This window comes from Nelumbo lutea, chromosome 2, assembly GCF_056320005.1.
Source record: "Nelumbo lutea isolate HS-2025 chromosome 2, American lotus-T2T, whole genome shotgun sequence".
Taxonomy (NCBI): Eukaryota; Viridiplantae; Streptophyta; class Magnoliopsida; order Proteales; family Nelumbonaceae; genus Nelumbo; species Nelumbo lutea.
In genome coordinates, this window is record NC_142685.1 from 66,814,892 (window position 1) to 66,886,980 (window position 72,089).

The window sequence follows — 72,089 nt, forward strand, 5'->3', positions numbered from 1 at the left end:
TAATTTTACAAGCTAAGATCATCTAGTGGATGATGACCACGATCTGTGTAGCCCTTCCACTAATTTTTCTCTCTTTCCCTCTCTCTCTTCACATTATGTCTTTGATTTATTGGAAGACCTGAAAATCATAACGGTTGTGATTTTAGGCTTCTGCATCTCAACTTTTGTGATTTGAGGGCCCTATTAGGTCCGTCTAAACCCATCATGAACTTAATGAACCGAATATAGAAACCCATGAGTGATATGAAGTTGACACATAATATATCTCAATCTACTTGCGCCTTTTGAAAACATAAAAGGGTCTCTAGCTGATAAAGAGCAACCTTTGAGTTTTAATATTTTTTAATGTATTTTGTAGAATAAGTTAATTTTCTTTAAAAAGAAATCAAATAAGGGTAAAAATACTGTTTACCTCCTTCCTCCTCCTAAACCGTCAAACAAATCTCCCTCACCTTCTTCTCTGCATCTGAATTGTTCTAAAGCAGTGAAAGGTGATTTTCCACCGTTTACAACAGAGCAAAATGGAGAGGGAGAGCCGATTTCTCACAATGATTTCTCGGTTTGCTATTGTGACCCTGTGTTTCTCATGTTTAATGTTTTTTAATTTAAATGTTTCCTGTTTTTGTTGTTTGGTTGAATTTTAATTTAAACGTTTTTTATTCTCCACCTCAAATTAATACCCATCAAAGTGTGTCACATCAACATTTAGTGTTTCAGGAAATACTAGGGCATTGGGAGAAATAAGAATTTGACGTTTCCCCAAATGCCTCATATACAAAAATCAAAACATTTCAGTTTTCTACCATTTATTTGATAAATGGTGAAACCAAACAACTGTTTTATTTTACTTCATATGCAATAAACACCAACACTTCAATAAACACCAACAAAATCAAACATTCTCATTATAATGACCCCATGCTTTGATGTATATGTAGGTTTTAACCATGGTTCATTTGCATATGTGAGCCTATCTTAGTATGGATAAAGTTAGAATTGTAGGACTGATTTTTAAAAACTAAATAGATGTGTTATAAGTGGAGCCATATATAAAATGTATTAATGGCTATACATTTTGATGCCTATTTTGGTCTTACATGTGGTACATATGCATATCTCAACCTATATCTTGACAAAGCCAAAAAAACGCACTTGTTTTTTACAACTCAAACAAACAAGTGCAAAATTGTTTTATTAATTGCACCACCTTCAACCAAATAAGACAAGTGCAGATGTCAATGCAAACTAAATCAGATTTGCACTCCCATGCATTTGTGTTAGTGCAAGTATGATTTGCACTACAACCAAGCGCTGCTTTAGGGTTTTCAAATTTCAACGATATATCTGGCTTAAAAACTACAACTCCTATGGGATGAACAATATCAAAAGGGTTGTCAATAGGTCGGATTGGACCTGATGGACCGGAACTGGTTGGGTCAATTCTGGTTCCAGAAACTAGAACTGATGGGTTGGTTCCAATTCCTGGTATATTGTCTCGGGATTAATTAGATGTTGGGGCCCAACAGCATAGTCTGTTGAGACAGTTTTTGGGCTGGGCACGTTCTGGGCAATTCACCTATTCACGCCCATGCTCTGGTTTTTAGTAAAAAAAAAATTAATATGTAATTACTAATTTATTCATTCTCATGGTAATGTGGCATTCCCAGAAATTCTCTCAACAGCATAGGTTGTTGGCCCCCAACAACTAAAGTTTTTCCATTGTCTTGATTCTTATCGATTCGGAACCGGTTCCACCCAGTCTCGAATCAATTCAAACCCGATCCAACTTTTACACACACACACACACACACACATATATATATATAATCGGGTTCATCACATCAGACCCGATTGTTCTGAGAATCAATTAGTTCGATTTTGGGTCTAAACTTAGCATTCTTGTCGAGTCGGGTCTGGTTCCACTAGAAACCAACCCAGACCCAACCCGTTGACAGCCCTAGATATCAATACATTAATAATAATGTCCATCCTTATCTTCTTTCATTTCATCACTTGCAGAAGTGGGGCTGTCAATGGAGTAGGTCTACTGGTGAATCTAAACCAACTGAACTGATTATAACGGTTCTGGTTTCATGATTTTGTCCCAATTATTAAATAATTGGATCAATTTCAACTTTTATCCGTTCCAAATGGATTTAGACCCAGAACCAATTATCTTATTAAATATATACAATATCTTTTTTAATTTTTTATAATTTTTAACATATTTTCCATTTGAAATGGTAAATTTGATAGATATATTAGTTAAAAATGTTTAATTTATTAACATATAGATAATTTAGTATTTTTTATCATTTTTATTATATTTGTATTATCAAAATTTAAATTTTAAGTTATCTATACTATATTATATAGCATATGGTCCACGTTAGCAACCTTCTCCTTCTCCCATTCCCCCTTCTCTCATTTTTCCTTAACTATTTTTCTTTCTCCCTTACCCCTTCCCAAGGCAGCCCTCTCCTCTTCATTAGAGTCCCATTCCAACTCCCTCTATCTCATGTTCCCAATCACTTAGCCAACACCCACCTAAAATTTCTCTTAGACTATTTCTCCTACCTAAAATTCCTCCTAAAACACCTCTTAATCTAACTTACATGCCTAATAAACCATGTCAAAACCAAGAACATGGTTAAATTAATTTGGGTAGTTAAATTAATTTGTGAAATATTTTTTATAATTACCGATATTATTGAATATTACTCAATAAATATCAACACCTAAACTATAATTTTCCATAATTTTGGTAAATTGGAAAAATTAATTACTATAAATTATTTCCTGAAAATTACTAATTTGGTAACTTCATTTCAAATATTTTTGAAAATTAATTATTGAAATGAATATTTACATAAATTACTAATAATTACAAATTGAATATTTAAAAAATATCATTAATTTTCTAGCAACAATTAGTTGTTGATATTTTTAGTAATTTTAGTCAATTTATTAATATTTAATGATATTATCAAATAATAGTTAAAAAATTTCAATATTTTTTTAGTGGGAAATTAATTTCAATAAGTATAAATTTATTATTTATAGTTTTAATTTTGATATTTACTATAATTTTTAGCATTAATTATTGATTTTGTTAATTTAATTACTAAAAATTATTGATTTTGATAATTTAATTTAGTGAAAGTTAAATTATAAAACCTCCAGTTATTTAAATAAATAATTGGAAAATTTTAATAATTTTTTTCAATTATTATAGCCATAATGATTGGAAATATATTTATGGGTTTGGGGGATGACCCCCTGCATAGGAATGGCAATGGGTGGGTTCAAGGTAGGGATCATACTCCCTCTCCCTAACCCCAAGTCTTAAATTAAATCCCCATCAGGAAAAAATTTAGTTTGCATCCTTGGTCCCCGATGAAGACAGGTTCTCCATTAGGGACCTAAATCCTTGAATTTTTTAATTAAAAGTTTATTTTTAGAAAAAAAAAATATTTATTTAAAGTAAAGGAAATTTTAAAATGAAAATAATATTTTAAAATATTTTGATATATATAATATAAATTATATTATAAATAGCATAAATAATTTTTGTATTTAACATAATATATACACATATATTTTTAATAAATATAATTGGAGTCAAGGCGGGGTAGGGACTTCACTCCCCATCTTTGTCCCGTTCCAAGATCGGATATTCCTATTAATCCCATCCCCTCCCTATCCCCGCTAAGACAGTTTGTGTCCCCATCCCTGCCTGGTTAGGGCAGCTAGGTATTTGGTGGGGATGGGGAAAATTGTATCTCTACCCCCCGGTTGTGTAGCCCCATAGAGCAATAACTTTTAAGCCATATAAGCCCTAACATATTTTCTCATGCATCGCATGAGGCCTGCTAGTTATTTAAATAAGCAAATATAATTTTCAGTACAATCGAGCCTATCGTGTTTGGACCTGATAAACCCCTATTAACTATGGTTTTTGAATTGCCATTGACTCGAAAGGTTGGACTGTTTAGTCTGAGAATCATCCAAGCAACCGGTTCCATTTTACCTTAAACTCAGTCCATGGCCAAAAACTGTTGAATCGGTCAATGACTCATTGCCCGAGCAATCAAACCATCAACCCATTCAATGGTTTTTTGCCATTTTTTAATTTAAATTATTTTTTTATTTTTTATCAAAATATACTATCCATTCAAACTGGATGGTCAAACCGTCAACCCAAAAACTGGTGAACACATCAGTTCCGCTCGGAGTCGTTTTTTTAAACATTGCTAACGGTTTTAGTTATGTGATTTTGTCTTAGATTAATAATAGGTTCGATACTTATTCTACCTAGACTCGAGCCGTTTAGTCCTACCAAGACCAAGAAGAGCCAGTCCCTGTCCCTGTTTTCCTAACGAGCTGTGTGGCGGAAGTCTACTGGGTTCTTTCTTTCTTTATATTTCTATTCTCTCTCTCTTTTCTGTAAGGGTAATCCTGTCCACAAAAAAATATTTGTTTCCCGCTCACGTCTTTTCACATTATCTTATTAACATCGCTGAATTTGTCAATTTGATAAATTCCATTAATATTTTTGCAAAAAGGCAAAAGCCCTATATTGCCCATGCTTGTTCTTGAGATTGTAGTGTGTGGCATCAACCTTGCTACTTGTACATTCTCCTCGCCTTAGGTTCAAACATTGGAGGGGAAGCTGCAATTATCAAAATGACCCTCTACACAAAGTATTTCCACACGTAGCTGTTGGGCCTTCTATTATGCCACAATGGGCCAACATTTGTTGGACCACAAAGACCAATCTTATTTCATTATGAATCCCTGATGTCCTGTAACTGTAAGCCCAATTAAATGAAATAATCTTTTATACTAAATTAAAATTATTAATCATTTTTAAACGATGGTTATACTTTCATACTCCACTAAATATGCATCATAGAGGAATTAGAATTTGGTAAAGAATAGAGCCCAACCAAATCTCTCTACCATCATCATATTGGGTTGCTAAAGAAAAGCCCATCATCTCCAGCCCAATAACGAGGAATTAAGGAGCTTTCGTTTGCATAGATCCCAGGGGTAAAAGGGACATTTGGCGTTTCCCTCTTTACTTGATTTTATCATCTCTCTCTGTGTTGGTGGGGACTGGGGATAGCCCGATAGATATCTCTCTCTGGCAGCAATGGCGGCATCTCTGCTCTTCCCTCCCGTCTATTCTGGTACGGTTTTCTGCTCTTCTTCCACTTGCTTCTCCAAGAGCGAGAAGTTCTCGCTTTCTAGTCTTTCTGCTTCACAACTGCTCTGCAAATCCCATGAGCGGCACCAATTAAAGGTCAAAGCTCTCAAAGAAACAACCAAAGAACCCAATACAAGCCCTCCACCTTCTGCTGAGGAAATTACGGAGAAATTTGGCCTTGAAGCCGGTCTCTGGAAGGTATTAATTCAGGGTTGCGTTTAAATTAAAATTTCTAGTTTCTTTTCCAAGAATTCAGTTGATCCGTAGGAGAGGCCTGTAACTTTACCCCCGAACCCCCCGGGGGGTTTCTTTCAGACATATTCTAAAATAGAATAGAAAGAGAGGGTTTTGAGTTTGATAATGGTGATGATGATGAAAAGCCTCAATAACCCATCTTTTGTTATGTTCTGAAATTAATTATTAATTAACCCAGTGAGAGAGATTGATGAGTTACATTTTACTTCTCAACATTAAGATTTAAAATTAATTTGTTGGGTTTTGTTTATTAGATACCCTGTTAATAATTGAATGGATACATGCAGATATTCAGCTCAAAAGAGGGAGGAAAGGAAGGGAAGGGAGAGAAGTCCAAGGGAGATCAAGCCAAGCAACTGTTGGCTAAATATGGAGGAGCTTACCTTGCCACCTCCATTACTCTCTCTTTGATCTCCTTCTCACTCTGTTACGTCCTGATTAGCGCAGGCATTGACGTCCAGGCGTTGCTGCAGAAGGTAAGCCATCTGGAGACCTTGATCTTGCTTCTATCCACTACACACTTATTGGGTGTATACAATTCAATCTCCCAGGGGTCAGAGGCCATGGCGTTGTGTTTTCTTCTTTGTAATGCAGTTCCATTTGCACTGGTTTGCAAAAAACATGGGAGTACAAAATACAAATGACTTCAATGCAAATTATCATTATTTCTTTTTCTTGTTGCAATTTTTACTTTGTTTTGTTTTGTTTGTTTACCGTGTCAGCGAAGTGAAATAAAACTTAAAACAAAGTAAAACCTGAAGCAAAAGTGAATCAGAATTTACACTCTTCTGATTCATACATATTGCCATGCATTTGTACTTATGCAAATAAAACTGCATTACAAACAGAGAGAGCCCAAATTCTAACTCATGCTTCACCAAACTGAATTTTTTTTTTTTTTTTTCAGGTGGGAATCACAGCCAATGAGACGGGTGAAAAAGTAGGGACTTTTGCATTGGCATATGCTGCACATAAAGCTGCATCTCCAATCAGGTTTCCTCCGACGGTAGCTCTCACTCCCATTGTAGCCGGTTGGATAGGAAAGAAAACCAAAAAGGAAGAGTAATTTGTAGTGTACGATTCTAATTTCCTTCTATTTGTAATGTGATTAGAGTGTTTGTTTAGTGCAAATAATGGTTCACATCCTAAGTCGTTTCTTTCTGCAGTGTTGTGTTGTCAAGGAGAATGGTTGATACGTATACCTTCGGCGCTGAAGGGCACATAATACACCCACTGACCCGTATGAACTGATACGTTTCTAAATATATTTTTATATTAAATTTATGTTTTTAAATTATAAACTAAAATACAATCCAAAATTTTGTGTCTGTACTTCTAAAAACATGTAAGAAATAAATTATAAATTTATAATGCATTATTTTGCAATAGGTCGAACATTCACATGAATAATCAGTTCCTTAATTTTGCATTTTGCATCTTAATTTATATTAATGGGTTTGTGTTTATAAGAAGTATGTTGAGTTTAGATTTATGTAAGTTAAGACAGCTCATCTGTATTTTACATACAAAATGTAAATAACAATTCGTTCACATCTAGTATGTTGTTTTGATAAAATGGTTTGGCAAAATGGAGGGATGCATGATTTAAAAATGCCACTTAGAAGGAAAATCTTAAAACATTTTTTAAGTTAATAATATTGTATACAGCTGACAGTTGACCTTTTTGCGTCTAAAAATTAAGGGTAGTGAAATATGAATATTAAGATGGATGAGTGGGAAAGTAGAAGGTCAAAGATGAGTTTATTCATTAAACCTAGAGCAATTCCAATAAGTGATAAAATGAGAAAAAGTAAATCAATATGGTTTGATTACATTCACAGAAAACCATCTACTGCACCAATAAAAACAAGTGCTCTAGTATAGTTAAAGGGGCTTTTTGATAGTAAATAAAGGTGACGAGAAATCAGCCACCATTAGAAAAAAACCCCACCAGAAGAGATATAGGTTGAAGGGGAAAAATGACACTATGGAATGGTGGAACAAGATTGTTGTAAAAAATGATAAAGAAAGTAGAATGAAATTTATCGTTATTCGCTATTCAAACTGTAACTTGCAAGAGTTTGATATTGCAGAATCTTGAAATTGAGAATTGCAAGGGAAAATGAGGGTTGAGTCGTGCCACTTAGTCACTCTCCTTAAAATCGCATTTGCCATCTATGGTATAGCCGGGTGATCGCAAATCGATTGCCAAGATAAAACAACCCACAGGTTATTGGTAGGCGTGCACTCGCTTACTAGACCTCCGCGAACCACAAAATGATGATGATCAGATTTTACAAAGAAGACAGAAAAGAAGACTATCGAAAATTGATGTGTATCAACTGGGTCGACTAGCATACTTTTTATAGATTGGTCTCAGACCCAAATGGACACAACGGTGTCCTTTCAAATAGTAGCCTCTTCAGAACAGTGCACATGTTCGAAGAAGCATAGGGAGGAAGAAAACGTTTTAATTTAAAAAAGAAATTCGAATTCGAATACGACGCATCGCGTGTGTGTACACGTAGACGTACACAAACACGCACCTGGCCCGACTCGGCGCGTGCGTGTGAAAAGAACCCCCAACCCCCTCATATGTATGGAATATCTATAGTGCTCTCCTGTGAGTCCCCTACCCATAGAGAGAGAAAAACTATAAATATACTCTATTTCCACTCCTTTCCCAAGCATTGTAGGACAATGAGTCTTCCCATGCACTCAGGAGTGGGAAGAGGAAAAAACAAAAACAAGAGAGGGAGGAGAGAGATTCTTGAAATTTTGAATCTCCCTTCAACAATCCCCCATAAGATTCAAAATAACAAGAAAATCGAACAATCTGAGTATCACAGTGAGAAAATTATTCATGGTGATGTCTTTTGGACTCCAATCAACACTTAGGTATGACAGACTATGTTATAGAGTACGGGTGGAGTCAGACTCTTTCAACATTTCCTCGTTGTCATAACTAGCTAACCAACCAACTCAACTCACCAGTTCTTTAATGGTTCTTTGATTTTGGAACATTTCGGCCTTATTCCACTCTTCGAATCATAAGTGTTTTAGAGAGTCGGCCCTAGATCTCTCTTAGAAGCGGCAACACTTCACACTCATTTAGGTCAGTTATTAATATGCACTGCACACATCATTCTTAATTGATTAAGAGCCTTATGCTCAACCTCATCAAACTACAGTGAGCACTAACTTACCTCAATATCTGAAATGGGACACAAATTGATATTGCTTTCCCAATTCATCTAGCAACTCGTTTTTACCCATTGAACCTAATTCCAATGATCTCCTTTCACATAGGTTGGGTGTCCATCACTAATGACTTTGTAACAAACTTCAGCCCCATTCCTACCAATGCCTCATAAACTACCTTAGAAGTTTGTGGTTTGGTTAACAAATCTGCAATGTTCTTTTTAGACCTTACAAAATCTAGAGCAATTGTACATTCACTGAGGTATTGTCTTACCAGGTTATGCCTTAAGTGGATGTGCCTTCTTTTACCGGCATACATCTGGTTCTTGGCTCTAGCTATTACTGCTTGGCTATCACAATGGAGAGATATGGATGGAACCAACCATGACCAAAGTGGTATATCTGCTAGTAAGTTCCTTGGACACTTTGCCCCGGACTTCGCCAATTCTAGTGCAATAAACTCAACATTCATTGTTGAACTTGTGTTACATGACTACTTTACCGATTTCCACCTAGAATAAACACATATCCACTGGTGGAAGTACTGTCCTTTGAATCTAAAATTCAATTCGCATCAGTAAAGCCTTCTAAAACAGAAGGAAAACCTAAATAGTATAAACCAAAATTTATGATTCCTTTTAAATATTTTAATAATCTTACTAGAGCTTCCCAATGTTCATTTTTGGGATTATGAGTATGTTGACTTAATTTTCCCAAGCTATAGCTATGACTGGTCTTGTACAATTCATTAAATAAGACACAAATCCAATTATACTTGCATACTCCTTTCGTGACACAGGTTCTTCCACATGTTTCCTTAAGGCTATGTTTGGTTTGAAGGAGAATGTAGGGAAAGGAAGAGAAACATAGGAAAACTAATACAAGATTTGTAAAGGTTTCCCTACATTTTCCTTCAAACCAAACACAGCCTAAGTGAATACTATAGTTAAGAGGTGTTTTAATCGGTTTGTAGTTAGTGTCCAAATTTTCTAAGAATACTTTCTACATAGTGTGATTGGGAAAAATATAGTTTTTTTGTTGTTTATAGATTTTAATCCCTAAGATTACATCAACCTCACCCCAATCCTTAGTATCAAATTTGGACATTAGAAATTGTTTTATTTCTTTTATCACCTCTAGACTTGTTCCCATTATTAGCATATCATCAACATATAAACAGATCATGACTCTTTTATCATTTTCAAATTTTCTATACACATCTATCAAAATCATTTCTATTATATCTATTAATTACTAATACATTATTAAATTTTTCATGTCATTGTTTAGGAGCTTGTTTTAAGCCATATAAAGACTTAATTAATTTACATACTTTATTTCTTGTCCTACCATTATGAAACCTTCAGGTTGCTTAATTTATATTTCTTCCTCTAATTCTTCATTTAAGAAAATTATTTCTACATCCATTTGATGAATTACTAGTTTGTAGATAGATGCTATAGCAAACAAAGCTCTAATGTTGTTAACCTTACAACCGGGAAGTAGGTGTAAAAAAGTCTACATCTTTCTTTTGTCTGAACCCTTTAGCCATTAACCTGGCCTTGAATTTATCTATTGTACCATTTAATTTTATTTTTTTCTTAAAAATCCACTTGCAATCCAGTGCCTTAGTTCCATGTGGAAGATCTACAAGTTCAAAGTGTGATTAGTGACTAAAGAGTCAATTTCACTTTTTATGGCTTATTTCCAAGATACTGCATCAGGTGAAGTTACGGCTTCCTGATAAGTTATTGGGTCATTGTCCACCAAAAATGTGAACATTCCATCACCCAAGTTTGTTTCTCTTCTTTTTCTTTTCTTACTTCTCCATAACTCTGGTTCTTGCCTAAGTGAGGTACTGACTCCTTGAACACTCAATCGTTCTAAGTTTCTGGTTTGGTTTTGGGAAGGTTCTCCAATTAATATGGCGCCATTTGGTGCATCTTTTTGCACGATCTTTCGGTTATTTACAAGTCAGGAAGACTGAAAATCAATTCATTCCCATTTGGCACATGGAATATCTAGCCGCCAAAAGACGCAGCGCCGAAAAGACGTGTGAAGCCCATTTTGGGCTGATTTCGGGAAGTTCCGAATGAAACTTCTCACGTCTTTCACGTTTTAATCTTGTGCGGAAAGAACCAAAACGTCTTTCATGTTTTAATCTTGTGCGAAAAGAACCAAAACGATGCACGGAAAAACACACGTGCCAAACAGTCTTTGGGCTGCCCAGATCTTTTGTCAAAAGCCCAATACATCTATTGACTGTCAGAGCTACGAGAATATCTTCTCAAAAAAGACTTGCCAAACGAGTCATTTTTCTTTTAGGTTCAAATATTCCAACATTTGCTAGGTAGCCCCAAACTTTTAAGTAGATCAAACTATGTTTTTTGTTATGTCAAAGTTCAAAGGGTATTTGTCCTTTTATCTTGGGTGGTATTCTATTATATAGGTGACAAGCCGTTAGGATTGCTTTCCCCCACAAATTTAGAGGTGCACCTAAACTAATATGCATTGCATTCATCATTTATTTTAGTTTTCTATTAAATCTTTCTGCAACTCCATCATATTCATGTTGATAGGGAGTTGTGGTTTCATATATGATTCCACTTTCTTCAAAGAAATTTCTAATGGTTTGTCCATCATATTCATTCCCTTTGTCTGTTTTAAGTCTTTATTTTCTTTCCTAACTGATTTTCTACTTTAATTTTGTAGTTTATAATATGTAGAATTACTTTTGCATATCTAGACAAGTCATCTATAAATGTTATGTAATATCTTTTTTCCTTTCTAACTTCATTGCATTTAAGGTCTCCTAGATCAATGTGTATAATTTGTAATAATTCAGTTTCTCTATATACACTTTTATGAGGTTTCTTAGTGAATTTTGCTTCTACACATACTTGGCATTTTTCATTTGTAAAAGTAATAGAAACATTCAAAATTCTTAACTTACATAATCATTTTAAATAAGGAGCACTATGATGTCCTAGTCTAGCATGCCAAATATCAAAAGATTCAACAATATAAGAAGAAGAAGAAGAAGTAGTTTTATTCATAACAATATCAGAAATATTCAGTACAAACAATCCTCCAGCATTGTATCATTTTCCAATAAAAACATTATTTTTAGCTAACACGACCTCATTTGCTTCAAATGTGAGATTCAGTCCTACTTTGTTGATGAGTGCTCTCAATACCAAGTTTCGTCAAATTTTTGGCACATGCAACACATCATTCAATATTAGAATTTTTCCTGAAGTCAATTTTAAGAGCACCTTTCCTTTGCCAATGACCTTTGAAGTTTGTGAGTTTCCCATGAAGACTTTCTCTCCTTCAAATTGAATTGCATACTCATAGAATGAACTGCAGTCTCTACATATGTGCTTGATAACACTAGTGTTTAGTACCCACTCCTTCGGCTTATCAACTAAGTTTACCTCAATTACCATGGCTACGATAATACCCTTAGTCAAATTGACTTGCAGTTTCCTAGAGTCCTTTTGGTATCAGTAGTCCTTGTAATGTTTGAGTTTACCACATACATAACAATTTCTTTTCTTTTGTTGCTTCTTGAATTTCTAATCATTTTTTGTATTCAAATTCTTTTTGAATTTTGTAGTATTTTCCTCAACTATATTGGTTTTGGAAAACTAGTCATCATCTTTATTTTTGTTATTTTCTTCTATCTTAATCCGGACCACTACTTGGTCCAAAGAAGTTTCTTCCTCTTATGCTTCATACTAGTCTTGAAATCATTCCATGTATGTAGTAGTTTCTCTATGAGAGAACCAACAATGAATTCATCTGACAATATCATGCCTCCTTTTGCTAGTTCCCCCACAAGAACTTAAAACTCATCTATTTGGACAAACACGTCCATGTCTTCTTTCATGATAAAATGCAAGAAGTTGGCAATTACATATTTCTTTTTTCCAACATTTTCTAAAGCATAATTATTGTCTAATGCATTCTAGATTTCATAGGCATAATTGTAAGAAGAATAAGCATTATACAACTCATTAGACAAGCAATTGAATATATGATTAGTGCAGAGGTTGTCGATTCTAGTCCAATGTTCTAAAACAACAGAACGGATTGGTTCCCCCATGTTTGATGAGTTCAATTTAGTTAAGGCAAAGGCTACCCCTAACTATTCTAAGGCAAATAACAAACGTTCTCTCCAATGCTTGTAGTTGGTTCCATTAAAATGTTCAATTTTAGAGAAGTCGAGAACTGTTGACAATATCCGATTCCTCATGAAGGGGTTAGCACTGATAGGTTCCATAAATGTGGTTTTAAGATTGTTGTAAAAAATGATAAAGAAAGTAGAATGAAACTTATCGGTAATCGCTATCCAAACCGTAACTTGTAGGGGTTTGATGTTGCAGAATCTCGAAATTGAGAATTACATTGAGGGTTGAGTTGTGCCACTTGGTCACTTTCCTTAAACCGCATTTGCCCCTACGATGCAGGCAGGTAATCGCAAATCAATCGCTAAGATAAAACAACCCACAAGCTACTGATAAGCATGCACTCGCTTACCAGACCTCCATGAACCACAAAAGGATTATGCTCAGACTTTACAAAGAAGAAGACTACCGAAAATTGATGTGTATCAACTAGGTCGACCAACATTCTTTTTATAGATTGGTCTCATACCCGAATGGACACAAAGGTGTCCTTTCAAACAGGAGCCTGTTCAAAGAGGCATAGGGAGGAAGAAAACGTTTTAATTTAAAAAAAAAAATTGAATTTAAATAGACACGTTTTAAATTGAAAAGATTTAATTCGATCAAAACAAAACACTGATTTGACGCACACGCACATGCACCCCAACCCGACCCGTCCCAATGCGCATGTGAAAAGAACCCCCAACCCCCCCCCCCCTCATATGCATGGAATATCTATAGTTCTCTCCTCTTATGGGCCCCTACCCATAGAGAGAACAAAATTATAAATATACTATACTTCCACTCATTTCCCAAACAATGTAAGACAAAAAATCTTCCCATATACTCAATAGTAGGAAGAGGAAAAAACAAAAACAAAAGAAGGAGAAGAGAGATTCTTAAAATTTTGAAGCTCCCTCCAACAATTCATGTAACCAACCCCACAATTGAGATAAAGGCTTAGATGATAATGATAATAATTATCTGTTTGAATTGCTAGGTTATATGTTTATACCGTATTTAATTTTGTATAACTAACGTGAATTTCACAACCATGTCATATCTTAACCATTCCACTATATTCTAACCACTATACATTTCTTAAAATTGCTCTTCCAAAATTTCTTGCGGTTCCAATAGCTTGACATTTCTGACATGTTCAATAAGAGTACGTTTGTTATGTGTTTATACCAATAAGTAATTAATTAAGAATAATATTAGGTGATTATATCTTATTTATCAGTAATTGAGGTCTGATATTTTGGAACCCAATAAGGGGAGAGATCAAATGCTGACCTTCGAAACAAATATGAATGAGCATTGGACTTGGATCAGAAAGTCGAGACTTTGTACAACATTACAAATGTATCATGCATGAGTTGACAGCATTTAGATTTAAGAATTCCCTGGCCAAGCAATTCAAGAATAGAATAGCAAACTGTAAACTAATAAAGAAAGAATAGAATAGTCTCGTGTTCAAGAACCAAATAAGCATGAATCTTTTAATAGACTGATGGTAGATTAGGAGGCTGATCCGCTGCTCGTACATATACAGAATAATGGCATATTCATTCAGAGATGGGCTTCAGTGCTCACAAGGATGCTTACACAGTTTGTACAGTCTTTTACACGTGCATTTAGAATATCTCCATATTTCTATTTCTATGTTTTTATCAAAACACTCCATATAGTTTCATGCATTTATTAAGACCTACCTTACATTTTGTGTTTTACTAAAACACCCCCTAAAATTTACAATCAATTTACTTAATCAAGTTTCCATTAGATAAGAATGAAAATTGACAATTTTGACCCTAACATACATTTAAATAAATTTATTACAAATAAAATAAAAATGAAAATGACATTTACTCCTCTCATAAGACATGAGAAACCACTTTATTTGGCTTTATTTGTTCAATTTTATTCTGTATAAAGAAATATAAAGGGCAATTTTGGAGATAATAATGGGCCCATGCCCTCTAGAATTTTTCATACAGTTTGGGCAATCATGTCACCATTTTCGGATGGTAAAACAAACAATTTTTAGTAAAAGATTGATGAAGTAAATGAGTTACAAATTACAAAAATGTTTTATTGAATGAAAAGTATAGGATAGGTTTGAGTAAATCCATGAAACTGTAAGGTATTCTAATAAATGACCCTATAATTTATAATATACCATATGGTTACGATAATCTTAAGCTTTTGGCCCATAAACTGTAGGGGGTGTCCTAATAACTGACCCTATAGTTTATAGTATACCATATGGTTACGATAATCTCATCTGGCAACCTTTTTGTCCATAAATCGTCTACTCTGGCGAGCTTTTAGCCTAGAAAATTTCCTCTACGCTGTCTAATCTCATATCTCAACTAGGAACGCTACATCTGCGGTAATGATACTTGGAGCCCAGTAAAGTCCAATCATACAACTCTTGTTCTTTACCAATTACCATTAGCAGCAAATGCATCATACAAGCGCTCCACACCAGCAGGATGAATTCGTGATTGAAACATCTGGATGATTGCCACTGGTCATTTCCTCTTACCAGCATCAACAGAAACGAAATCATCAAAACAATGAAATTATGCAAGAGAGATGACCGTGAACGTCTAGAGAGGAGTTTGGAACAACAAATATTTCAACTTTATTCCTTACCGAATCACATGATCAAATATACTGTACATTGGACCAGCTATTTTCCATCTTACTACCCCCAAAGCTTCTTATATTGGGAAACATATAGTAGACAAGGATAAAGCTTTGACAATCAGTATATCCCAAACTGCTGGGCTCACCATCATCAACTAAGCCTTATCCCAACTATATGGATTCAGCTACACGAATCCTGTTTCGCCATTCCCAAAACTGCAGGATTGAATTGGTAAAAGATGAGGAAAATGGGCAGGCATGAGAGATTCTGATAAAGTACAGACCTTGGTTTCTTGATTTTATCCACCATTCACCTTCTGATAGAGTTAGAAGATGGTGGCACTTCTATAACATCAGATGGTGGAGTTTGTGGCCGTGGTGTGCCAATATCGGTCATCACAAACTCGTCAGTATGAAGTGCATCCATCCCATCCCATTCCACTCCAGCTTGTCCGAGTCAGGGAATTCAGTAATAGCCCCACATTATGGGATAAAGAGAAGTGGATGAAATAATTAGTAGCAGTGATTATCAAGGGAAAAAAATACAAAAAGAACCAAGATTCCTAAGAAAAGGATACGTTCTGTCTTCCACATATCTGTGATGCTAACCCCAGCATCCGAAAGAAGCCAATAATCTGCATCACTCTGCATAATAAAACAAGAACCATCTAATATTAATCGAATATTACCATTCATCAAAAAAAAATATTAATCAAATATTACTTGATAATTCCACTCCATCCCTTGAGATGAGTTATCAGCAAAATAATAAGACTAAAAGAAGACAGCAGATATTTACCAATATGACCATTATTAGCAAACACCTTATGAATAACCCCCAACTTTTAGTTCTTAGTAAGAAATATTAACATAATATAGGTGTTCTAAGACATAATAAGCTTCTGCAAATCATATAAATGACAATCTTATGCCAGTGCCTTTTTTTTTCTTTTCTGATGAATCTTTTGCCAGTTTCTATCGTATCATGAAAGGAATGCCAAGTTTCTCATGCAAAATTACTGTAAAATAACATTAACTTGCTAAAAAAGGAAATTGTTACTTCTGTTTGCAATAAAACACAATTTTCATAGAAAAGAAGATAGCAGCCACATCTTGGATGGACTTACATCAACGTCTGAAGGAACAATCTTCATTATCCCACCCACAAAGTCCTGTGAGGCATTTGGATCTGAATACATTCTATGATCGTCATGTCCTTGCAATTCCATCTCCTTCCCCTGGCAATCTTCAGTGACCATCGCCACTGCTGGATTCTCAGAAGATCCTGAACTTGATGCAAGTGGGAGGCTTGGAGGTGCTTCAATACTATTCATCTCCTCAAACTTCTCAAATTGACTAGAAGTAAAAACAAGAAAACATTCAGGAAACAATATTACACATGAATCTTCCACTATATCTAATTCCCTTTTGTTTTTTTTGCCAAGTCTTTTTTGTAGATACAAGACATTCCAAAATGTACAAATACAGCAAAACAATAACCAGCATAGACTAGTCTTTAAAAAAATTGAAGAAAGAAAGTAGCAGTACCTGACAAGGTAAACATCAATGGGACCCATGGTGCTTCTGAGGACAATTCTGTATCTTCTTTGTGGATAGTCAACAGCCTATGAGAATGTGAATTGTGCATCAGAAACAGGAAATGCAAAATATAAAATCAACTTTTTTTCTCTGTATTTTCAGCACTCTCAACCAACCTCATCAGGATCTGGGACTTCTAAAGTGGTGCCATGTGGAGCTTTAATTGCTATCAGAGTCTCATTCTGCCATAAAATAAGAATAAATAAATAAAAAGGTTAAAATACTGTCTAACCAAGCACATCAAAGGATTTATATGACTACATTTCCACCAGCCAATATCAATGCAACAGAAAAGAAACCAACCTGGAAACAGGGTAGACCCTTGATATCTTCTTCTGTCACAAACAACCACCTAGCCATTTTGAAGATATATGTCAATGAGTACAATGATTTACTCCCATCAATAATAAATCTTGCTGAGGTAAGAGGTAAAGATTTTCTACTTTTGATTGTTCTCATCCTCACTTAGGTCCCTCAGCCTTTCCTGCATTTCTCTGCAACAAATTGAAGTATCAGCACAACCCAATGGCTGGAAGGGAGACATCGATCTATCATAACAACTGACTAAAAATACAACCTTATGCGATCATCTAGTCTCTGCTCCTCCATGGAAAGGTTTTCAACTTCTGCCTGCAGAAGAAAATCAGAACATAAAGTCTCTTTCTTCTTGGAGAAAACAGAAACTTCTTTTAGAATCAAATCATGGTTACTGTAGCATTTGTGGAGGATTCAGTATTTCTTGAATCCAATGCAAACTGATATATCCAACAAACAGAAAAATATGAAGGCATGGTAGCGCAAGCCATCCAAGTGTGCATGTCTATAGAACAATATCAGCTTATGTGCATACCTGTAACATTGTGGCATCATCATCTTCTTCTCCTGGCCTTGAGACATCAAGTCCCCTAATCAACCAATCAATCCTCAAATGAATTCCCCATGGCTCGTGTACAGAAATAGAAGAATATATGTAAAGCAAAGAAAAAGACATCCAAGTCCTAATGAATGTAAAATAGCAAGCTCCATACTTCCAACGTATTCTGTTCTTAAGCTTCTTCTCTATGAGTCCAATTCCTTCCAGGACATTTGTTATGTCATATATTCGCCTTTTCTGTACCTATAACAACAGGAAACCTTCAACTGTCAGCATTATGGCATATATGACAAATTGATTAAGAGGTGAAATGCAAACCTCCAAAGTGTCAGCAGCTTTGTTCAAGTCAAGGATACCATCTTCTGCATGCTTGATCAAATTGATGAACTTTTTTGTTAAGAGACCTAAAAGAGAGTTGAAGTACATTATTAGCATGTATTCCTTGCTTTCAAGTATGAAGCCTATATAAGCCACTTAATGATGCAAAAAGCAAGCAACTGATTGTAAATAAACTTATTATTGATCAAAAGAAAAGGAGAGAAAAAACAAGTAAAAAAGATAAAAATGAAAAGAAATAGTAGAGCAGGGACAAAACGTCCAAAAGGCAACCACTAATTAACTTACCTAGAGAGCTGTCATAACGACAAGTACCAACTGGAGTAAGAGTATTTCCAGTTGGTGAACCTGCAAATTAAACATCACAAATATGTATTAAAAATACCAATTTTGCTAAATTTTTTATTGATCTTTGCTAAACTTTTTGCCTTTGGGTGTCAGTGGTGGAGGAGATGGAAGCAAGGGCTGAAGAGAAAAACCACAGTGAAAATTAATGCCAAAACAAACCATTGTGGAGACACTTCTCACCTGCATTTGGCACAGGGGTTTGAGGCCCTGATTTGCTATGCTTTGGAACCTTTGACTTGCTGTATACCCTGCCCCCTTTTCCTGATACTGGTGTACGAAGGGGGCTGTTAACCACTTCAGTGTATCCAGGACTGGTAGTCCACTCATTGAAGCCTTCACAATCTTCTGTTTCACTCTTCCGCTTCAGAGGCTGAGAATCAACAATTATGTTTGCAGAATTTTAATAAACAATTTGAGGAAACAGATTATCTGCATCACTAAATTGCAATATGTTCATAGGCATACCATTTTATGATGAAATAACTGAAATGAAGCACAATTGTAAAATGTGCACTCAAGTTTTGATTATTATTTCTTGTTCCATTAGAGGGGAATATTAAAACATGACTATTCAACTAAAAGGAATAATCGAAGGTATCCTATCCACGCTTCAAATGACGGATTCACAATATTTAGTAAGGACACATATGCTAGCTTGACATACTAGTGTCCATTATAAAAATAATGAGCTACAGTAGTACACCTCCAAAGAAATATCTAAACTCCAAAGCAAACTTATCAATGTGTTGTGTTTAAGTCAGCTTTTCAAAAAAAAAAAAGTTAATTTGAATGTAACAGCATATTATGAGCAATAGTGAGACCATTGAGATAGTTTCTGCCAAATATAGATGTAAATACAATGGGCCTAGTCTTGCAATATAAATACAAGAATGCCTAATGAAGAAGATCGTTGCCCCAACTATCATTCTGGCCATAATAAACCAGAAATTTACATAGCAAGACTTTTAGATAGGAAGTGTCTTTGCCAACTTTTAAAGAATTGGTACAGAGGGCTCCAAAAATAGTGGAGGCAAAGGTTTATCAATCATGGAGAGTGCCCATGACGGTGGGGATTTTGGAAAATGAAGGCTTGGAGATAATTTGGATATAACTAAAATAACAAGAGAGATAATCATGGAAGGGCCAACTAAAATACAAATGCGTACCAAGATTCATTTAGGCAATACTTCTACACTGAAGAACCTTTCAGCTTCCCATCTGTTAGTGATTGAGACTTGAGAATCACCTGAACCAAAACATGCAAATCCATGCAATATGTACAGCACACTATCATCTTGTGCACCCAGATGCCACAAGCAAATCCAGACACAAGTATGCATAAACATACTCCATAGCATGATGCATATCAAATATATGAATGGGAGTTCATCTCTGCTGATTGATCTAAAGGTATGCTTTCTTATATACAACTATACTGTTTGCTCATAGATCTCAAGGTTTACTTTGCCACAATACAACTAAATTGTTGTATTCAGAACCAGTGATTCACTTCAGCACATAGAGAAGACCAACACTCCATAATAAAGCAATCTGTCAAGTTCCTAGAAAGCTATACTAGAGGAACCAATTACGATCAACACACTTTTAAACACATTAGAGGACCACATCAGCATATGAAGCCTAGCTAGAAAAACATGTAACATGTGATGATCTCTGACACACCAAAACACTGCTAGTTACTGCTGCTCCATTAGTTATTGGCACCATTCATCTAGCTATAATTCCTTTGCATCAAAATGTTTGACTGATCAGAGAGGAATATTAACATTATGACAACCACAAGAACAACAGGGGAATCATTCCACATAATCAACAACAACAATCACATGGCATGTCAAACATGATTTACAACATAGAGGATCTCATTCTTCAAAATTGCAGAAGATAATAATAGAAAACTATAGGAGTAAGGAGGAGGTCCAAGTTGTACTTAAAAAGGGGTTTCACACAATCCCCAAGTTATTGACACCATTTTCAATAGCATCTAAATGTTCAACCAATTACATAGGAACATGGACATGGCATAACCTCAAGAACAATATAGGAATCATTCCACATGATCAATAACAAGTAATTGTCATCTCAAACATGAGTTGCAACATAAGTTTTAATAATAATTAACCAAATCAAACCAACAACCTCGATACCAATAAGGGTACTAGAAGTTCAGAAATGATGAAGCCTTGTTGCAAACTAAATTCAGGAATGGACCTCAAAGGCATAGAAGTCCATGTCAAAGGAAATTAGGGTCTTGCAAGAATACATAGGGTGTAATTCTCAAAGCTTTCACAAGTTTTTTGGAGTACATATTTCAGTGAATGCTAAACTTCAATGATACCAACACTCTAAATCTCAGAATGCAACTTCCAATTGCCTTTAGAGATCATTATTTGAATGTAATTAGGTCAGTAAAGGGAAGTGACCAAATTCCATAGACACTAACCAGTGTCATTGCTAATTTATATGATTTATCTCTACTACGACATACTATCAGCCAAATCCATATTAAGGGATAGGAGTATGCTAGTTTGAAACCCTTATTACTAAAAGTGCAAATGAAGACCACTTGAATATTTGGTAATTATGTCCCCAAATTTGTGTATTATATTCTTCTTTTTCAATACGATTCATACTCATTACTTGCCGTATCACAATTATGTGAAGAGTAAGAGTTTAAAAGTACTTGTCACCAAGACCTCCAAGAAAGGTCTGGCACGAATATCTTCCCAAATCCTAGGAGTCTACATGGTGCACTGCCAAATATATCCGCACAGAAGCCCATTTCTCCAGGGCTTTTATCTCAAAATAGAAGGACAAGAAGCATTAATGAACAAAACATTGCGATCAGGTAGAAGTAGATAACTATTGACTGAAAAGAAAAAACATGCATAAATAAATAAACTTGCACTCCAAATAAACTACTATAAACTTAATCCAAACTCCAGAACAATAAATCGAGTAGCATAAACAGCTAAAAGCACTGAAACATAATTCTTCTCCTCCCTCATTCCACATCTCAAACCAACATGTTCAATCAAGAAAAGTGGAAACTCGCCAGAGTGCATGCTAATAAAAACCTTAACGCCCAAGTTTTCCCGCAGTACAAACATCAATTGCTGTTCCTTAGATCCCAATCACCATCATAGCCTTACGATAAAAAATTAAAAAGAAAAAAAAAAAAGCATAGCTCGAGTGTAGAGAAGCAAAACTAAAACCAATCAAACTATCAAAGCAAAGCCGCTGTGAACAAGACAACAAACATTCGGGGATAGATGAAGAGTACACAAATAACAAATTGCGCCAGGAATAAGCTCAACAGCAAAGGATTCAATAAAACCCAACTACCTAACTTCCCTCTAAGTGTGTTATACAGAAGAAATGTGACACAGAAACTCCCAATAAAGAAAAAAACATAAGCTTAAACCTCGTGAAATAAAACCAGGAAGAAACAATAATAGTTTGCAATATCAAAGAATATGAAAAATACGAACTAACTACAAGCATTGACAGAAGCCGATCTCAGTAGAATTCTCTTCAAACAGAAATTTAGAACATAGGTGGAAGCCAAGAAGAAAAACCGCAACCACAAACTATGCAAGCCAACTCACCGGAGATTTAACAACAATAGCATCGGCCTCTTCATCAACAACTTTACGACTCTCACGGGAGAACCGATGATAATCATCTGGAGGAACGAACGGCGGCTTCGTCGACGAGAACGGAAGGTGTCGCTTCAGAGGTTGCAGGATCTGCCCCGACGGCTGCGCCGAGCGATTTGAAGCTCGGGCGCCAGACATGAAATACCACTAACGAAGTCCCGAAAAATGAAATCTTACCGATTGCTTGAAGAAGGAATCGATCAAACCCTCTCTGGACTTCGTTATTCAACGCCGATCTCGAGAGGCTTGATCAAGAGGTCTCCTCGAGTCTTAGATGATCGAAAGAAGAGGAATGATGGAAATTGGGGTGGAAATTGGAGGCCTTAGAGAGGAAAAGAGGGGGGAGAATGGGATCTGAGATTTTGGGGGGAAGAGAGAAGAAGAGCGGAGAGACTAGAGAGGGAGAGGGAGAGAGAGAAAGAGAGAGAAGGTTAAAAAAGCGGGGAGAGAAGAAAACGAGGGAAGGAGGGAATTTAGTTCGGATAGATATGGAGGGAAGCACATAGAAAAATATACATATAAATAATAAAATAAAATAACAAAAAAGAAAGATTCGGAATATGATACGCACGTACGATTGGGATAATCTGACGGTCTGATCGTGTTATTTTTTCTTTTTTTCTGTTTTTTGCATATTATTTTTAATTATTAATAAAAAATAAAATGGTTCGAAGCGGCGAAGCGCGCCTTTTGTTCGTACACACAACTCGCGATCTTTTGGCGCGCATTTTGTTATGTTACTCTTACTCCCACAGACAGTCCTACAGTCTACTCGCTGAACACAACTGACAGCACAACCGAAGCCCACTTATGAGAAATCTGCTTGGGCCATGCCGCCTTGGTGGGTTTTTTGTTTGCTTTCTTTGTTGGTGACGTGGCATGCTACGGTACGACGGATCAACGACAAAGTTGGGTGCATTTTGGTGTTTATGTAGGGCCCACGTAGGGGGACATGAATGAAGAAGATGGGCCTTGTTTGGAGTAGAATCCAAGTGGGCCCTACCTTTTAGGGTATTAGTGACCTTCAGCCCATTTGATTTTCTACATGGTGCATGATTGAGAGCATGTGGGGAATTTTGGTACAATAGATCTTTGTTGGTGACCCATAGGTAGAGGTGGACCGTGGAAGGAAGTTTGTTAGTAGAAAATTATTGTAAATGGGCCTCCATATTATATAATCATTTTGGCAAATCTAAATGGAAAAGTGATTGTGATGAAGTGCAACTAAAATAAACATCCAATATCCAACCATAGGTGTGGATTAAGTGGGTTGTTAATTTTAATCACAATAATTAAATCCCTGAATTCTGAGTTATCCTCTTCTTTGCGTAAATCTCGATCTTGTAATAGATTGGCCCACGGACTAGTTTAATATATCATTTGGCATAATCACTCTATTAGTGGGGGCAGGGGCAATGCTAACCTCAACTAAAGACCATTAAAAAGAGCAAAATGGGTTTATAATTATATTCAAATTGTAATACAAGAAAAAAAAGAAACATTAAAAACAAAGAGTATAATGTACCTAAGCCCCAAATCTCTTCAAGCCCAAATCTTATGGTTGGGCTTCGATGGACCATAAACCCAGCTCAATCTGCCCGATTTACATCCCTAATATCAACACACACATATTTGCTCTTTCAAAGAATCCATGCGCATCAAGACTTCTAGGTTGTGGTCCTTTTGAATGTTTATAGCTTTATAGCTTAAATCAAAAATCTGCTTTGGACAAATCCGTATTTCTCCTTAAAAAAAATATCAGAAGTACAATAATCACTTTAAATCGTTAAGGTCACTTTTGCTCTATAAAGCCCATTGTGTTTGTTCACCGCCCATATGACTTGACTAGCTAGGTTCAAATAGTTTGCTGGTTTGTCAAGGGTATTGGATTGAAGGAAAGCTTAGGCTGTGTTTGGTTGTAGTGCAATAAATGCATGAGAGTGCAAATGAAAAAAAATGTAAATTTTATTTTGTATTTTATTTTATTCTACTTTATGTCTTAATTTATTTCATTTACATTGTAATCAAACAAAATAAGCTAAAATTTAAAATAAAAATAAGATAGAATTTACACTTGAATCATTTGCACCGTCATAGTTTTGCATCAATACAAATTTATTTGTATTGCAACCAAATACAACCTTAGGAAAATGTATGAAAACCTATCTTTTCCTTTTTTTCCCCTATTTTTTATCTTTCAAATCAAACATAACTCAAGAGAAGACAAGAGAGACATTTTCAAAAGCCATCTGTCTACGATGAATAAAGAAAAAAAAAAACAAGAGAGAGAGTGAGAACAAAGTGCAGAAAGTTGTCGAAGGGCACATACTAGTTCATCAAGACTAAGCCTGGCCAATACATATCGATTTACAGATGGAGTAGACTGATTTTGACACCCGAGTAAAAATTGAAATAACACCAATAAAATTACAAAATTTTCAATGACAAAAAAAAAATAATAATAATAATAGTCAAAAAGAAATCCAACAAATTGTACTATTAATAAGAAAACATTAATGGGTAACAGTAAGAGTGGAATTATAATTTTGCACTCTCGATTTAATGAAATAAGGTGAATTAATACAAATTAAAACAAAAAATTGCAATGACATTAAGAATTTTAGAAAATTGCAATGAGAGACAAAATAACAATAATAATAACAAAAAAATCAAGAAAGTAAACTAATAACAACGAAACATTAATAGGGAAATCAACTCAAAAAGGAACAAAAAAATAAAAGCTATTTTATTCAAATAAAAAAAAATAAAAACTATTAAGAGTGAGATATGCTGAAAGTGATTATCTCGGCACCTCATGAGGAAAGTGAAGTCAAGGAAAACATTTAAAACCAATTTCTATGGCACTTGAGAAAGAAAGTGAAAATTTACAAGAAAAAAACAAAGAGGAACTGTGTTGCTGCAAAATATGGAGCTGAGGGCAATAACATAATTTTCCTAGTGTTTGAGGTCAATAGGTCCAATCTGTAAATAGAAGAAGAATACACATCAGAGGCCCCAAGTGTTATCCTAGGGGTGAAGACTCTAACGGTCAATTTAGTCGAGTGATTAAAAAGGGGTTGGACCAAACAAGAAACGAGAGCTCAAAGCTTAGTCTTTAATAGCCAAAAATAGTAATCTAAATCTTTACCTTGAAGTGGCCCTAGCAATTCTCCTTCCAACTTGGCTAGTAGTGGGAGTGACAGTAGTGACTCCAAGAGGGTGCGACACTAACGCATTACCCCCGCTCTGATTTTGATAGTGATCTCAACACAAAGAAAGTGAGGGCTCTATCCAAAATGTACCATATCCTGGGGGCTATAGGGTTAGAGTCCCTTATGTCAGTGACCGGCTGTGGTAGCCCCCCGAGGGGGAAGTGTCTGTCCACTTCGGCCTCTGTTTACCTTTGCCTCCCCTCATCCCATATTTCCTTAACTACTATAGGATTACCCTTAGCTAGGTTGCTTCGAACGCCATTAAGACCATAGTAGTCGTGTTGGTGATGGCCCGCCTCCAAAATGTGTCTGCAAACCTGAACGTCTTCTAGGGTTTGTTTACATTGAGGAAGCATCCTGACGAGAAAGGTTTGTAGTACTTCCAGAACTGACGGGATAGGGTAGGGGACAACCCGTCGTCCATCCATAACTGGAAGAAGTTCTTCTTCACTAGTTGCCACCAAGGTTGGCCCTTTTAGTCTGGCTAGAGAACACCAAACTCGCTGATCGAGAGGATCAAGCTGTACAGTAGCAAAGAGGAGTCGGCCATGATGAATCAGATTCGGCTGACTGGGATGATTCATGTTGGGCCCTTAGTGGAGGAGGACGCCTTGGTGTTGGTTGGCCTTAGTCCTGCCCCCCCCCCCCTTGGTATGGGCACTCTTGCTATCATCTAGTTGTGTCACTTATTCAACATTTATTATCGTTCTTCTAACATCAGTTGTTCTTCTTGCTTGCAGAGATGGACGGTGGCTTGAAGGAGAGGTTGCTGCAAGCAGTAGTGGCAAAGTCTAGGAAGGGTTCAGCCGAGCGGATATCGCAAAAGTCGAACGGGAGGGATCCACCTCGGCCAAAAGGGAATACCAAGGCCAAGAAGAGAAAGGCAGCCAAGCCAAAGCAGCTGGCCGAGGTCCCCCAAGATCTAAGGGAGAAAAAGGTCAATGTCAAGGAACATCAATCCGAAGGTGTTGTCGAGGGGTCTCAATAGTTGAGGCTTCACTCCTTGGACCCGCATGATAATATTCCATTGGCAGTGCGCTGTGTGTTCCGCCCAAACTGGAACATTAAAGAGGGGGACTCTTTGAGCAATGTCGGCACCGGTCACGCGTTGATCACTAGCATGCTTCCTACTGGAGACTGTCAGTCGCGGACCTAGGTCTCCCTCCAAGCCGTCCAAGAAACGATGCTCAAGAAGCTAGCCGAGGTAGGGTTGGACCTTCCTTCATGGCATGATTTTTGCCTTAGATTTTTCTAACTGATGTAGTTCTTTACACCTTCACAGACATCTTCTTGCATTGTCAGCCTCTGTGACAATATGGAAGTGGTGATACAACAGCTACAGAGGTCGCAAGAGGAGATCAAATAGCTGAATTGCCTACTGGTCGAGGAGCGGGCAGGCTGAGAGGCTGCTACTGAAATGGCTCATAGTGAACACGAGCACTGCAAGAAGATCAAATCCAACGTGGCAGCCAAGAGGGAGGAGCTGAGGGCTGCCAGGGCCTCACTAGACGAGGCGGAGTAGGAGCTTCAGGAGGCATCCACTCAGACTGTGGATGAGTACAAGGCCTCAGAGGCACACAAGGATGATTTGGCCATGTTCAACGCCACTTCCTATTTAGAGGGGATCGAGGATACTTGTGCTCAAGTGCTAGCATTCTTGATAGACTTCAACGTTAGCTAGCTAGGTCCTCGCATCCAGAACCAACGGGCGGTCGAGGGCTAGGACGACGCTCAACAACCCACACAGCAGGAGGTGATGACCAATGAGCATGTTGATATTGAGGCCAAATGAGGATGCTTGACAAGGGCCAAGGCTCCCTTCTTCATAGACTTGTGTGTGTGTGTGTGTGTGTGTGTTGTAATGGTCTCGACCTCCCAAATTAGAGGCCTCTTTTTGTAAAGGTAATTTGAATGAAAATACAATATATTTTTTTTAGCAAAAGTGTTGAGTTTCTTGCCAAAAACATTTTGCTTCTTTTTTCTTCCTATTTTTCTTTTCTCTCATGCAAGTGGACGATGCCTCCCCCGAAGTGGCAGATTTTGTAAGAAACTTGTAACTCCTAACTTAGCCACTCGCGAAGGCATTTCAACTTAAGGTTTTAAGTCAAGGCCAACTCTTGTTGCCAAGGTCTCGAGACCCTCTGCCTTAGTGAAAAGGGATGGGGATGATTGCCCTAGCTGACACGACGTGTTCTTTCTTAGGGACTTAGAGACTGAACTGACGTGTGGCCAAAGCCCAACAAATGGTACATGGCTGAGGTCACGGAATGCTTTTGCCTTGATGGAGTAGTATTATTTGCTTAGTGTGTTGTTATCGTATTTTGTGTTAAGTAAAGGGCTGATATCCGCTCTTTGGCCTTCACAAAGACTTACTTCTTTTGAGGGTCTTTGAGGTTGAGGAAGGTGTCGTAGACCACTCATTAACAATGGTCGAGATCCCAGGAATTCTTGCCTTGGTCAAAAAGGCAACTAGGCATATGACTTTCAAAGAATCATATGCCTTGGGCCGACGTCTAATCCGAGTGTATAACCTTAATGAAGGTTGTGTGCTATGGCCAGTCGTTTGGCCAAAGGGTCTTAGCAATTGGTTAAAACGAGAACATTGGCCAACCCTTTATAAATCCATGTGTGTTCTTAGTTTTTTTATAATTATTTTTTTACTTGTTCATTAATATTCATTCTATACATTGTAATATCATTGTCACACTGCACACACAATCATTGATGTTTTAAAGGGCTTTTGTTGGGGAGGAAAACCTTGTAGAACCCAATTCTCCCCCCTCTTGGGTTAGGTTACCTTGGCAACATATTTGCTTTGATAGAAAATGAGAGAAAAATATAGAGTTAAGGGAAATTCTTAAGGTTGTGCAAATTTCTAGATACAAATTTAGCATTTGGTTCAGTTTTGCATTCATTTATTCATTACTAGGATTTACACTACAAACTTACAAAATTTGTACCTTTTGTCTCATTTGCTTTACTGCAGTGCAAAATTTGCATCCCAACAACTCATGAAAAATTTACACTATCTTCCTCCTACATCATTTCTCTCGCACATAATTTTGCATTTTACCTCACTCCAAAACAAATACCCCTCTTTTTTATATAAGGTGGTGACCACATAATTTTATTCTCATTAAGCCACAAACAAATACATTAAGGTCAAATCTTCTTTTTTTTTTTTTTGGGATAAAGAGACAAGGTTATCAAATCATTTGCATCCCCATGTATTTACATTAATACAAATGAAATTCTCACTACAAACAAAATGAGTCTAAGGTTGTATTTGGTATGAATAGAGGATGAATGCAAAACCTATTCAGTTTGACATTAATAAATTCTAGTGGTGTGTTTGACTGTTTGGTTGTGATGTGTGCAAATGTGAATGCAAATTTGGTGTTGTTCGTTTGATGGAAGGGAACTAGATCATGCCATTGAAATTGAAGATGGGTAAGCTATGCATTAAGCAAGCCTTCATTGTAAGCTCCTTTAGTTGGCGATTGATTATCACTCACAAACACCTTATCTTTATACCAGAGAAGAAGAATTGCTTCACTGTCCTAAATAATTACTCATCGCTCTCCCTTCATCAATGCACCAGTGGAGTCTATTAGTTCTTTTCATTCCTACCACTATCTTTACCTAGAAGCTTTGTGACTCTTGGGCCACAAAAACATCAAAATTCGAGAAGAATTAGCTAGACAAGGGCTTGAGGTCAATTGCTAGTAGAGACTGGACAATGAAATTAAAGCACCCTTGGAGTAATATATCTTTGGTGTTGTAACTACAACAATTAACAACCCAATTATATATATTAGCGAGAATTAAATTAGAGGGGAAAATGGATGATTTTCCATGGCCATAAGATGTGGATAAAGAATAAAACAAGGTAGTGTCTCTCTGTTCAACAAGTGGAGATATTGACAAATTGGATCGATAGATCTTATAACCATCTCATGATGTTGAGGTCTTAACCTTAGAATTCCTAACAATCCAAATTAAAAGAAGTGAGTGAATGAGATGAAACTGAGAAGAATATGAAAAGAAAAAGCAATAATGAATGTCCCAATATGACAATATATGATCTAAACATGCAACAACCAGATTTCTGACATATTGACTAGAAAATATAAATCGGTCACAGATCAAAGTATATATATAAAACCACCTTTTTGATAGATCGATGTATGCAAATACTTGGTCTAATTTTTTGCCCAAAAAAATTCTATCCAAATGTTTAAAGATCTACGATGATGATTTGAACACCTCACTATATATATATATATTTATATATATATATATATATCCTGGATCCTTGGCCTCTAATGGTTTAAGGCTTTTCATAATTTCTCTATTTGCAAGAAGCATGAACATGATTCAACTTCAAATTTCAAACTGAAAATGGAAGCAACACCCTCAATTTGGAAAGAATATTGCAAATATGTATAATGAAAAACCTTGTATTTGTACCATACGTATTTGTTTTTGTAATCTTCCCAAACTAAACCTATTGTGCAAACAAATAAAGAAAAGCCAGACTAATTAAGGGGATGGATATTTACACCAGGTTGTTGTTGGAACTCTTACCAAACACAAACTAAGGAGCCTTGTGCAATTCAACTTCCCCTCAACTTTCTATTTCTTTCTTATTTCTATCAAAACAACAACAACCTTAAAGCATAAATTATCATGTGCCTAGCTCATATTAATGATTAGTAAGTTAGGATATTGTATTTGTCATGGCATCAAATGTCCAAGTTATCATTATAATAATTTAAATTTTAAGACAAAGAAAAAAAATCAAAGGCAAATTCATGCTTACTTAGGCCCGTTTGGCATGTCTTTTTGGGAAGATCTTTTTGTAGCTCTAATAGTCAAAAGACGCATTGAACTTTTGCATGAAGATCTGAGCAGCCCGAAGTTGGACATGTTTTTTGTGTTACACATTTATCAATACAACAAAAATGGCAAGAAATATAGAAAAAATAAAAAATTAGTGTCTAACCTTTGACCGACTGACCTGGTCAAATAGGTCAGTGGTTCAACTGGGTCCCCAAATCATTAACCAAGTCAATATTGTTTTATTAGCAAAGGTTCAGGGGTGAAACAGACCCATAAACATGACCGGATCTATGGTCAATTGGTTTGACCGTGGGTTGAAAACATTGACAATCTTAGGGTCTATTTGTTCACAATTGAAATTGGAATAAAAAACCAAATGATGTATTCACAAAACTTGTTTGGTTTAGACATGAATCAGAATTAGAATTGGAAACAGTTTGAAGGGGATTTCATTCTTCGCAAAGGGGGGAGGAAATGGCCATCCCTCAAATGGGGCAATGTCATTCCATCAATAATAGAATTCCAATTCTGCCCAACCAAACAATTGGAATCAGAATGAATTATCTTGATTCCGATTCCAAACCACTACTCCAACAAATCAATCAGACTCTTAAGTTTCTTCGACCTTTTATTTCCCTTCCATATCCTTTATATTTGCTTTATTACTAATTTCAACTAAGTTATCTTGATTTTGTTATTTTGATCAAGAAATGAAAATGAATAAGATATGCAGCTCGACAACGTTTATAGAATGTAAGTTGCATTGAGCAAAAAAGCCATTACAGAATAACCATCTGCTTTGGAGACTTAGTCAAACTGAACTCTAAGGGGAAGTTAAACCACTTTCAGCTTTAAGGATCCCTCGAGCGGACCTCGAGACGCATTAGCAATAGGTAGACCGATCTATGCAAGTTGGTCCCCATCTACCTAGCTCGGCAGCATTTCGACTTAGCTGATAAGATATGCAGCTCGAATGCGTATAGAGTCGAGAAAATGCCATGTGCACCTCAGCACTTCGGCTTGCATTTCTATACTTATCCTATTTTTTAAAACAAAAAAAATAAAAGGCACAAAGGGGACAATGAACATGGAAGAAACGAGAACTTCTCATCGACTAAACGAAAACAAACTACACCACTACTTGAAAAAAAAGGATGTGATAGATTCCAACTAAAACAAAAGCAGTAACTTGAAAAATGAGCGCGCAGGCTCAAAATACAAATTTCAAGGATAACAAAAACAAGAGACGCCCACCAATAGCTACTCTAACTCATTAGTGATCTCATTTGTCCCATCATCCTCCGCTTCATCACCATCCTCCTCTTCAAGAGTTATAGGCTCCTTGTCTACCTGAATGGCTATCTTGTCGGGTACTGACCTAATGGTGAGAGTGCCAAAATATACTCCAACGGCATGCGAAAGCATACGACTATAATGAGCTCAACATGACGAATATCATTGGTATGTTTAGTTTACCTATCTTCTAGTAGGTGCTCCCTAGACCAGACCTCATTGAAGAGATTGGCAATGGTCCCTTTGGCCACCTCCAATTGGCGCTACATGCCTATGCAACATCTACAGTCCTCTTCTGCACTATGACGAGCCTCTTCAGCACTCAGACAAGCCCCCTCTAACTAGGCATGTAGGGCCTCTATGTTAGCATGCATCTCGTGCCTTTCATGCTTGGACGCAGTGACCTGGTTCAGTAGGACTTGATCCATTGAATTCGCCTACACAATAAAAAAAGAAAAAGAAGAAGAAAAGAAGGATTAGTGGGCTTGACATGAAAAGGAAGCAAAATGCTAAAGCTAAGGATCATACCTGCAGGGTCAAGTCTATTGTAGTACTTGGAGTCTTTAGGAAGGAGGATTCCCTTCCCCATCCGCAAAGCTACCTGAGTGTTAGTTAGCCAATCGACGATTGAAACATCAATGTTGGGAATGAATCGTGGTGCCTCAGAGTGTGAAGAACCGATGTCATGTTGCTTGTCAGGGGTGACTTGGGATGTTGGTGTGGCTGGCTCTTAGAAGACTTGAGCATGCTCAACAAGCATAGGGTCGCCACCCCCTTCGAGGTTAGCGACCTCGGGTACACAGATAGTAGGATTTGCCTTGGCATTGTCCGGTGAGCCTTCCATTGATGAGCAAGCTGTAGACCCGACCCCCCTTCTCTTCTTCTTGCAATCCCACCTAGTTGCAGCTAGAAGGGATGTAGCACTCAACATCACTAAAGAAACAAATAAGAGGAAGAAAAGTTAAATGAGCTACAAAAAATAATATACATGTGTATCATCAATGGAAGAACTCTAAGCAACAAGGTGGACCTAACTACGGGACTGAAGCTGGCTTGGATAAGCATAGGCTCAGCCAAAAATTGATCTATCATCATCATCCACCATCGGACGAGGCGCTTGGCCATGAGGCTCAACTTGTCATCGAACTTGACTTTAGAAACCTTCCTCGCCCTACTTCATCAGGTAGTATCCATGGGCCAGTCGTTGTCCCAAGGCAAGAAGAAGTACATGCCCTTCTAGTCCCTCACCATCGAGGGAAAACCCTCCAGAAGCTTACACCCTTGGTAGTAGCTCAGATAAAAACAATAGGGCTCATTGGAAACCCTCTTGAAATGGCACAACCCCGTGAAGATGTCAATATTAAGAGGGAAGTCCATGTGGTAGTTGCTAGAGATTGTCCCCACAAGGGTTTGAATAGAGTTTGGATGAAACTGCCCCAAAGAAATGCCATAGTAGGACAACACCTCCATAATAAAGGGATGTAGAGGGAACCGGAGGCCAGTGATTAGCGCTTCCTCAAAAACGCAAACCTCACCTTGGTCATGACTCCATGGAAATTGGTCCTGATTGGGAAGGGTATAGTTGTAATCATGCGGCATTTGAAAGGTGGAAAACAAACCGATGACCTACTCCCCACATAGCTCGGTAGGACGGAATTGGGAGGTTGGCTCTGACTCTTGATGGGAAGTTGAGGCCCCTATGTGGAAACCTCGCCAATCTTGCATCGGAGACCCTACCTCGGCCTGAGCAGAAGGGGAGGACCCCTCTTCGGACTTGCTTGACAACATGATTAAAGAAAAGCAGGGAAAGGAACTCACTAGATCTTTGGGAAAGAAATCAACCTCACCTAAACCAGGACCTAACTCGCCAAGCAGACAACAACCTCACAACAGATTTCACCTCCAATCTCTCAACTCACTCTCCTGCAAGAAAATCTCATAAAAATATGGGACCCCATCCTGGGCCCCCTTATTTATAGCTGAGGATTTGGAAATCCAACGGCTGTGGGGTGTTGGCAAAAAATCGATAGTTGAGAAGGTTGCACCGATCCTAGGCAAATTTGAAATTTGAACGCCCAGTTTTAAATTCAAAATTTGCCGCACACCCTGACCCACCCTTGAGCCAAATTGGGCGAGCAGAATGAGCGAGGTGCAAACTTACCAGGCGAGCCATCACCGATCGGAGACAAATAAAGAATTACTCCCTTCGTCGAACCGACTTCAACTTGTGAATGGGGGGCAATTGATGATGGGTGATTTGGCCCCCTGGTGACATGTTAACACATGGCACTTCAAAACAACCAAGTGACACCTTAGCAATGCGAAAAGCAAACCTTGGGAGCACCTTGGACACTTCATGCCCACCTTAGCGCCACCTTGGAACCACCTCTGCAAGTCGATTGATAAGCAACTTGGCGAAATACCAAGTTGGCGTAGAGGGTTCAACTAGTGACCTGCTGGAAGACTGTAGAAGACTTATGGCCTAGTACCTTTGCTAATTATTTAAATTTGTGAATTTTTTGTTGTCTTGCATATGCATATGTTAATGATGGCAAGCTTGAACCTAGGGCCAAGAAATGCATCTTTCTTGGATATGTATTTGTAGGGCTGACAATGAGTTCATTTTACTTGATTACCGAACTGAACCAAACTGAATATGTCGGTTTTGATTCAATGATTTTGTATTGATTAATAATTGGGTAAGTTTTGATTCAATATATATGATTTTCTTAATTTTCATATAATTTTTATCATATTTTATGTTTGAAATGTTAATTTTGACGGATAATAAATAAAATAATATTAGTTAAAAGTATTTTATTTATTAACATATAAACAATATAGTATTTTGCTATCATTTTTATTTAAGGCTATAGTTTCAAATTTTAAAATTTAAGTTGTTATTTACATAAATGAATAAATATAATTTCTAGTATAATCAAACCTGTCGGGTTTGGGCTTGAAAAACCTAACTATTAACTGAGATAGTTTTGGGTTTGTGATTTAGTCCCGATTAATAATCAATTTGGGACTAGGATCATCATGTCCCAAAATAGACTTGACCTATTGACAGCCCTATGTACTTGGTGTGAAGGGATATAAGTTATGGTGTCCTAATCCCAACTCACCAAATTTTATAATTTATAGAGATATTGCTTTTGATGAGTTTGACATGCTTCATCTAAGTAAGGATTTGTTTCTTATGATGCAAATAAAGTACAAAGTTTAGTAATGAAGGTGGAATTGGAGTTTGGTAGTTCAACTCTCTTAGAGTGCAAGTTTTTTCCCTCTTCTTAGTCTTCATTAGTTTAGGTGCTTGTTTTTACTAAAGTAGAAGAAACACTACAGGAAGAATAATATATTGTTCCTAGAGGTAGACAAAGGAGAAAGTTATTTTTTCATTGATTTTGTTGAGTGATTGGCTGCCATGCACGAGGAAATTGGATCTTTATATAAGCATCAAGCTTGAGAGTTGGGTGCTATCTGGCAAGTCTTTTTTGAAATATCTTTTGGAAGCTCTAATAGCCAAAAGACATAGTGGGCTTTTACATAAAGATCTTGGCAGCCCATAGACCATTTGGTTTGAGGCACGTCTTTCTGTGCAAAGACGAGATGAAAAAAAGTCAGAAAGCTTAAATTGGAGCTTCCCAAATTTCACCCAAAATGGGTTTCTCGTGTTTATTTCGGCAGGTAGATCTTCTCCCAACCAAACGGGAAAAGACCAAAACACGGGTGTCGGGCTTCCAAACAGTTGACAACCTGCAAAGAAAGATGCGCCAAACAAGGCCTTAGTAAAGCCACCTAAGGAATAGAAGATTTGTGAGAATGAATGCTTTGGGTGTATTGGAATTTAGGGTTTTTTTGTGTGTGAGAGAAATCGCTCAACCTTTGTACCTTCCATTACAATTTTCTTTGGTAGATTTTTGCTCCTCCATCACTTGTGGACGTAGGGCCAAAGGCCAAATCATGTAAAACTATGTGCACTATGTTTTTCTTCTCTTCTCTTGCTTTGCTTTTGCTTTGTTTTCTTGTGCCATTTGAATTTTTTTTGCGCAACATGATGTTTGATACAAAAAATTTGATTCATCTTATAGCTTAGCTATTTGTTTATGTCAAATAAGCTAGGAGATAAAAAAAGGAAATGTTATGCAAAAGTGTCATAGTGGAAAATAATTTAGCAATAAATTTTATCCAATGTTTTAAAATGTGGAGGTGTGATGTGAGGTATCCACTACCCAGAGGTGTGAGCCATAGTTCAAAAGCACAAGGAGGCACTACAAATGTATAATATGCTTGCCCATTGGTTGCATTGCCCTGAACTAAAGGGTTTAGAGTGGAATTATTCCTACTGCTCCTCCGTTCATTTTTTTTTTAATTTTTTATTAGCAACACAGAATTGATTTCATTAATTAAAAACATGCATGAATACAAGATGTTGTGAAAAAAGAAAAAACATAGCTATAGAAAAGCTTACTCAACCCAGATGTTACCATTGATCTCTTTGCACCCCTTGCTTAGCTAGACCATCTGCCAAGCTGTTGGTAGTTCTTCTCACCCACTTAACTCTAATTGTCATGTCCTTTAATAACCATTTAAATTACCTGAAATCATTCCTTAGGTGCCATGTCACCCCTCCCATTTCTTTAGCCATTTTACAATAGTTCTCGAATCACCCTCTATGACTAGACTATCAATGCCCAACTCCGTTGCCTTCTTGACCCTATATACTATAGTTAACAATTCTACTATTGCCACATCACCCTATTCAGTATGCCCGAAGCATAATGCTATAATGTTTCTGTTTGGGTCATGGCTGAGTTGGTCTTGAGAGACACATGGCCGCCTAGTCATCACTTGGCCACGTCGGCATAGCTCGGCTGGGCTACTCTATTATTGTGGCCCCCCATCTTATTCTTTTAGCCACATCAGCTATACGTCGCACGGATGGGCACAACTATGGATAAAGAGGAAGTAAGGAAGACGACTCCTCTAGGGAATGGACTCTATCCCGAATACCTTGGCGACTAACCTCATCTTGATAATCCCGTAAGCCCAATCCGACCAGGACATGGATCTTTGGCTATAAAAAGGAACTCCATGCTTAAGGTAAGGGATGCCACTTCTGACACCCATACTGCTATTCTGCTCGGACCAGCATCCCTGTAGCTCGGCCTGACCAACCATCACCTCCTACTAACTTGAGCATCGAAGTATCTACCCGAGGATAACTCCTCGAGCCTCTGACTTCTCCTTTCTTGATCGCAGGTCTTGAAATGCATTCTCGTCCTTGTACCTCGGCCCCGCCCTGCCAACAATGACTATTTGGTTGCTTTCCTCAGTTCGTGCACCACCTCGGGCATCGGTTTCCTTCCTCACCCCTAATTACCCCCCCCACCTAAGGGGCCCAAGTTACCCAAACAACTCTCATCAAAATTAAGTTTCTTCCAACTACATAATTGGGGTGACCACATCTCAGTAGGTTTGTCTTCTAGAAGAGGAAGCAGCAATAACAACCCAGGCCCTAAAGAAGTCTTCAACCTTAATGTCTAAAAACAGCTACAAACTTTTTGCCCATTGTGCCACTCTTAAGGTTATGATTTCTACCAAGGCTTCTTTTCTCCATACTCTTTCTTCAAATATTCTTGAATTTCTTTCCTCCCAAACTGTCCTTATTACTGCTGCTTTCATACATCTCCGCAAGATCCTGCCCCTTGTTTTAGTACAGCTAAAAACAGAAAGGTTAAGACAATTCTTCCAACCTGTCAGGAGGAGACCAAATGTATCCAAAGAGGGAAGAAAACCAATTAACAACAGCACGAGAGATTAGGAGAATCATTCTTCTATTCTTTGTTGCAGAATTATTTATCAACCTTCTGCAATTTGATATCCCTATAACTATTCTGTTCATTATGATTTAGAACTATTTGACTTACATGTCCATTTTCTCTTCAAGGTCACCAAAAAGAGTGACATGACAGATTTCTACGTCAGCCTTTCAAAGAATGTTACTGTTGGTGCCAAAACTGATGATTCTAAAAATCCAAAAAAGCAAAAAACAAAAGGAGTGTTGAGGTCTCTAAAAAACTACTTCCAACTACCAATTTGTCAACAAACTTGGCAAGGCCAAGAGTTCTCGCTCTGAAAATAAACTGGAGTCTTTAATTTAGATAGGAGGTCTGAGGCTCACACTTCTCTTAAAGAAAATATTGCGGCCGAACAACCAAAGTGGAAGATTTATTTGCTATAGCCAAAGAGTGGTGTAGCATGCCAGAGAATAAAAGAACAACAAGATATTTTGTACTTGTTTTTTACGTCTTAGGCTGCATTTGGAAACAATGCAAATAAGTGTGAATGCAAATATGTAGAGTGTAAAACGGTTCATATAAATTGCAAAATTGGGTTAGTTTTGCACTGACAAATTTATCTTCTTACCAAACAGACTTTTAGCTGTAATGGGATGCAAACATGAATTCCAATAAAGAATATATATATATTATTTTATTTTATCAAAAGCCTACTTAAATGCAAATTTACTTCTTTTTAATTATGTACTTTATATCTTATTATCAATGTAAATATGCATTGATCTGCCATTTGTCAATGTATAAAATGTAATGTTGCCAAACACAGGCAAAAGTAAAGCAGAGTGCAAATTTACCCTGAAATGGAATTTACAACCCATTTGCATCTTTTCCAAACGCAGCCTTAGGCTCAGTTTGGAAGGAGTACAAATGCAAATTTGTAGTGTAAAAGCTTGTATTTTGTATGTATTTGCACTCTACAAATTTGCATTTGTACTCCTTCCAAACTGAGCCTTAGGGTCTTACCTTTTGCATCATGTCATCTACGTCATATTGAAAAGAAAAGTAGAAAAAGAAACACACATTTATATATGTTCTTTGTTTACTTCTTGCTTGCGCTTTATTAAATTTCGAGTCTAGATGATTTTCTTGAGGGATTGTTCTTTGTTTCTTCTTTTGTTTTCAAGTACATAATTGAGGGGAGTTTGAATGTAAATTTCCTTTGACAAATTTGCTTTATGTGTGAACATGTTTTGGATTTCTGCAAGAGGTAGGGGCCCTAACAACTGTTGTTTGTTAGAGTCAAATTTGGAGAAATATACTAGTCTAGGTGGAATCTCCTAATCTTCTGTTGGGTTTAAACTTTAAAGCAATGTGCAATAGTAGAATTTGGCCTAATGTGTTTTGTGAAGATTTCTGGGAGAACCGTTTTGGTTATCTTATCATTTGCTTGGGTGGTGAAACTTCAGATCCAGGCTGCAATTCCTTCCTTGACTTGAGATTTAATCATTCCTGAGATGCCCATGCAGGTTGAATAAGGTTGTGATTAGAAGTTTGGTTGTGAATTTTGATCAAACAAGGAAAGCCACCGAGTTATTGGAACGTTGAGATGATGGTTAGAGGTGGACCAAGCAAGTGGTTTGGTGGGCAGGTTTTGAAAACCATTAATTAGTTTATGTTAACAAGATTTTTGAGACTCTGGAGTGAGCTCTTTGGAGTAAGTCCCAACAACAAAGTGGCGTTTAAGAATTGTATGAACATTTGCAGTTTCCCTTTATTTTTGCTGTGTCAGGTTTAATTGTTGGGAAGGCTCATTATCATGTTCAAGAAAAAAGGGTGCCTGTTTGGGGAGATTGATAAAATAGGTGTCATAGAGAGAGATTTGGAAGAAAAGAACTAATGGAGTCAGGAGGGAGTCATAGGGTAGAGGAAGGTGGTGGGATGAATTGGAGGGGAGGTAAATGCGGGTTATTGAGGGGTTGAGAATAGAAGAAATGGAAAGATACATGTTGGTGTGGAAATTTTAAAAAGTTCTCATACAACATAATTCACTCAATTGAATTGATTATTAGTATTATTATTTTTGGTAAACTCCATTCAGGGAATCATATGGATGGTTTCCCTTAATTACATCTTGCAAGGGACCGAAGGGAGCAGGAATATCTTTCTGATTATGGCTTGGAGAAATCAACATACAGATCAAATAAAAAAAGAAAAATAAGAATTCTTGAAAAGAAATTTCCGTCTACATTTCTTTATATGTTCCAATCTTACAAGAATGAGAAATAAAAAAAAAATACAATTGAGAAATTTTACAATATCATATTTCTCTCTCATCCTTTGGTATAAAATTTTCTTTTTTTCACTCCTTTCTTCTTCACAATAAGTTATAATCAATTGAAACAAAACTTTAATTATAGAATGGTAGATGGCATCAATCTTCTGGACTTTGCATATGGGAAGGGAGCTGTAGTCAATCAGATTGAATATCTGACCTGTTGATGATTTTTATCCCTCCTTTCTTCATATGCATTTGAATGGAGCCATAATAAGCCTCTGTGAACAAGGCTGTAGATGACTTGATCCCTAACCTACTTTGGTAGAGGAACCATAATAAACCAAGTAGAAGCACCTCACCTTAGATGGTTTCTTTTCCTTTACTTCTTGTCTTACAAGTAAAATCTGCAAATTAAATGAAAAAGAGGAGAAGAATACACAATATGAAAATAGAAGGCATTTGCAGGAAATATTTGCAGAAAAGCCTTACCTTCACCTACTCGTGGGAGTGGGGTTTCCTTCTCTTTCTTCCTCTTTCTACATGAGAATTCTTCTTGTCTTCTCTCTTTGGACTTTCTTAGGACTCTCTAGGAGTGTGGTTGTCTAAGACATAATTTCTCATGAAAGGCTGAAGCCTCCCTCCAAGGAGTTTAAATACAACTATCTCCTCCCAATAGGTGAAAAGGCCCTGGCCCTCTCACTTAAAGAGAGGGAGCACCAATGGGACACCTAATTTAATCTAAATGAGCTTTAGCTAGCCCACTAGCCAATTCATTTAATAGGGTTGTAAGCAATTTTAAAATTTTCAGCTTTTGTGGGCTCACAATTAAGCCCATTGTCTCTTATTATAAATTTTGCTTTCTACAATACGTAATGGTGAAAATGGAGAGGAACAAAGGAACTGATATAGCTTGGACCAGCCACTTAATGGAGGTTAGGACTGTATGCAGTCACCCCTCCCAAGACTCTAAATAGCTGGGACCAATATTGGGTAATGGCCTTTTTTTTTATTATTATTGTTGAGGTAATGACGACTTTTTTTAGGGTGGAAGAAATTAATAATGGGAATTATATTTTTTGCTGATTAAAAATTGGAATTGTATTTTTCTGTATGATTGACAGTGCAATTTCCGGTGTTGGAATAGCTAGGGAAGAGAAACCAGAGTTTATAGCTGCAATGGGATTTCATCAAGGGTCAGCACTAGGATTAAATTCAAAGATAGATCAATAACAAGATTGAAATAGACTGGGACTGAATGTGAACTAGACTGGGAAAGATGCTCTAGAATTAAGAGGCTCTAACTTGTAAGATAAGTAGGACTGGAGAAGAAATGTAGAATATAGCAATGTAAATTTAATAATAGGATGGTATAAGTAGGATTAGAGAGCAAGAGATATTCCAATGTGACCGTTTCTACCTTGGTTTGGTAATCCTAATCCATAGTAAGGGAGAGATTGAAGTGATGCCTCACATAGAAATGATAATTTTATGGTTCAGTCCATGGTTTTGGGGTTTTATTTACCAACACCTCCACCTATGGATTTTGGGTATTGGGGTGAAATTAAGTGTTGCAGCCAAAGTGCTGTGATGGGAAAGTATTACATAGGTCAGAAGGAAAATTTTATAGAATGTGTATAGAGCAACATTGTTGTATTGTTGTATGAACAAGTATTGGGCAGTGTATCGATTATTATTATTATTATTATTATGATAAGGACTTTGGTGGGTAGCTTGCGCTCCTTTTTTTTTTCAATGAATATAATTAACTTCTACTCAAGCCATATTTTGATAGCATGAAACTTACAACTAACACGATTTGAACCCATGTCTATTATAAGTTGAAAGACAATAAGCTGAGACCACTTCACCGTGCTTTAGCTAGTTGTCATGATTGCATGACGTGGCCTTAAATTGTAGCTCTCTACACATTTTCTCTTCTAAAATGTCTATCAATTGTTAAAATTTATGTATCCATGAATATTAACAAGAATTATACTAGTATTATAACAATTTGAGATAAACAGATATTTTGAACTTATGTCGTTTTTCAACATTTCTCAAGTGTGTTTCGGACCAGGGGTGTAACTCGGGTTGACCTGATTTAGCACTTTACACTGCTTTAAGCTTGAGCGTAAATGCACTCAAATTTTGACAAAAGTCTAATAAGTTGCACCCCTAGTTCTGGTAGTTGATGGTGTCCGACTGGTTTTGGATTAGATCCAATCTGATCTAAATCTTATTAAATTAGATTTGGATGATCTATTGTAATTATTGGATTGGACCAATCCAAAATAAATTGGTACATATTTTTATTAGTCTGAATTGGACCTAAACCAAATTTCCAATAACTTGATCATGAGGCTAAATTCTTGTCCAATTTGAAACCAAACTAAAATTGACATAAAATCACTTTTATAAAAGTAATTTTACGAAAACTACTTTTATGAAAGGACTTCTATAGAAAAAGTTTTATAAAAGCACTTTTATGAAACCACTTTTACAAAAGTACTCTTATGAAATCAATTTTATGAAAGTACTTTTATAAAAGCACTTTTACGGAAGTATTTTTATAAAAGTACTTATATGAAAATATTTTTATAAAAGCACTTCTACGAAAGTGTTTTCACAAAAGCACTTTTACGAGAGTGCTTTCACAAAAGCATTTATACGAAAGTACTTTTATAAAACACTTCTACAGAAATACTTTTAAATATAGCACTTTTATGAAGTACTTTCATAAAAAGTGTTTTTACAAAAATGCTTTTATTACAAAAGTGCTTTTTATAATTCTTTATATGCTCTGGTTTTTTATATTTCATTCGGTTTGGATTGGATCCAATCCAGTCCATTTACATTTTAATGGATTAAATTGAATTTGGGCTGGATTGAGTCTAATCCATTTGTAAGTGGACTCACATTGGATTCGACCGAATTGGACCAAATCCTGCTAATTCACACTTCACATAAACTATTAAAATATGTGTTTCTTATTTCTATTATTGTTATTGATGTATTTGGGCAATTATTTTGTACGAGGTATTGCTTGATTGCATAAATTGATTGGCCTATAGTGAGATATATCATTGGGTATTTTCGGCTTTGGGATCAAGGTAATGAGTTGTTTAATTCTTTTAAACACTCGTTCAGATTGGAATGATTCCTGCATTGCATCTTCAACACTCAAACCCATCCCTGTACAATATTTTTGGAAGAAATTTTTGAAGCTCGTCTGGTCTAGGTGCTTTGTGTTGGTTCATTTAATTGAGGGATAATCTGGTGATACTGGTTTCTTTAGATTAAGTAATTGCTCAAGGCTTCTTGATTTTCGATCTAGCCCCATGCTGATCCCTTCGCCTTTTCACTCTTGAGTTCACATGTGTGCCCCACATGTACATCTCAGCGTGCATCAGAAACATTTCTATTAGTTGTCATTGGAAGATGTTCCCAATTCACAGTTGAGATGTGCTGTGGGGCCTTCACTCTTGCCTTTTGCACCCACAAGGCCACAGGCCCACAACATCTCTTCCCTCTTTTAAACTACATATCCCGTTACTCTAGCTGCTTTTCAGTAACTCTTTGTCATTGACAGTTTATCTCCCTAGAAGTGCATTTATTCCATGATTTCAGCCCTTGTTTAAAATCGCCTATACGTTTGGCAAAGTAAACATTTTGGATCCTTATACAACCTAAAAGGTCTTGGGCACCATTTTCTTCTTGGGCCCAAATCTGGTCAACCATGGCCTGATGGCCCGGAAGGGCTTTGATTTGACCAACCCTTTAAAAGAGAGTTTGATCGCTGACAAAGATTTTGTTGACTTGGTTAAACCTTACACCAAACCCTGTAAGAAGAAAGATCTATTGGGGTTTGTTTTGTTCTATGTTCTATGTTCTAAATTCTAATTATTTAGTCAATTATAATGAAAGAGGTTGATTATCTACGGACAACGGACTGTTTGGCATCTTGGATCTAGATATGTTGAGATGACCATACTGACGGGGTCTTAAAGATGGATGGATTGTGTACAATAGCTGGGCCATCGTTTTGCGTAGGGGTGCAAGTCTGGCCGGGTTGGGTCAACTTTAATCCAAGCCTAAAACTTCGGGATAGATTAGGATAGGGTTGCATTCAGATCGGGCTTAGACTGGCCGGCTTCTCTATTTCCTTTGTCTAAATGTACTTATTACTTAGACTCCAACAAGGCTTAGGTTGGGCTTAGGATAGGGTTCATGTTAGTTTATTATTAGCATTACTATGTGTAAAATTGGATGGTTATCATGTTTGGAAAAAAAAATTGCAAATTTAAAACTTTTGATATTCAATGAATATGCATATATGTACACATATATATATACAGATAAATACACAGATATTTGTAGGGAAAACATATATAAATATACATTTATTGATGCATAAATACATAATTGTATACTATTTATAACTGCAAATATGAAATCAATTCATGTTCAGGTTGATTCGGATTGGTCATGGTTTCAACCCTAACCCAATCCAAAGTTAAGTTGGATCCATACTCTTCAACCCGAACCCAAACATCAACCCAACTCTACATTTTTGGGCTGGGTTGGGGCTAAGCCAGCCCAAGTTGCAGCACTAGTTTTGTATTGTATGTTTTGTTTGTATCATTCATTATAGGTGGACCTTGAAACAAAGAGATGGAATCCAACGGTACTGGATGAAAATATGAGGGTAGCACAAGAGTATAAACAGAATTGCAAGAATATTCTTGAAAAATTGGGTAAACTATAGAGCCAACCTGTACTTAGGGGTAGTGACGTTTTAGTGCCAGCCCCGGAGCTTTGTTTTGCGACAAAAGACCCCTCCCCCCGAACTGTTGGGTTATGGCACTATTTTAACATTCAAAGTACTTATTTTATGATACCATTTGTCCTTTTTAACTAATTTTTTTTTTTTTTAAATCATAACTCACATCTTTCACTTCTTAAAATTTCTTTTCATCCAAGTAAAGTTCACATTGAGGATGCCTTGAAAAATCTCAAATGGAGAATTTAGTAATTTTATTCACAATCAACCCCATTAGCAGATCCCGTCCCGCAGAAAAGTGCTGGTTCAAAGTTCAGGAGGGTTATTGTTGCAAATTAAAGCTTAGAGTAAGGTTTAAAATATTGATACGTCCAATCAGTAATATTTTTTTTTTAAATCCGGTTTATAGGGACTGATTTAAGGTCTGTTTATCCCCTGAATCGATCAAAACCCTGATACACCCTCTGTATGGCATATGGGAAGCTCTCCATACAATACATAGATATTAATACTTTGAAACGAAAAAATTAATACATCCGAAAAAATATACTCAAATTTATTTATTTTTTACCTTTTTTTTTCATTTTTTACGCGTTAGAGGGATGAGATCTGTCATCCTAAAGTTCAAAAATTATAAAGCATTTATGCATCGGTGGTTCTGGATCTAATAATTTTTGACAATCAAGTCTTTCTCCAGCCTCTTTCTCCTTGCTTGTTTTGGACTGGTAGACTTCATAACTTCAGGCTGTCAGCTTCAGTAAGATTTCCATGTCAGCTGTTATCAAATGGCCTCTATTCCGATTCGGGCCGTCATGGGTATCTAAACCCGATCCGATTAAAATGGTTGTGGCTTTATGCTTACAAAGAATCAAAATGACCGCCGATTCGACCCAATTAAGTTCTGACTTATTCTGAATCAATCTGTGCATCACATTTGTCTTCTTTTTCTGTCCTTGTAACCTGACAGTAGCAGATGCTCAGAACATCTGGACCCACCATTAGATGGATCCCACTCCCATCAGTAAGAGGGTCCCCCAAGGAACCAGAAAACAAGCATGACTGAGGTCTCTGAACCATATGATTCAGGTATCAAAGTATTAATCATGATTACAAATTGATTCAGGTTTCAATCTTTAAAATCCATCCTAGAGATGGCCTGATTTCCTATTGTTAGATACGCATCTGGGCCAGTTTCAGAGGCTGCGTAGACTTCTATTTTGGCAATTGGCATCAGGAGACCCCACACAAGTGGGCGACAACATCTTGACTAGGACAAAATGACAATTGACGTGGGCCCGTCTGGTTATTGTCATTTGGGTTGGGTCATCAGCCTAGCCCCCAAGGCCCAAGCTTTGGGCCTAATCCTGATTCTTCTCTACAGGGCTTAATCCATTAAGCTACGACAAGGAATCTTGTGGTCAGAGACAAAAGGGAGAGATGGGGATTTTGACAATTGACAAAACATTTAATCCGAAAAAAGTACATTTAAGAGTGTGTTGTGTGTCTGTCCTTCCAACCAAACCCCCATAATATTATGAAGAATAAACATCATTAATGAATGGGTTCACACCAAGACCTGAAAACCAAGAGTTCACTTATAACATGACTTTAGGCATTTGGCCATCAACTTTGACTGATGCCATGTCGTTTATATATTTATCCATATATTGCACTCAAAAACTGTCCCACCACATCACAATGAATTCCATTCATCCACAATCAGTGATTCAATTCATACCTTTTAATTCACCAATCCCTCATGAATGGCATTTCAATAAAGCACCCTCTAAAAAGGATGAGAGAGAAAGAGAGAGAGTATGGAAATTATAAATTTCTAATAATAACACCAAATTCCCTAGACAATTTTCCACATTGCTTTACCAAAAAATAACTATACCCGAAATTGTAGATGTAAGTAGAATTCTATATATATGTATGTTAAGAAGCCAAAAGGAAGCATATACACTCCACCCCCATCCATCCATCCACCATGTTACGTAGCAACACCAGATTCTGGGACGTAGCTTAGTCTCTCCACCTCCCACACCAACTTGGATGTAATCTCATCATAATGTGGAACGTATTCCTGATACACAAAGATGGAACAATACCGAGTTGAATCTTATTTCCCCTATTATGTGCCAAAGAAAACTAAAAAAATACAGAAAAGATCTCTGATTTTCATACCCAACTTCATTTCTTTAGCATAACATGACACAAGAACAGTAGTTGGTATCTCGAGTCAAAACATCCCCAGATTCAAAAGTAAAAGGGATAGACAGGAGGAATAGAAGGAATGACAAGGGATTACGTCTCAAAAAATTAAAAGTAGGATTTGATTTGTCTAGGAGATTCTTCTCTTTAGTTTGTTGTTTGGTACCTCTAGTTCCCTCACTAATTGCTTTGCCGTTGGGGCAGATACAATAATGCATCGTGCGGTAGGAGAGATGAATCCTTCATCCACGGCCTTATCTATAAAAGACAACAAGGAATTGTAGTATCCATCCACATTCAAGAGACCCACCTGCAGAAATGCCAACTTTGGTCAAAATAATGTTAAAACACCCAATGATGCAAAACATCACAGCCAGATATCAGCAATCAAGGCCTCTGATTGAGTTCTAAATTTTCAACTTTCTAAGCTATTTCCACACATAGAATTAGGAAACCCTCTCAGCCATGGTGACAAACTCAACGTTAAAAGATGGCAAGAAAAGGTAAAAAACATGTATCGAAGCTTGGATGAAAGAAACATAAGCCAGCATATTAGATGTTTTTATCTTTGTCTTGATGCAGTCATGAAAGGCATAACTTAACAGATCATTTCAAGGATAAAGAATGGAAACTGTAGGTATTTCAACTTAAGCAATTGTGGATAAGAATGGAAACCATTCATCCCAGTAACCCAACAGATTGTTTAAAGGAAAAAACAGGCTTACTGGTTTTTGATGAATTCCAAGCTGGGCCCAAGTGATGACTTCTAGCAATTCTTCAAGGGTCCCATACCCACCTGATGTTAAAAACAGTAACTACAATTATGATAATTCAAGGTACATTAAATAATAATAATTTAATGTAGCCTTCTAAGCAAGAAAACTATATCAACTACTCATTAAATGAAAATCTGGGGGGTCTAAACATTCAGTCAATACCAGGAAGAGCAATGAATGCATCGGCTTGACGAGCCATCTCAGCTTTCCTTTCGTGCATATCAGATACAGCTCTCACTTCCCCAACAGTTTCACCAGTTATCTGCAATGCCACACCCATGTTATATTTTCCACACTTGCATGCTTGAATAACTTTGGGTTTTCAGGGCAGATAAATCACTAGAACATAGACATTGGTTGATCATGAACAGAGTGAAGAGACTGTTGCAATGTTCTTTAAAGCCAACCTACCAAACATCTTTAACAATTATTTCTCCTTCAACATTATTGTTTTTAACAACGAATTCCCACCACTTTAATTCAAATTCGTAGTTTTGAAAGCCCGTAACACCAGATTTGACCCACACCCAAACGCAACATATATTGTTGTTTCTAATTCTTGAAGCCACCCAAACACTAATAAATCGAGAACATACAGCTTAAGAAAAGAGAGAATCCAGAAATGGACACTAAAGCGGATCAGAAGCGATACGTCGATTTGGATTCAGGGTTTAATATGCTTATTAACAGACAAATTAAATGCAAATTAAAAGGGATTTGTAAAGTTGAGTCAATATGAAGTTACCTCCCTGGGCATTAGAGTCTTGGGAATAACCCTACAAACAAAACCCATCAACTCATGTCAGTTACTACCCAGACGTAGCAAGCAGCATTCCTTTAACTCTTGGACAAAAGCATAGAAAGAAATATAAAGAAACATTGGCTTCCGATGGAAGAATCAGTAGACAAAAATTGCATTGCCGTCGAACACAACTGTTCATATGTTTCTACTAAGAAAGGGTAAAAAGCTTATTCAGTTTTCCACTTACACAGTTGTCGAAAAGAAAATGGAAAGTTAAGAAGCTTTTACCAAGCTTTTCCTAACCATTGTTTCAGCATGTACTGACATTATCAAGACCAAAACTGATTTCACTTTTATCATACTGATGAAAAGCTCACAAAATGTTGGAAGAACCAAGTGAAACAGATACCTTGATCTTGCTCTAGACGAAAGAACAATTTTCTAAATGCATGGGAGTCATATTTACAGTACTCAGAGACCCACTCATATAAAGAACTCCTTGTTGAAAAGAAGTAATATATGCCGACATTCTAACCAATAAAGTTAACAAAACAACGGAGGAATTCCCATGTCATGGTTTAGAAAAATAATTAAAAAAACTGTTGCCGACCATTAGTAACTATTAGTATAAGAACAAGAACCAAATCGACTAAACCAGAAGCAGAAATCATGAAATACAAGGCACTAATCTTGTGAACTTCTTTGTTGTGTTAACCAAATAAGAAAAAGGAGAGAGAGAGAGAGAGAGAGAGAGAGGAGAGAGAGAGAGAGAGAGAGAACCAACCCTAGAACATGGCGCCCACCATCATGAACAGCCTGAGAAACGAGACCCATGAGTCCTACGCTCCCACCTCCGTAAACCAAATCAATCCTTCTCTCCACCTTCAAACACATCGAAATGTAAACCCACGTAGCAGGAGGTGTCGATCATAATAATCAGATCGGAAACCAACACTATTTTACCAATTAAATATTAGAGACATTAAATAAACTGATACACTAATCATAAGAAGACTGGTCAAATTTAGAACCCTGAGAAACTAGTCAGTGATGATCTATATTCATAGAACCCATAAACAAAAAACATGGAGCTTTGTCATGGGGAGTGAAGAGTATGTGGATGGGTTATGGAGGTACTCAAGAAAACATGCTTAGTGTGTCATGATACCAAGGTAGCACGTTTGTTCCCTAGGGAAAAGCAGGAGAAATTTTAATTATTTTGTTTTTTCTCTCTGAGACAGAGAGAGAGAGAGAGAGAGATCATGCAAGAAAGCTGCTAAGCAGACAGGCAGATTACAGCTAGCAACCTCTCATGCCAAAAATAAACTCAGAAGCCCAGCAATTCACCAACAATAATAATCCCACGTTAAAAGCCTGTTTGTTATAACATACACTCACATACCCACCAAATAAGAAAGAAAAATTTGCAGAGAATTAAGACGAGCAACACGCCACGGAACAGAAGACGACACCCCCAAGACAGAAAAGGAAGCTTGTCTTAGATGAGTTAGATCAGATTGCACTCCTATAAGAAAACAACAGCTATAAATGCACTAACAAATACCCGCAACAAAAGGAAGGAAAACCAGAGACAGAGCTCCACTCCACAGTTCACACACATACAAATCAATGTTCATAAAGACTACCCATTTGAATGGAACAAACAATTAAAAACCCAAAAACCCATTCATGAAATCCAATCTCAGAAACCCCATGATTCCTTCTAGAACGAAAATGGAACCGTAGCAAAGCAAAAATGATGGCGGAAACAAGATCGAATCCTGAAATGATAAACGGAGCATTCAAAACTGGTTTCATTGGGTGGCTTGAAATTTGTATCAACTGTGGAAGGAAATCCCAGTACAGAGCTCATCCCTGAAAGAAGTAAAATTTTCAACAGCACAAGCTATTACTGACAGGAATAAAGAAGAACCCATTATTACCAGTTCCTTCCCCAGCTCAACCGCAGCTTCTTGATAGCTTGCTTTCTTCCCTGGACTGCTACCACAGAACACACAAATCCTCTTGAATCTCGATCTCGTCTCCTCCATTATTCTCTCCCTGCCTCTGTCCTTTCTCCCTCCCTCTCTGTGTGAACTAACGATATCTTCAAACAAAAGGAAGGATGTCAGGATGAGCCGAAAACGATCTCTATTCCATTTTATATAGAACTCCCCCCCGGAGCCCTCGTAGAAAGCCCCCTCCACTCTTCTTACATCATGCCTAGGAAATAAGAATTTTTATTTTATTTTACTTTGCTAAGAATTAAAAAGTTCTACTAATTTATATATATATAATTTCTGAAAAGCAAAATAGTCACCGAAATAGGACTAAAAGGCCTTGTCCGAGGAAGAAAAATTAAAAATAAACAAAAAAGAAAAAAATAGAACAAAATGATCATTCCCACTTGACCACTAAATAAAGTATTTTTTTTTCTATTTTAATATTGGATAACTCATTCTTCCCTTTTTTGGTTGGGTCCTTTATTTTCTTTATTTGCCACGCTGCTCACGTGTAAGCCTTCCTTCCAATGTCAATGGTGGGCTTCGAATGTTCTCCGCTACTTAATATATTTCAAAAATACTAAATACTTTGAATAATAGTACTGGACCTCCTCTCCTGGCAGAGAATAAAAAAAAGAATCTTAAACATTCACAGGACAAAATGTGGAGTTATCTATCTCACTACTATTATTGTTATTAATTATGAAAAGGGTTTAGATGCGGTTTAATATCCAAAAGACCCTATATTTTTTATTTTTTATTTTATTTTTTGTGGTCTGTCACTCTGTTGATCTAATGCTTGTAGCTCTGGGGAGTTGTACTGCTACTCTCTAGCTATGGATAAGAGGCCCCATAAGAAAATTAATAAGTTGATTAGCCTTTAAATATATATTGAAAACGGATGAATAATTAATATCTGGAAGTCTCTTCTCTTGCTTACTTCCTGCCCTGCGTCCTGTTGTTAAAGAGATGGTCTTTCTTTCTTACTTTATTTCTTTCTTTTTGTTTTCAAGCTTGTATTTTTATGGGTTAAATGGTTAAAATCAGTTAAATGGCATCACGCAACATGCAGGACAAGGTGCAGTACGTGGTGGCATATAATGTTGGGAGTGGACAGACTACAAAGCAATTCAGAGGGCCCCTTGCTCCCCATATGCAAAAGGCAATCAAAGGGCCAAAGGTATCTCTCTCACAGCGCAGAGGTGGTTCAAAGTTTCAAACTGGAAAAAGGGAGGTGGGGTGAGTAATAGATTATGACCCACATAGAAGGGACTCATTTTGCCTAAAAAATCCGAGGTTCCCAAATGTAAGCAGATATCTCATCTTTATGTCAATATAGGGCTTTTGCCACGTGGAAAGATGATATGGAAAAAGCTATGCATGCTAGCCTGATACATGGATCCTATGGGTATGGAGCTGATATGGCCTACTGTAATTGGTCCAAATATTCTATTACTGTGCTTTTGATTTCTACCTATTTTTGTCAAAGATAGACAAAGCATAAATTGAGGGTGATGAGATGAGAGAGAGACACCCCAGTAAATCCATCTCAGGTTGGAACTTAGTTGTCATGTGTGAAAATAGTCTAAAAGGAAGACTAGTTTAAATATCCATTCACTGAATATTCAGTGAGGTAGGACTCCTTACATAATTGCTTGACTTCTCATAATAATCCCATTCATATCCCTCCCACAAAGGAGGAGCAATATATTATTCAAATCTCTCCTTATCTATTTTCAATGTCTCTCTCTATATATATATTAATAAAATATGAGAAGAACTTTAGTCAATTGTGTAAGTGAAAAAATTAAATAGGCTAAAAATTCATTCATTGCTAATTACCATGTCGGCATAATTATTTTATCCCTAAATATTCGTAAAATTTCAAGCTCCAACTCTCCAAAATTAAGCCTTCCTTAATTACATTTTTTTTCATAATTATAACTGTGAAACCCATGAATGAAAAAACATAAACCAAAATGATGACGAAGAAGTAGTATTTATCAAGCAAGAAAAACCCAAATGGTTGTGTACTCGATGGGTAATCCAGAGAAATCCAAAAGAAGCATTAATCTTCCTCATAGTAACATGGCTGTGGGCCTAAAGATTCAAATCTGCCAAACAGTCCCACCATGTGAAAGAAGTAAGCGTGGGGTGATATAGACAATCCTGTGTTTGACGGATTGTCAATTTGAACTGGGACAATGGGAGGCCATTGGGTGGTTTGAAAACTCTCAGTTTCAAAAGAATTAAATCCCCAAACAAAATACAGACAATCCACTTAAACATAAGATCGAACAGATGAGGGGTGACCCTTTGAGCTTTTCAACTTCTGTTTCTTTTGGACATTGTTCATTGTTGTATATGTTATGGATTGAATGATTGAACCACCGGTTAACCATCAAGCAAATTAACAAGGTTTCTGGATTTATTATGTCCTATCCGGTTCAACTTCTAACAAGCAAAGTAGCCATGATTTTAGGCTGGAAATTAAACAGTCCAATATTTCCTTATCTTGTCTGGTGCAGCTAGCCCCAATCAAACAATATATGGCACCATTGTTCATTCCCACCTCAACTTATTGTGAGGAAAAGGACAAGCTGACGTGCTTAGAAAAATTCAAAAACCCGTGAAGAAGAAGGATGAACAAGGGAACAATACCGAGTCTATATCCATCCAAATACAATGGATCGGCGCCGCAGAAAACAAGAAAATAAAGGATCATTATTTCCAGTTCCAGTTGCTCGCACTGGACAACTGACTGGCCGGACGAATATCAAGCATCAACTGGGTTTGGTTGGTTTGGGTTTAACCCAAACCCAACATGGTTTGACCATACCCTGCCACGAACTAGCCCCTTCTATGAAGTGGGGTCAGATAACACATTTTTGGTAAGAATCCATAGTCCATGTATAGCCAAGGCACCCCATATAACTAGAGACTGAGCGGTGAGGCTTTTGCATGTTCCACCATGACCACCGTTTGATGCTTGTGGTGATGACTGATGATATGTTTTTCATTCGATTCTATCCTCTGAGAACACTTTTTCTCCACAAAAGGTGGTGGATATTCATTCAGGATTCTCATTCTATTTGATGGGTTTCTCATCTCTGAGTCCTCTTTTTGGGTTGCTTGTTTTTTGGTCGGATTGGAGAGCTTTTTTCCTCTTGGGAAAGGCAATCAGAATCGGTCCTTAGTCCTTACTTCCCACCTTTGCTTGTCGAGGAATGATTCGGTGCCTTGTACTAAACACTGACCCTGCTTTTCCCCACCTCTGGCTTCAACTGTTGAACCACGCAATTTAATTTGATCAACGATGTCCTCTCTCTCTCTCTCCCTCTCCCCACTCCACAGTCTAAGGACGCCGCAACGACGTCTATATCCAATGACTTAAAAGCAATGTCCATTTTCATCGTGTCCATTAGTATTTAGTTCCATTAGTTTACTATTTTACTCCCGCCCGCATATTCCATTTCTGTCACTGTCTATCACTCAAAATTACGTGTATTACCCTTCCACCTTGCAAAATGGTTGGCAACGTTTTGGGTCTGATACCTCACCTCACCTCACCTCACCCAGATTGCAATATTGCATCGATGCATTTTTTTTTCGTTAAACTTTGTAATAAGAGTTATGCAGTGTAAATGTAAATGATCTCTCTTGCCAACGTTCCATATCTTACCATTGTTTGGATTAAAAGCTTACAACTTTGGCAATCAAATTCAAAGGGAAGATTTATACATAGACCGCTTTGATGGGTTTTGGTATATTTGGCTGCAATTTTCCACATTATAAGGTGGTGTTTGGGAGAGCTTAAAAATTTATCCGTTGCAAAAAAAAAAAAACCCATTAACTTCTGATCCCAGGCAGTCGAATTGTTGTCCATGCATCTTAAACATTTAAAATATTAACAAATTGTTAAATGGTCAGTTTACATATTTTAAAAATTGAAGGGGTTCACAGTCATTTGAATTGTAAGCTTAAGGTAATTAATTGTTGGCATCTACTAGAAGAGTTTATATATACTTGTAAAAGGGACATGTGGGTTTTATAAAAGATGGTTTCTGCTTTTTGGAAATTTATAAAAGGAGAAGCAGAAAATGGTGAGCACCAAAATTTAAAGTGGAGAAGTGGGAAATCTTACAGATGTACTATTATTTAATATGCTATTCACATGAAAAGAAAAATTGCCAGACAAGGGAAATTTCACAAATAGTAGCATTTAGTATATTATTTGCTTCAAAGGACTTATAATTTATAGCAAATAAGATGGTGGTATTTAATATACTATTTATTTATTTAAAATGACAAAAATATTCTGAAGAAATCATTGATAATAATACTGGACTAGGCAAAATCATTGACAAAAATATTGCTTCATGCTGCTTTTTGTATAAAATAGGTATAGTATGGCCAAGATTATGTCGTACAATAAATTGCAAGTCAATCATCTCTCATACTAAGGTCGTGTTTGGTGGAGCTTCTTGGTTGAACTTTGCAGATTTTTGCACTTAGCCAGCTGCCTAGAATTGTTTGGACAAAGGAGAAGCCATTATTCCTAATTTCTACGTTTTGCATTTTTGGTTTTTGCTACAATAAGAACATGTGCATTTTTTCAAAACTTTTATGATTCCTCACAAATGGAATGCCCTATGCAATTAAGTATCTCCAAATCACCAATGTAAGTTTAAATCTTATAGATTTGTGATGAAGGAAGATTTGGCCCAAACTCTCTATTATGTGACACGTGGCAGAAACAACAGCTCGGCAAAAGGGGTCAAGCCTAGGCGGGAACAAGGGGACACACTTCACCAAACTGACCTTTGTAACAGCTCGGGATACACTTCGCCGAACTGACCCACCTTGTAACAGTTCGGGATACACTTTGTCGAACTGACCCACCTTGTAACAGTTCGGGATACACCTCACCGAACTGACCTGCCCTATAGATACCTCCGAGCTCAAGACCGCCTCGCTCAGCACTTCGCATCACCTTCTGGGCACCAAAACCAAACAAGTCGTACCACGCCTGACACTAGGGAAGTTCGTGCCCGAGGGCGCCACGCCTGACTGACTTGGGATCTGACGTTTGGCAGCAGCACTCTAAACGGCCACCCGCCACCGCCACTGACACCGCCATCTCCAGTTAGACGGTTAGGCAGTGACGGTTCTGTCTCAGCAGAAAGGATGACGGCCGAATTGACAAGCACAAGGGTAATCATACCCGATCTGACAAGGGCCTCGGGACGAGTACACAAAGTGACTATAAGAGCCCCCTGCCCCCCGACAATGGAGGTATGCAAACTTTGCGCTATCTGGTATTACCTTGCTTTTGAAGGATTCTAACTTGAGCTTCGGAGCCTCTACACCGGGTTCCCCCCGGAGCTTTCCCATCTCCTCTGTTTCATGTTCCCTGCTACCCCGTTCGGAAGCAAGGCAGCGGACACCTAAGACCAGCCGGATCGCGCTCCATCAATTGGCACCGTCTGTGGGAAACGCTTCAAAAAGCCTCCCTCCAAACTTCGATAACCCATTTTTCTTCAAAAAACCCAACACTCATGGCCTCCTCCAGCAACACCGAACGTGGCACGGAGACAAATGCCACCTGGGAGCAACTTCAGGTCCCCGTAGTGTGCATTGGACAGTTCACCATCCCCCTTTCGGCGGATGGGATCTCCATCTTGAACGCGCCACAAGCAGTGGCTCCCGTAAACCCTCCTACCACAAGCGTCCCCTTTCCTCTCCCCATTGAGACAACCTTCACTGAACCAACTGTCGACCCCCTGGCAGCTAGCCAAAACCGATTGGAGGACCTGATGCAGTGCATGTGGGCAATGCAAGCCCAAATGCAACAGTTCCAGCAACACCAGCTTCACCAGCACCAAGTGCTGCACAACATCTCCCAGTATCACTATCAACAGCAGTTCCCCCAACTGCCACTGAACCAACCACTACTTCCACCTCGCCACCCCGCTCCGAGGCCGGTCAAGGCCTCCCAGCAGGATGGGCACCCCCGCCAGGCGAAGGCCTCCCAGCCCCAGAACCACCCCAACAGCCAGGCCTCGTCCCCAGGCCGAAGAGAGAAAAATGTCATCCTCGCCTCGCAACCCGCAGGCGGGTCGGGAACCTCGCCCGCGAGGTCGGCACCTCGGCGCTCCAAGCCCGAGCTCCCGCTCACCGAAAACCGATTCAGCGCCCTGGAGGCAGACTACCAGCATTTCGGGCCCATCGAGCTCGGTAACACGGAGGCCAGCAGTGCCAGCACAAGGTCCGCTCAACGGCGAAGGCGTCGACGAAGTCGCCGAACCGCCACCCGCGCCTTGTCGGAATTCAGAGGCAAAGGCACGAGCTCGGACGAGGTAGGGGCTGCCCCGGCTCTCTCCGTTCCTTCCCCCCTCGCATCGGAACTCCTAGCGGTCCCCTTACCCAGAGACTTCAAGCTCCCACCTCTGGACAAGTACGACGGGTCCTTCGACCCCAACGACCACGTTGACGCCTTTCAGTCGCAAATGCACCTTACCAGGGCCAGTGAATCGTGCATGTGCGTGGCCTTTACCACCACCCTCAGGGGGGTAGCCCGCACTTGGTACAGGAACCTGGCCCCCGGGTCGATAAAGTGCTGGGCCCAGTTCGTGCAAGTCTTCACCACACACTTCGTCACCAGCCGACGGTGCCCCAGAACAGAAGAAAGCATCTCCGGAGTGGTCCAAAGAGAAGGAGAATCTATTCGGGGCTACATCAAGCGGTTCAACGAAGCATGCTTGCAGATACCGCGGTTGGACCCCGCAATGCAGCTCGTGACGGCCAAAAGAGGGGTGACGCACAAAGAGTTCAAATGGCACATGGTGGCTAACCAGCCCGCGACCGTGGCCGAATTCCTCAAACTCGCGGATAAGTTCATGAGGACAGAGGAAGAAATCAACCAACAAACCGAAGGCGGGAACGAGAAAAGAAAGAGAGAAGGCGAGCTCTCCAACCCGGTGAATAGAAAAAACCCGACCCGGGAGCCGACGCCGAACCAGTCCTTCCGGGCCCCCCTAGCAGTTCGGACGGACTACACGCCGTTAAACACGAGGCAGACAGAGATCTTAATGAGGATCAAAGACGCTCCGTACATTAAGTGGCCACCTCGCCTAAAGGGAAATCCGAATGAGAGAAACAAGAATTTGTATTGTAGTTTCCATAGAGACCATGGTCATAGCACCGAACAGTGTAATAACCTCAGGGGACGAGATAGGGGGACTCATCCGTCGCGGATAGGGGTAGCGGTCTCCACCTACTATTTGGCCATGAAGTTCCCTACGGACTTCGATATAGGGGTAGCGCGGGGCGACCAGCTCGAGTCCCATAAGTGCTACGTTGCCGCCCTGAAGGGAAAAACCAAAGCGGCCGACAACCTCGAACTGGAGCAGCCTGTGGAGCAAGGTGAGGAGCGAGCTTCGCCCACGGAGGAAACAGTCGCAATCCCGACTTCAGCTACGGACCCAGCTCGCACACTAAGCATCGGAGCTTCCATCGAAGACCCCCTACGAGCCGAACTGGTGAGTTTTTTACTTCAAAATTTAGATATTTTTGCCTGGTCCGCGGCCGACATGCCCGGCATTAGCCCCGGATTGATAACTCACAAACTTAATACTGACCCTGTAGTCAGACCCGTTAGATAGAAGAAACGCAACTTAGCCCCAGAACGCTGGAGAGCGGTCGACGAGGAGGTCGAGAAGCTCCTCGCAGCAAACTTCATAAGGGAAGTCCATTACTCGAGCTGGGTGGCCAACCCGGTGTTGGTAAAAAAGGCAAGCGGCAAGTGGCGCATGTGCGTCGACTATACCGACCTGAACCGAGCTTGCCCGAAAGATTGCTTCACCCTCCCCAGAATTGACCGCCTAGTGGACGCGACCTTGGGAAACGAGTTGCTAAGCTTCCTTGACACCTACTCGGGCTACAACCAAGTTAGGATGGACCCATCCGATGAGGAAAAAATCAGCTTCATAACCGAGTTCGGCCTGTATTGCTACAAAGTCATGCCCTTCGGACTAAAAAATGCCAGGGCGACTTTCCAAAGACTTGTAAATAAGCTATTTCGGCCCCTGATTGGTACGAAGATAGAATGCTATGTAGACGACATGGTCGTCTAGACTCAGTTTTCACAAGAGTTAATACAAGACTTAGATTCTGTTTTCCAAATCCTGCGTCAGTTTAGCATGAAGTTGAACCCCAACAAGTGTGTCTTCGGCGTCACCTCGGGCAAGTTCCTAGGCTACATTGTCAATCGGCGCGGTATTGAGGCCAACCCGGACAAAATAAAAGCCATTCTAGATATGAAACCACCTCGGAAAGTAAAAGAGGTTCAGAGGCTAAATGGCCGCATAGCCGCTCTAGCCGCTTCTTGTCTAAGTCAGTAGACCGCTACCTACCCTTCTTCAAGGCAGTCAAAGGCAAAGGGTTCGAGTGGACGCAGGACTGCCAGTTTGCGTTCGACGAACTAAAAGGTTACCTCGCTAGTGTGTCAACCTTAGCCCGGCCCGAGGTGGGCGAGGTCTTAGAACTGTACCTATCGGCGAGCGACGAGGCGGTCAGTTCGGTACTGATAAAGGAAACAGACCGGGTCCAACGACCCATATATTATGTTAGTAAAATTTTGTAGGGAGCAGAGGCAAGGTACCCGGAGATAGAAAAACTAGCATACGCCCTAGTAATAGCAGCTTGGAAAATCCGCCCGTACATCCAGGCTCACACCGTCATCGTCCTAACTGACAAACCTCTTAGACAAGTTTTACTCAAACCCGAAGTCTCCGGTCGACTGATGAAATGGGCCATCGAACTCAGCGAGTACGACCTCCAGTACAAACCGAGAACCGCTATCAAGGCACAAGCTTTGGCAGATTTTATCGCTGAGTGCACTTTCAGCCACGAAGCCCCACAGGTCGAGCCCGAGGTCCCCAGTTGCGGAGAACCCGGAGCTCCTGAGCCCATAGAGTCCGAACCCCGTGAAGTAGCAGCCAGTGTGGCATCTCTCCTGGTCAGGTGAAGCGCGAACTGGGATGAGGAGCCCTGGATCCTTCACGTGGATGGTTCCTCGAACCGGCAAGGCAGCGGAGTTGGAATAGTCTTGTGCGGCCCGAGCGGCACAAAAGTAGAATACGCACTACGCTTTGAGTTCGTGGCATCCAACAATGAGGCAGAGTACGAAGCACTGATCGTCGGGCTGGACCTAGCGCGAAAGGTTAAGGCAAAACACTTGGTCATCTGCAGCGATTCTCAGCTCGTGGTAAACCAAGTTACCGGCGAATACGAAGCACGCGATCTCTCCATGATCGCATATTTGGCCAAAGTAAAAGAAGCCCTGCTCAACTTCCGGTCACACATCATCAGGCAAATCCCAAGGTCAGAAAACACTGAGGCCGACGCCCTCTCCCGGTTAGCCAGTACGAGTCACAACAATATGATAACTGTGTACAATGAGGACTTATCTCGGCCTAGTATTCTCGGGGGGACAGAGGAGGTCGCTCCCGTCTTAGAAGCAGAGCCGAGCTGGATCGATCCACTCACGAGCTTCCTGATAGATGGAACCCTCCCTGCATAACGCAATGCGGCCAAGAGGGTGCAGTGCCAGGCGACCAAATACGTCATAATAGACGAACGGTTATACCGACGGTCGTACATGCTCCCCTATTTGTGGTGCCTAAGACCTACCGAAGCCGAGTTATTACTCCGCGACACTCATGAAGGCCTGTGCGACGGACACTTGGGGGGCAAAGCACTCGCCCAAAAGGCACTTCGACAAGGATACTACTGGCCAATGATGAAGGCAAAAGCTGTCGAGGTCGTCAGGAAATGCGACAAGTGTCAGAATCACGCTAACATCCACCATCAACCTGCCTCCGAACTCAAATACCTCGCCAGCCCGTGGCCCTTTGCACAATGGGGCATCGACCTCCTAGGGCCATTCCCACCAGCAACAGGCGGAAGAAAATTCTTAGTTGTTGCGGTAGATTATTTTACGAAGTGGATAGAAGCCAAACCTCTGGCAATTGTTACGGCTCGAAACATACATAACTTCTTTTGGAAGAACATAGTATGTCGGTTCGGGTTACCTCGGGTTCTAATCTCCGACAACGGCAAACAGTTCGAGGATATCAAGTTCCAAGAGTGGTGCCAGAACATGGGGATTCGGCAAAATTTCACGTCAGTCGCGCACCCGCAAGCAAACGGTCAGACGGAAGTAATGAACAGAGCCATCCTGCGCAGACTGAAAGCACGACTGGATCGAGCTAAGGGATTGTGGGCCAAAGAGCTACCAAGTGTCTTATGGGCTCACCGAACGACCGAAAAAGCAGCCACGGGAGAAACCCCCTTCAACCTCACCTACGGCACTGAAGCAGTGATCCCGACGGAAATCGAAATACCAACGTTGCAATTAGAAACATACGACGTTCGGACGAATGGAGATGAGTTACGCACCAACCTCGACCTACTGGACGAGGTAAGGGACCTCGCGCACATCCGAACAATGGCATACCAGCAGCAGGTAGCTCGCTACTACAATAGCAGAGTAAAGCAACGAAGCTTCTGTGTCGGCGACCTGGTCCTCCGTAAGATTATGGTGCCCGAATCCGGCATCGGCAAGCTTGGACCTAATTGGGAAGGGCCCTATAAAGTAAAAACAGTGCTCGGGGGCGCATACGAACTCGAAACCTTGGAAGGCAAACGAGTACCTCGAACGTGGAACATCGTGAACTTGAAGCGATACTACCTATAAACCACCTAGCGAAGTGGACGAAATCAGGCCCTATGTGCCACAAGGCAAGCCGAGGAACTTCGGCGTAGACAGCACATTATCAGCTCGGCAAAAAATCAGTTCGCGGCATAAAAGACCATGGAAATTTAAAAATCCGACAAAGAAACAGCTCGGGGAAGATGAGCAAGGGGAAAAAGACACACCATTGCAAGAAACAGTACATTGGCAAAAAAAAATAAAAAAATTTTACATGCCCGGAGCCACTTCTTCGCCATCGGAAGGCACTTCAACAACACCCGAAGGCCCTGCCTCTACTTCAGAGTTCGGCTCGCCATCGGCAGCATTGGCCATTTCCTGAGTTATACGCGAAGTGATTATGGCACTTACATCGAGGTCGGGGTACGTATTCCGGATCATCCACCGGCTCAACTTGAACCCCCTCCTGTAAGAGTCCACCATCGGATCGTCAAAACGCGGGGAGGCAATGTAGTCTTCAACTGCCTTCTTCTTGGCGTCTTCAATGCCTTGGGAAAAAATCTGTGTTCTCTCCCTGATGTCCTCCTGAAGATATTCGACTTGATGTTGCAAATCCAACTTCAAGTCTGCCATATGCTTGACAATTACCCCCATGGCCTCGGCGTCACGCTGAGACCTCGCCAGTCTGGTCATCGCGACGCGAGCAGCCTCTTCAGCAGCATAAGCAGCCACCTCAGCAGCCCGAGTATTTGCCTCTACAGCACGGAAGGCTTCTTCAGCAGCATGAGCGGCAGCCTCAGCAGCTTGCGCCTGTCGCGAGCTCTTCTCCAGTTGGGCCGCCAAGGCATGAATCGAAGAATTCACCTACCAAAAGAAACAAGTGAGCAATTGACAGCATAAGCAACAGAATAAAAAAGGAAGACAGAATCTAACTTACCACCATGGCATGTGTTACGGCGCGGCAAGTGACCTGATTCAAGGGAAGATCGGTCCACGCCGCGACCTCCTCGGGGAAAGTAGCGTCCCTACTCTTCTGAAGAGCGTAGTTCGGCGTCAACACGCTCCTAAACTCCCCTTGAGCTCCCGAGCCTGAGGGCCCAGCCCGCGTATGAGCAAGAGCACTTGAGTACGCAGGAGCGCCCGTATGAGTGGTTTCAGCGTAAGGCGCCCCGGTAGTCTCGTGCACCGGTGGAGTCACTTCGGGCTCCCTGGGCAGATCCTCTGGCGTATGGTCTGGGGCTTGGGGCTCCTCATCCAGGTGCAGCTCGGTACGAGTTCGCTTGGCGACCCGCTTCCTCCTCTTCATACCTTGGAACAAATGCCCCCCACGAGTTCTCTCCGCATCCATCGCACCTACAGAAATGAGTTCGACATAAAAAAAAATGAAAGAACAAAGCAAGCAAGAAATTGCATAGATAGAAACCTACCCGAACTCAGGCCGGCTGCAATAAGCTTGGCATCCGTTAAGTAGTGGTGGCACTTTAAGCCTTGCCGTGCCCATTGCCGGAGACCCTTCACCGTCTCTTTATCAAGAGTTACGCCCAAATCGGGAGCGGCCTCACCCCACCCAATCTGAAAGGGCCATCCTTGTGCACTTCGCACGCCGAAGTATTCCCGCTTCCAAGCCGGGACCTTATTAGGAAGATCGTGCAGAAGCTTGAAACCCTGGCGAGGAGAAAGGTAATACGCCCGTCTCCCCCCAGGAAGAGAACCCGCCTGTCTCTTGAGCATCAAGATAGAGGAGAATATCTCTAAGTCTAAGAGAAAGTTCTGCTCGCAAAAAAGGAAAATTGTCCCCACCAGGTTCCGAATAGAGTTTGGATGAAGCTGGCCAATGGTGACACTGAAGTGGTTTATGACTTCGACGAGAAGGGGATGGAAAGGAAGTCGCAACCCTGCAGCGAGCTGCTCTCGAAAAATCACGATCTCGTCGGGACCGTGTTCCCAAGGAAAGCTACCCGAAGGAATAAAATATGTGTACCCCCCAGGAAGATTGTAAGACAGAAGTATGGATTGAAGCCCCTCAGGCGTCATGGTCGAAGGGCCAAACCGGTCTAGCATCCGACCTCGGCGGGAGGTAGACGCTAAACTGCCCGAAGCGACTCGACCTACTGGTTCGTAGTCCTCAAACTCCACCTCAGGATCACTGAGGCAGTCTGGGGACACAGCTCGGTTGGTGGAACCTACATCGGCCCTACTCGAAGAATCGTCTGAGCTATCAAAGCTAGACATTGGGGAAAAGACGAATTCAAGAAAGTACTCACCGGAAAGTTTGAAGGAAAACCAAAGAACCGTGAACTGTATAACCAGCCTTGACGTGAGCTGGAAAAGACTTGGACACGAGCTGAAAGGTTGGACGCGAACTCAGTAGACAAACCGTAGAAGTGAAAAACAACCGGGGTCCCCCACTATTTATAGCTATAGTAACCAAGAATCGACCGTGCAGACCGAAGACGATCCGACGGCCCACGTTCTTACCGACCGCACAACCCTTAAGGTCGAGACGTGATTGGCGCACGTCTTTCCGAAAAAAGCAAAACGTCAGCGTACGTCTTTTTGAAACCGACGTCGCTTCGACACGCGTCTTTTTGAAACTGATGCGCCACACATCTCCCTAACAGTCGCCCGCACACGTACAACAGTGGCATGCCTTTTTGAAATGACCCGCTGTCACGCCCCAGCGGTGCGAGTTGGTTTGAAATTTAAAACGCGTGGTCACAACCACCAGCGTTCTTGAGTAAGCACGTTTCCAGCCTTCTCGAAAACCGAAAGAACCCTAGCAAAAGCGTCTCGTGCAGTGAAGGTTTGAAGGACGGGACAAATCCACCAGTTACCTCGCGAAAACTCCCCGCACCATGGCAAGATCCCCGGCACAAGGAGTGGGGGGCAATTGATGAAGGAAGATTTGGCCCAACCTCTCTATTATGTGACACGTGGCAGAAACAACAGGTCAGCAAAAGGGGCCAAGCCTAGGCGTGAACAAGGAGACACACTTCGCCGAACTGACCTTTGTAACAGCTCGGGATACACTTCGTCGAACTGACCCACCTTGTAAAAACTCGGGATACACTTCGCCGAACTGACCCACCTTGTAATAGTTCGGGATACACCTCGCCGAACTGACCTGCCCTATAGATACCTCCGAGCTCAAGACCGCCTCACTCAGCATTTCACATCACCTTCTGGGCACCAAAACCAAACAAGTCGTACCACGCCTGACACTAGGGAAGTCCGTGCCCGAGGGCGCCACGCCTGACTGACTTGGGATCTGACGTTTGGCAGCAGCACTCTAAACGGCCACCTGCCACCGCCATTGACACCACCATCTCCAGTTAGACGGTTAGGCAGTGACGGTTCTGTCTCAGCAACCGAATTGACAAGCACAAGGGTAATCATACCCGATCTGACAAGGGCCTCGGGACGAGTACACGAAGTGACTATAAGAGCCCCCTGCCCCTCGACAACGGAGGTATGCAAACTTTGCGCTATCTGGTATTACCTTGCTTTTGAAGGATTCTAACTTGAGTTTCGGAGCCTCTACACCGGGTTCCCCCCGGAGCTTTCCCATCTCCTCCGTTTTAGGTTCCCTGCTACCCCGTTCGGAAGTAAGGCAGCGGACAGCTAAGTCCAGCCGGATCGCGCTCCATCAAGTTGTATTGCACTTTTTTTTTTTTTAAATTCAAAATGTTGACTTTGGTCTTAATTTTTTTCTCATAGAAACAGGTCAAAAAAATTTTCCAATACATCAAATCATGTTTAATTGGTTTTTAAGCGAAAAAAAAAATCATAATTTGTTTGGGTTGAATTTGCATTTGTGCATGAATCTACTAAGCAAAAACAATAGTTATACAATTTTCACATTTGAATAAAGGTTAACATTGGATATGCTCCATTTCTAACTAATTGTTGTACAATTGGTCTAACACCATAAGGGCATTTGTCATAATTAATGCCATCGCTTGTACTTTGCTTGAACAATATCTTATGTTGTATTTTCGGTGGGTGACTCACTCGTAGGTTGGACCATGCATGGTTACGATTGGATAGGGTGATAAAATCTCAACCACTAGGGTGAGACTTGAGATTTTTGTGTTAGTATACATATAGGACATATGTAAATAATGTGATTCAACTATGTAAATTGAGTGTAATCTTAGTGTTTTGCAAATACCAATAGAGAATTTTAATCCTAAAATAAGAAAGCAAGTGTTGCAATCACGTACTCCCAATTGAGTTAGGCTTCATGCTGGTGAATCTTATAACATAAATTAAAAAGTTAGTTTCGGACAAATACAAAAAAAAAAAAAAAATTACAAATTCATATATGTCCGGTTCATAAAAATGTAAAGCTGGTTTAGTTTTGTAATAATAATTTTGTATTCTTGTCAAATAATTTTTAGTTGTGACAGTATAAATGTGAATTTTAGAAATGAAGTGGACAGTTTTTAAAACATTCCTCAGTTTTGAATGTAAATTTTGCATCCATTTTCAATGCAAACATTATAAGTATAAAGTTTGCATCCATTCTTGAAATTTGTATTTACTGTCATTTTCAATATATAAATGCACTCTTACCAAACATTAGCAAAATTGAACCAGAATGCATTGAATTCATATTTGCACTATTCCCAAATGAAATCTTACCATTAACAAAAGAATCCCAATTGGACTATGACTCTTGTATTTGTTCTCAAACAGAATTGGGGTGATTATAGATTAATTTTCTCATGGAATCGAGACTTTTGGTAGAAATTATAATTGCCCTGGGACCCTTCCATTTTATTTTTGGGTGGCTTTACAAATATTACTTGGACCCTTGCTATAACCGAATGGACATTTTAAGATGTATGCTTTAATAGAGTTTTAGAACTTATTATTATGTACTTTAGACATTGTATTTTATAAAATCAATTAAAATATATTAGGGTCTCAAATGGTACATGAAACTTTGAATAGATCTAAAGTGTCTCAACCAAATGATGACATTGTTTTTGGAAAGGACTAGGTGGGTGTTTGGCATAGTGCTAAAGATACAGAAAAAACAATGCTTATTTTTTTTGTTTGGAAATGGTGCTGTCACATATATCATTGGTACCAGTTTTATATAACTATTTTTAGCATTGGTCTATATTATCCAATGTCTAAAATGATGCCATATAAATGCACCATCAGCAGTAATGGATTGTTTCCGACAAAACATTGAATTTAGTGTTTCTTCATACCACACTTTTTCGATTTCTAATGCATAGTCTAGAGCAACATTTTTTTTTCTAAAACAATAGTAACAAATAAGACACTGTGATGCTTAAGTGGTGCCATTTTATGAAAAAACCACATCAATGCCAATTAGGCAGTGTTTACTGTTTTCAAAAAATGTTGCAATAAAACATATTTATTTTAAACAAAACCATCCACAATGGAACCCCCAAGTGGTCCTTAAATTTTGTGTAAAAAAAATTCTTTACAATTTGTTTCATAGCTTAATTAGAGATGTCATTGTTATGATTTCAACCACGGATAGAAGAGAGTCCAACAAAGTGTTTTTGTTGACATAGGCAATTGTTTTGTTTGTCGAGACAAAAACGTCCACATTATCGAACAACCCTTAATTTATCATTTTGTATGAAAATTTGAATTACAATTTGTTACATACCTCAAAGGTGTAATTTTTGTAATCTCAACCAAAGACAAAAGAGTGAAAACAAAAGTTCTAATTGAAGCACATAAACCCCAAATAGAGCTTATTTTTTAAACCCTAATTAGATTTCACATTCTATAGGTGTCACGGGGGCTATATAACATCTTAATAGGCCTCTAAAATTAAATCTCTATCTTAAAAGAAAATAATTTATCATGATGCACCTATTTGCTACCATTATGATGATGTTGAGAGAAATTCAGTCTAAAAGCTTACACGGTTAGGTAGGTCCCTGGTTTCCTTCTCTCATCACGTCCCATAACTTGTATTGAAATATAATTGTCCCTGAATAGATATATTCATTCTTTTACAATTTGTGGAGTCAAGAGAGTTGTGTAACATTTGTTGGTGTGGATTGATTGACATCCATTCCCTCCTAATTGAAGAGTTTTCAAAGTTAATTTTGAGTTTTACACATATGCATGCATTAAATATAGCTATGAAATAATTTAATAAAAAAATATAAAAGTGACTGTTGTTTTTTGAAAATAACGATGGTGGAAGAGTGTAAAATCTTACATGATAAAATTGATAAAATTAATTTTTACATCGTTTATCGATTATTGACATAAAACTCAATTCTATTTAAATGCACACAAAATTAAATTAGAATGAAAATTTTCTTCGATAGTAGTAACATCTTTTTTTCTAAATGCCTATAAAATCGAATGGAAGTCAAATTTACATCAATTCTTGTTTTACATGGCATCCAAATACCTAGGAGATCTTAAAGCTGAATAGTTCAAAACTGGTCCCTAATCTTATTTATGTATATAAGATTAATAGGATTGGGGTGCTCCCTCTGTGCAGAAAATGAAATCAACTGGTGCAAGTAGATTCCCTCGTGAGAGAACAACCCACAATCCATTTCCTAAATATTGTTAGATGTATAAATATTGTTATATGTAACTAGATAAGATAATTATATATATAGTTATCTAATTATATAAATATATAATAGCTATTATAAATATTGTTAATAATTTGATATTGAACCACTCGAATGGTTTTAACCGTTTTTTATTTTTTGGCCAGAATAGGCCGAGTCGAACTGTTCGACTTGATAACTGGCACCTTGACTGGTTCGGTCTATGGGTTAGTTTTAAAAAACATGATGTTATGTCATTTGAGCATATGACTCATATGACTTGAAAAATGGAACCATTCTTGCCACCGTTTGGGTCGATGGTTTGATCGTCTAGTTCGAATGGACAGCTTGTTCTGACAACAAAAATAAAAAAAAAATAAAAAAATGGCAAAAAACCATTGAACGGGTCAATGGGTCATTGGTCGATTCAGAGGTTTTTGGCCAGGGACCGAAATTGGGGTAAAACAGAACTGGTTGCTTGGATGGCTTCCAATTAAAAAAATAAAAAAATACAGACAACCCATTCTGACAACAAAAATTACAGGCAAAAAATTGAGTGTGTGAGGTCCATTAAGCAGTACTATACGTGTTATGTCATTTATGTGTGTGATTCATATGACTTGAAAACGGAATCGTTATGGCCATTGATTTTTGGGTTGACGGTTCGATTGTTCAGTTCGAATAAATAGTTCGTTCTGACAACAAAAAATAAAAAATAAAAAATTGACCAAAAACCATTGAATGGGTCAATGGTTTGACTGCCTGAATCGTTGACCAATTCAATAATTTTTTGTTAGGGATCAAAATTAAGATAAAATAAAATCGATTGCTTAAATAATTTCTAATTAAAAAAATAAAAAATAATCAAAAACCATTAAACGAATCAATAGTTCAAGTGCTGGGGTCAATGACCAATTCAATAATTTTTCGCTAAGACCGGATCAAAAGATCAACGGATCGACGGTTCGATCCAGCACATGAGAAGCAGGCCCTCCGCTGGTATTTAATTTTAATTGAAAGGGAAAATGCCGAGTATCCCTTTGAAATCCAAAAATACAATATAGAATTATAGATAGAAAGGTAAAGGAGAGAAGTTCGGTAACTGCTAACCGGGCAATTGAGTATGAGCATGGGGGAATCGAATTGAAGGGCAGGTTGGTCATTATGGGGAAATGAGTAACCAGAAACGAACTTTCTGGTTTGGTTTTAGTTGGTGAGGATCTCTTTCGATTACATTCATTTCTTACACCGAGTGAATGAACCCATCAAACAACAATAACAAAGAAAAGAAAGAAAGAGAGTAATAACACATCTTCTCTCCTTTGTTGCCGTATGGCTGAATGTCTTTCTCTCTCCTTCCTTCTTACTCTTTTCCTTTGTTTTGTCTGCCTCGGAAAGCGGAGTTTGGAGACTGATGGGTTGATGAAGAATGGGGTAGAGAGAGAGAGAGCAGGAGTCTCGTCTTGACCACTGACGTTGGTTTTCGTGCCGACGTCGTTTCCAGCTTCCATGCGTGCCACGTAGAACTACTTTTAATCGGCAAGCGACGTGGATAGACAGGATCCGTTGGATCGAGACTCGTGGAGAGAAACGAGGTGATAGTGATGATGAGGGTGCATTTAAGAGGGAGCAGGAAGCATGGCGGAAAGTTGAAACCTGTCACGCTCAAACTCAGAGAGTCTCTCTGGAGCTCGGGCTCCCCACATCCACAATAGGAAGCTGATAAAACAAAAAAGCAAATAAAGGGAGATAAAGCGTCAACAGGAAGAAGTTAGTTGGATAGGTGGTGGAGCCCACGTAATTAAGTTAGGCACACGTGCAACCAGCAGCCGGCAACGCACCGACGGATGCAGGCGGCCCCATCACTGTCTGGTCTGGTCTGCCCTCAATTCTCGCGCAAATTGGTGGACGAACGAACGAACGAACGAACGAGAGGCGGAGGAAGGAGGAAGGAGATAAAGAATAGAAAGCAGACTGGCCATCGCTTTCAGAACGTGGGGATTTGATGGGTGGTAGCAGCAGCAGCAGCAGCACAAGAGACGTCTTCTCGACGTTCAGCTCGCAAAGACGCAAGTTCTTCTCCTTTCCTGGCAACATTCTCAGACAAATAAAATCTTGTTTTAGATCGTTTTGTTTCTCTTGACCAATCCCTGGATCTTTGAATTTTTGTTCTCTACTTCTCTTCGGTTGGTGGGGTTCTGGCCTTCTGGGTTTATTAGTTGTTGGTCACTGCAACTGAATCCTTGAGATGGTCGTTCATGGATTGTTTGATAGATCGATGCATGGGAGTCGTCATATATTTATGGGACTGGAATTGGAACTGACATCCTTACTCCCTTAATTTGCCACATGTCATATGGTCATAGAATTTGGCCCCACTCGCACAGACACATCAGCATGGGCATCTTTTTGTTGATAATGATGCTTCCATTTAGACATTTTCAGTGTTAAATATAAGTAGACAAAAAAAATAAAAAAAAAAAAGAACACTGATGACATGAGATTTTCAGTAGAAAATTTTTGGGGCTATGACATGTTAAGATATGTTCCAGTGTAGACAAAAAAATGCCGAATGTATTTTCCAGATGCTTTGAAATAGACCTGGTTGTTTGTTGTAACTTTGAAAGCACAATTTCATAAATCTTATTGGTCCTACAAAAGATTGTGAGTAATTCTTACTTTATACCAAGGATTCGTCGCATCAATCTTGTTTTACTCCTTTGACAACATATTGCGTAATAAATCTGAAGTCTATACCAAAGAGAAATTACTTTTTACTTACTCTATCTATCCATGATAAAAGGGGTACTTACATACATTGCCATCTTTTATTTTTCTTTTTCTTTGGTTATTTATACGTTAAGTAATAATAATTTTCTTTTCAAACTTATGATATTGTGATAGCTTACCAAAGAATCAGAATTAGTTTGTGCTAGCCCACTTCAGAAATTTGCAGTTAATCAAATAAAATAATAAAGATAAAACTTTCAAAAATAAATGAAAGGATTATAAAGGTTATTGTCCAGAATCATAAATAGATAATACCAACATGGAACAAGAGATTGCTGGTTCAAATTAATCTCTCGAGTTCGAACAAATTTGTTGTTCAATTATTCAGCACATGATATATTAAAATGTAATGTAAATCAAGAACGGATATAAAATTTAAATCGGTTTGGTTTTGTAGGCATTTGAAAAGATGGTATAATTATTATCGATGTAAAATTTCATTTTGATTTAGTTTTGCATACATTTGGATGAAGTAGATTTTTACGTTGATAATCGATGTCATCAGTTTTAAAGTTTTATATCGATAATCGATATAAAAACTACATCGATTTTATCAATGTAAAACTTTATACTCTTCCATCCATCGTTATTTTTAAAAAGCAACGATCATTTTCATGGTTCAGTGTAAAATGTCATCACTGTATTTTATACCGATGACATTTTACACTGATTCTAAACGCAGCCTAAAATAACAAGTCTGAACTTTGAAGTTTCTATTTAGCACAAATAATCTATAATAAATTTAAACTAGCTAGTGGAGAGAGTAAGAAAACAAGAAGTAAATAAACCAACTCAATTAATTATTTTCCAAAAAAAAGAAAAGAAAAGAAAACTTCATGGTTGTCCATATATCAAGCTACAGATGAAAGATAAACAAGGGGGATTTCTCAAAGGAAAAAATTTTATTTTCTAGTAAAATCATTCATGAAAAGGTTTCTACTGTTTCTCAAAAGTTGTTGACTGATCATCAATAGAAAAAAAAAGTTGATAATTCAGTATGGGACAAATTTCTTAGTGGTAATCAATCTTTATGACTCCTTCAAGCTTTTTACATGTACTTCGAGGTTCTTATCCTTCTTTATTCTTTATGGAGGATCAATAAAGGCGGCATCAACTTCTTTCGGTGGACAAAGAAGAACTCTTAGCCACATGAAGCTGGTTTACAAAGATAAAGCAGGTGTTTGGTTAAGGGACCGTTTGATAACGGATAAAGTAACTGAATAATAGACCTTTTTTTGCTTTGTCTTTATTTAGGTGTATAACAATCAACCCAATTTTCTGTTTATCCATTTTAATTACTAAAAGACATAGCAGTAAGACATCTAACAACTCCACAACAGACATCCAAATTCAGCACTCCATAACCATTTGAATTTTGGGCTAACCCACTTCATCAGGGCCCCTGTATTATTGCACTTTTGCCTAAGATAGAAGCCCAATAGCATTCATCTCCTACATAGCTAAGAGCCCTAAAGACTCATGCCTGCACATGTTCTCCCTTCAATGGAGAATAATTAACTCTTGGGGTGGGTTTTTCTTGTGAATGAAACAAACCCAAAAACTAACGATCCCAAGAGTATTGGGAAATGAAAATGCATGCTTCTTCCTGTTGGTAAATTGGTCTATCCCAAGCTTTTTGAGGTTTGAACTCTTGAATATTCTTGTGTCTAACAAACTTGACTGAAAAATGCATTATTACCAGACAGCTTCTGCTTACACTTCATTATTTTAATAAGAAAGCAACTCACTTAG

The 72,089-nt window shown here is 38.7% G+C and overlaps 3 protein-coding genes across 3 annotated transcripts; 1 reads left to right on the forward strand and 2 right to left on the reverse strand.

Moving 5' to 3' along the window:
- Positions 1 to 5,072: 5,072 nt before the first annotated feature.
- LOC148871313 (FAM210B-like protein) lies at positions 5,073 to 6,850 on the forward strand. The gene is made up of 4 exons (XM_088970005.1): positions 5,073 to 5,407; positions 5,752 to 5,940; positions 6,372 to 6,538; positions 6,631 to 6,850. Exons 1-3 carry the CDS (start codon positions 5,156 to 5,158, stop codon positions 6,528 to 6,530), a joined length of 600 nt encoding a protein of 199 aa, XP_088826131.1. The 5' UTR covers positions 5,073 to 5,155; the 3' UTR covers positions 6,531 to 6,538; positions 6,631 to 6,850.
- An 8,610-nt stretch (positions 6,851 to 15,460) lies between these two features.
- LOC148871314 (transcription factor E2FA-like) lies at positions 15,461 to 22,816 on the reverse strand. Its single transcript, XM_088967223.1, has 14 exons — positions 22,276 to 22,816; positions 18,827 to 19,016; positions 18,587 to 18,646; positions 18,281 to 18,366; positions 18,117 to 18,205; positions 17,939 to 17,993; positions 17,666 to 17,718; positions 17,532 to 17,582; positions 17,392 to 17,440; positions 17,205 to 17,270; positions 17,038 to 17,114; positions 16,617 to 16,845; positions 16,068 to 16,134; positions 15,461 to 15,936 (listed from the first exon to the last, which is right to left on the reverse strand). The coding sequence occupies exons 1-14, from the start codon at positions 22,462 to 22,464 to the stop codon at positions 15,800 to 15,802; spliced, it is 1,398 nt and encodes a 465-aa protein (XP_088823349.1). The 5' UTR covers positions 22,465 to 22,816; the 3' UTR covers positions 15,461 to 15,799.
- Positions 22,817 to 46,213: 23,397 nt separating this feature from the next.
- LOC148871315 (cytokinin riboside 5'-monophosphate phosphoribohydrolase LOG7) lies at positions 46,214 to 50,566 on the reverse strand. Its single transcript, XM_088968171.1, has 7 exons — positions 50,208 to 50,566; positions 49,049 to 49,146; positions 48,268 to 48,298; positions 47,685 to 47,784; positions 47,472 to 47,542; positions 46,913 to 47,056; positions 46,214 to 46,618 (listed from the first exon to the last, which is right to left on the reverse strand). Exons 1-7 carry the CDS (start codon positions 50,313 to 50,315, stop codon positions 46,526 to 46,528), a joined length of 645 nt encoding a protein of 214 aa, XP_088824297.1. The 5' UTR covers positions 50,316 to 50,566; the 3' UTR covers positions 46,214 to 46,525.
- Positions 50,567 to 72,089: the final 21,523 nt, after the last annotated feature.

Excerpts from the sequence above, each read along its gene's own strand:
- LOC148871313 (XM_088970005.1), top strand. The coding sequence starts at position 5,156 with ATGGCGGCATCTCTGCTCTTCCCTCCCGTCTATTCTGGTACGGTTTTC. Across the intron at positions 5,408-5,751 it reads TTGAAGCCGGTCTCTGGAAG|ATATTCAGCTCAAAAGAGGG; the intron begins GTATTAATTCAG and ends GGATACATGCAG. Across the intron at positions 5,941-6,371 it reads TCCAGGCGTTGCTGCAGAAG|GTGGGAATCACAGCCAATGA; the intron begins GTAAGCCATCTG and ends TTTTTTTTTCAG.
- LOC148871314 (XM_088967223.1), bottom strand. The coding sequence starts at position 22,464 with ATGTCTGGCGCCCGAGCTTCAAATCGCTCGGCGCAGCCGTCGGGGCAG. Across the intron at positions 18,367-18,586 it reads TCGTTATGACAGCTCTCTAG|GTCTCTTAACAAAAAAGTTC; the intron begins GTAAGTTAATTA and ends ACTCTCTTTTAG. Across the intron at positions 17,115-17,204 it reads AAGTCCCAGATCCTGATGAG|GCTGTTGACTATCCACAAAG; the intron begins GTTGGTTGAGAG and ends ACATTCTCATAG.
- LOC148871315 (XM_088968171.1), bottom strand. The coding sequence starts at position 50,315 with ATGGAGGAGACGAGATCGAGATTCAAGAGGATTTGTGTGTTCTGTGGT. Across the intron at positions 48,299-49,048 it reads GGTGGGCGCCATGTTCTAGG|GGTTATTCCCAAGACTCTAA; the intron begins GTTGGTTCTCTC and ends TTTTGTTTGTAG. Across the intron at positions 47,785-48,267 it reads AGACTCTAATGCCCAGGGAG|ATAACTGGTGAAACTGTTGG; the intron begins GTAACTTCATAT and ends GTGGCATTGCAG.